Here is a 72,089-nt window from a genome sequence, read left to right on the forward strand (position 1 = left end):
AAAGGCATCTAATCAACACTCCTGTTTTACAGATGAGAAAACTGAGCTTCAAAAAGAAGTCAAGTGACTAACTAAAGGTTACGCAAGTGGTTTAAGAAGCAGAGCTCTGTTTCAAGCCAGGACACATTGATTTAGAAGTAGTCATCTAGTTCAGCTCTATTGTATAAAGAAACCAAGGCATAGAGAGGTTAGATGATTTACCCAGTCATATGAATGGTAAATATCAATGCTGGAATTTAAACTTAAGACTTAGTACAGATCCAGCTCTCTTTTCACTAGACTTTCCTTCTTCAGTCATATTTGTTAGTCATTCAGTCGACAAGCATATCTTAAGTACTTACTATATGTTAGACATTGTGAAAAATACCAGGGATACAAAGAAAATCAAAAGCAGAGTCTCTGCCCTAACAGAGCTCACAAGCTAAAGGAGATACACATGCAAACAACTATGTGCATATGTAGTAGATATTGGATTGATGGAAGATAATCTCATTTCACAATGACTTTTTACTCATAATTTGTTTCAATTATATGGTACTTTTACAATATTTCCTTATCCTCTTCCAGTATATCAATGAGTGCATAGCAATAAATATCCTTCAAACATAGTTTCTTATATAATAATCCTAAATATTTGTCTCTGTAGGTCATTGGTTACCTCCAGGTCTTTAGTGTTCCTGAGATGCCTCTCATACTGTGTTCGGGTATGAAATTGTAACCTTAGGTATGTATTGTTTTATTTTATGTTTCTTTTAGGGTGTGGAGTGGGAAATATATTCCCACACCTGGTCTCTCTGCTGCCCGTTCTACTTCTGCAAGTATCCAGTTTCCCACTCAGACTTCTGCGTCTTTTGAGCATCCATCTAGCTCATTCATTTTAAACAAACATCCTACCCTTTTATGGCTTTCTTTTGTTATTAAACAGTGCGAAGGGCCCCCAAATCCCAGTCCCTTCACCCACAATCAATGTTTTGTCATATGCCGTTTGATTGTTTGTACTAAAATTATTTGCAGTTTGCCTTCTCTCCGAGCTGTCAGCATAACTGGAGTGATGCCTGTGGTTGCAGACAGCTGGGGAGCCTCACAGGTTATCGACACTGATCAAAGGCAGTAACTGACACCCAGAGACTGGTGTGGCTTAAATATCCCTTACTTTTGTTGACTGCCTCTGGGCTATCCACCTTGTCCCTAAACCCCCTCTCTCCAACTTGCTTGGTGATACTTGTACATGGAGTATTAGATGGACTGCTTCTGTGAGGTCTTTCCACTTAATTGGAAGGTTAGAGGAGGGTGAAGCTACCAAGGATATCTGGTGTACTAGCTGGCATATTCCTTATGACTGAGCTTGTGTGCTGACCTCACAGTTTGGTAATCAGATAGAAAGTCAGTGCATCTCAAGAAGCTCATGTCACTACTTGACATCTTGGAATACATAGTAGGCATCATCCTCCTCACTCTCCCCATGCTTCTTGTTTATGTGTCAAGATATTTGTCAGAGGACCATCTGTTTAATGAATAAATGAATTAATTAAAAAAATGTACTAAGAGCCTTCTATGTGTGAAGCACTATGTGAAGCGCTGGGGATAGAAAGAGAAATATGTAGACATTCCTTATTTACAAGGCATTCGTGTTCTAACTGAAGAAGAAACACAAAAAAGAAAGTTTATTTGCAGGGCATATGGAAGAACTGAAAGTTCTTTGGATGCCCTGGCAGGGGAGAAGCATAGTGGTTTCTCCTTCATCTCTCTAAAAGCAATAGAGTTCGTGACTCTAATCTCTGTTAAATGATGAAATTGGCCAGGTAACTCTAATGGATTCTAGGCACTCAGGAGTGAAAAGGAAGGGAGGATGCTCCAAGTGGTACTGGGTCTTCCCAGTTGTTTTTAGTGTGTTCTGTTATCCAAAGACCAGGTTAGCTAAGTGTAGAAGAAGATTGCTGCCAGGCTGGCTTCACAATAATAGATTATTTTTCTATGATAACTACTGTCACAAAGACCATCAATAAAGCTTTATAAGGGCTGGGAGGGCCTTTTGGAGGATGGAGTATCCATAGACACAATCAGATAAGCAATATAAGGTTGAAGCTTTAGTCAATAATCAGAATATTGTTGAATATAGTTATTTTTAGGTATGCATTTATGAAGGAATTCTTTATGATAAATTAATCAATGAATTGATAGCATTTGTTAAGCACCAGGAGTCATCATGTGGTACATTATGCTGGCTACTAGGAATATAAAAAAAAAGTAGTAAAATCCCTCAAGGAGTTTACATTCTTCATCAGAATAAATTTTATTGATAACTTTTGTTTTTACATCAGCTAAATTTTTCACTGTATCCCTTCTCTTACCCTCTTCCAGAAAGCCATTCCTTAAAAGGAATAAAAAGGAAGAAAGCATGTTTTATTTTACATTTTCTTATTATTAATGATTTGGAGTCTTCTTTCACATGGTTGGCAATAGTTGCCAGTCTCTTTTTGAGAAGTATTTATTTGTCTTTTTGACCACTTCAGAATATATATGCCGAGGAATGGCATTCGGTCATAAATTTCTATTATTTATCAAGGTCAAATATCCAGCCTTGATTTCAGTTATTGGTATTTTTCTCTGAAAGTCAAGCATTCTTCTTCTAATCATCAAAGAAGAAGTTCACAAGTATTTATTAAATAATTACCAAGTGTCAGTCATTATGCAAAGCACTGGTGGTACAAGGCAAGTGGTTAAAATATACAGTTCCTTATCTCAAGGAGTGTACATTCTAATGGGAAAGACAACATCTAAATATTTAAGTACGTACAAAATATATAAAATTACATTAAAATAATGAAGGGGGACACAATATCATGGTGGAAATAGTTGCATTAATTTTGTTCATGCACTTATTTTCAATCATATGTAATCCAAATTATTTTATTGGTTTATAACTGACTCTTTCTCCTGTTTTGTTAGAATTCACCTGTGTGTTGGCAATCAAAATCTGCTCTTAGCACTTTGTTCAACCAAGTGCCCTTGAAGAGTTTGGCCTTTGTTTTCTTGATTAGATTGGGAGTCCTTGGTGACCTCCTTGCCTCAGGGAAGGGCCTAGTTTACATGAGTTTCAGTGGCATGTTTGGGACATCAGAGGCTTTTAGACCAAGTGGGTTTAAGTCCCCTCTTTGTGACGATTTCTGGTCTCCTGGGTGTGTCACATGTGTGACTCATCCTTCACCTTGAAAAAGATATAAAACCAAGGGTTGGCTTTGTATTTTTTGGAACTCTTACCCACAGCTGCAGTGGCACCTGACTCTGGGCAAGCCCTTGTTATGAGCTCCTGGGATGAACTTAGATGTTGGTAACTATGAATTGTATTTGGTCTTTCTGTCGATGTTTGTAATTTGTTTGTATTTACTCTGAAGTTCAAGGTGCTGGCTTTTTCCCCTGAACTAAGTGAATGGTATTTGTATGCTGGATTAAAATGAGATTGTCAACCCCTTAATGTTGCTTTCCTCAGTAAACCAGATAAAAAGATCCTGGGCTTTGGCAGCATTCTTGTTGGGCTTGTGTTGGTCTTTTACCCCCACAACAGCTGCTAGCCGGATTGTTGAAACAACCTGCTGCCCATATATAAAAAGGTGTGGAATATATTTGGGTAGATAAATAAATTGCTGTGTGTGACCAGAAATCTGAGCTCTAGGATTGTATGGACTAGATTTAATCTTGGTATGGTCTCTCAAAAATCACTTTTAGTCTCTGTTTGCCTCACCCATTTTCCTTCCTGAGAATCACAATATAGTTTATGTCTAAGTCTCTAAAGTTTTGATTCTCCTATGCAAGCCCTCAGACTAATAACTGTACTCAAACACTTAAGTATTAAAATGGATCTGTGGTCTCATCAATTTGAATTTTCATCCCAATGATGAAAATCACATCAACTCACTGATACCTGCCCATCTTCATGAATCTTATGCATGTCTTCCCATCAGTTTATCAAAGGGTGTCCACCAGCAATTCTGACCAAGGAAAACAAATCACAAATTTGGTCCATACAAATGTCCACATTGTAGTTCCCTCTATTGCTATTCTTACAGTTTGTTCCTCTACCAGGGCATTTTGCATGGCTTACACACATGCCATGCCGCCACTGCCCTCCTCTGTTTCTTACTAAATCAGTTACATCTCCAGAGCCCAACACATTGCCTGGCACATAGTGGAGCTTAATGCATGCTTACTGACTGCCTGTTTTCTTGATTTATCCACTTGAATTGAGATATAGTATCTTCTACAGCAGCATATCAGTTCACCCTTTAGTGGCTAGAGTGATTTCTGTCCAGTCTGCATCCTTTCCCCACTCCCTAGAGAAACGTTTAATCCTCGTCATAATACCATGAGGTCAGTAGGCAGATTTTATCACTATTTTACAGAAAAGGAAATTGAATCAAAGAGAGTCAAATAACTTGTTCAAGGTTACAGAGACATATCTATGTGTCAGATCCCTAAATAGACATTATTTCACAGCTAAGTTTTTTTAAGTTCTGTCCAAAAGATGAAGTGTTGTCTTTTGTCATTTTGTAAGAAGATGGACAGAAGAGTCCACTGGTCCATCTGGACATAGGTGCTCCTACTCTGTTGTCTGCTTTAGCAATAGGAAACCAACCAAAAGTTCAGTTTTTCTAAAGCACTGTGGGGTAGGGACGGATGGCTCTAGCCTGGCCCTCATCAGTTTAAAAGATCACAGTCATACTTGGGTTTCTAAAATAAGGTACAGAAGTGAGGGAATAAATAAACACAACTTTGTTCAAGATCAAGATTTCACTTTCACTTACGTTTGTCCTATTTCTTTGGTTCCCGATAAGGCATTTCAAACTTGACTTTTGGGTGGGTAGTGGGACAGAATGTTGGGCCTGAGAAAGACCCGAGTTCAAATTCGACTTCAGACACTTACTAGATTTGTGACCATGGGCAAGTCACTTAAGCCTTTTTGCCTCAGTTTCTTCCTCTGTAAAATTAACTAGAGAAGGAAATGGCAAAGCACTCCAGTATCTTTGCCAAAACCCCCAAATGGGGTCACAACGAGTTGGATACCAAAATCTAAAGAACAACAGCAAAAACCTTGATTTTACTTGCTCCCTCAGATCCCACTGATTCCTTGTAGATGCCTGTTTTATTACAATATATGGCTAGGGGGATGGAGTCAACTTGTTCACTGGTAAAGGGAACTCCCAGGAGAGTAAATGCTCTTTACCAATGCAAATTGGCACCTTCTCCATGTATTGAAGTTGCCCCATAGTACTGGGATATTAAGTTACTTGTGTAGAGTCACAGTCAGTGTTTGTCATAGATGGGACTTTAACCCAAGTCTTCCTGGCTTGGGGGCGAGTTCCACTATGTTTTACTAACACAAGCAATGTATAGAAACAACCCATTCCCTTTGAATTTAAAAGCTTGTTAATTGTTCATCCCTGCAACGTGTACAGCCTGGTTCTTTGCTGTACTCTTTGTTTAAAGATCTAGTTTGTTCATATAAACGTGCAGACATATAAATGGGCGCAGTGCATATATGTATACATATTTATATGCCCATATAATTTGTTATATTCCTCCGAGAAACATCCGTGATATATTTGATAAAAAAGTGGCTTCAATGTCAAAAAGTCCTGGGTTCAAGTTCTGTCTCTGAAAAGGCTATACAATCCCAGGTAAACAATTTAACCTCTCAGAGAAACAGACAATTCCCTAAGTCTATAAATTGGAGATAAAGAACTGATCTCCATTGGAAGAAAAAACTTTTTCATTGGTAATTCATTATGCCAATACAATTTAAAATCTAGTCCAATAATAAAACTTTCTATCTAGCCTCCAACACTGGCACCATAAACTTCCAAAGACTTAAAGTGTGCCTAATCCATGGAATTCACTTTTATCCTTAAACCACAGATATCTCATAACTACCTCATACTACTAGTTCTACCCTGGTCCATTCCAACAGGGAAACAAAGCTCTTCTCTGGACTGACAATCTTTTAATGACTCTATCTAAGATCCAGTCTCTTGCTTTTTGCTCCTTATTCGTTATACCAAAATTTTGGGTCTAGTTGTTTTGTTTTTAAATTTTCTCACCTAAGAATGGTTCAGTTCAATTCAGACTTGGATATGTTTGTTTTCACTTTACTTCTCCAAATTTTTTCTCCATCCACTTCTCCATAATTGACATTTCCATTAATCTTGATTTGGAACATATCCTTGGCAATCTCAGTCCCCGCCCCCCCACATCATTTGATTGTGTTGGTAATGCAACGGGTTCTCATGACTCAGTCATAGATTGTGAGATCATGCATAGAATACATGTCATCTGACTCCTAGATTATTGTATTTTTCCAGTATAACACACACTGCCTTCATCTTCATTAATATAGATTTTTCTTTTCTAAAATGCTCTGGCTTCAATAAAAACCTTTGATGATGCTATCAGGAAGGAGACCATTGGCCTCTTTTGAAATTGAAACAAAAATTTTGTTCTGATGTCAAAGAATATTAGCTATGAACTTTTGAAAGTTGACATTACATTGTGTCCAAACATGGGGACATTTTGTTTCCATGAATCCACATTTATGAAACTCTATTTTCACCTCACAAGTCTCTTCTTTATGAATACTGGGCATCCACTTTGACTGACACACACACACACACACACACACACACACACTACTATCACCTTTTACAGTGTAGCATCTACTATTTTTTGTATGTACTTCACCCAATTGTCATGAGCCTCAATTGATATAATGAAGAATCATAGATAATATTTATATAACACCTTCCTAACCACAAAGTCCATTACTCTTTTCATTATGTTACCTAGCAACTTCAATATGTGGAGTGATTTATAAGTTACAAAGTAACAAACAAATGACAGCTGGTATTATGGTTATTATTGCTATTAGTTATTACAGCTGAAATTTCTCCCTAACCATGCAAAATTCTGAGTTTAGTTTTTGAGAGAGCTTGTGTTTTTCACGTGAACCACAAGTATACTGATATTTGAAGATATATTCAGAGAAGATCAGAAAACAAGCTTGAAAAATATACCAATCCCAGACCTGGCATGTTGCTAATCTTGACTATCTAATTTGCATCCCAGCATGCTGCAGTCATCATAATTAAACTGACTGACATTATCATTTGTGACTGCTTCTTGTCAGCAAGTGCTGCCACTCTCTTCCCTCAGAAAGCAAATAATTAAACTTCACAGGCAAGATTTTTTTTCTGGAGGCAAACTTTACAGCCAAATTCAAGGCTTACAGTGACCAAGGCTCAGCAGAGCTGGAGTGGGTTGCTTATATAACTCTGCCTTATAAGGCCTAGGCAAAAGGAGACAGCAACACAATTCTGGATGTGAGTGGGAGATTTTGTATGAGATGGAAAGACAGACCAGTAAACATGTTTTGCAATTTCAGAATATCAACCCATTTATTTTCATGGATTTTTCAAATAAGTCAGTTCCATACCTGAAGCTGCCAGAGCCCTTGAAAAATTGTGGACAATGTGGACAGTATGGACATTGTAAAATGTAGCAAGTGTTAAACTGACTATTCTGACATGAAATATTTTTGAGGTTTTAAAAACCCTCCTTGACCTCTCTGAGCATTTGACATTGCCAAATCACTTTTTCCCTCTGCATTCTAGTTTCCCCTTTAGATTTTCCTATCATTTCTCTCTCTTGGCCCATCTTCCTGACTATTCTTTTTTTAGACTCCTTACCTGGGTCTTCACCTTTTCACACTTGCTACCTCCAAGTGCAAAACTGTAAGTGTATGTATCACACCTGCTACTTCTATCCTCTTAACAGGATGTCCAGAAGATGCCTTGAATTCAACACTTCCAAAGCAGAACTCCTCCTTTTCTCCTTCAGACACATCCCTCTTGTTGACTTCTCTGTTTTGGTTAAGGGAACTGTTGTTCTTCCAGTAGACTGTTTTGTCATGTCAATTCCAATCTTGAGTCTCTCCCTCATCCAACATAAATAAGCAGTTGCCAAAATGTCACCATTTCTACTAACAACTGAATATGTCCTGTTCTCTTCACTCACACAATCATTATACCAGTTCAAGCCATTCTCAAATTTTACTGGGACAATTGCAATCACCTCTTTATTGATGTCCCTGTTTAGGGTCTCTCCTCACTCCATTTTGTCCTCCACACAGCTGCCAGCTTCATTTTCTTAAAGGGTAGATATGACTTTCTCATTTACCTTCTGAATAAGCTCCAGTGGCTCCCTCTTATTTCTAGGATAAAGAAAAAATTCCTTTGATATGTAATGCCCATCACAACCTGCACCCAATGTTCCAAATTGAGATGAGGAAAAGGAAAAGGAAAGGGATAAGAATTTATTAAGTACCTACTGTGTGCCAGGCACTCTGATAAGCACTTTTCCAAATATTAACTTATTTGATCCCCACAACAACCCTATGAGTCAAATGATACTATCAATCTCATTTTACAGATGAGAAAACTAAGGCAAACAGAGGTAAAGTAACTTTCCCAAGGTTACACAATTAGTAAGTGTCAGGGTTCAGTTTTGAATCTAGATCTTTCTGATGTAACTGTACTGCCTAACTGTCATTAGATATCACCCACTTCCTCATGGCACTTAATTTCCTATTGCCATGCCCTTCTATTGGCTATACTCCATGCATTGAACATAATTTGTTCTTAAGTGTACTTTAAATATAACTCAACTACTATCATTTACATGGAGCTTTTACTGATCTCTCCAGCTGCTTTCCTCTCCCCTCACCATAACCTGGCATCTATTATGACTAAATCTATATAAATACATGCTGTCTCCTCCAATGTTGAATCCTCAGCATCTAGCACATTACTAGGCATATAGTAGGTACTCAATATATGTGTGCTGATTATTGTTCAGACTCAGATCTTCCTTGTTAGTTATCTCCACTGCCTGTTAACTTCTATTATGTTTCTACTTTTGCTGGTATTCATTTACCCAGTTGTCTTTCAGGATCACCTAAGAACATAATCAAGATCCCTAAATGTTTCTATAGTTACTAAATCTCCATTTCTTTCATCCTGTACCCCTTAACTGAAAAGGTATCTTCAGGCTCACCTCCCCCAGTAACATATCATGGTCCAGTCTCTGCCAGGGATTATAATATTGATGAATTTAGTGGTTGATTAGTCCCTCCACATTCAGCTATACTACTAAGTCCTGCCCATGATGCACACTTATGATGTAATCCTGTGATTAAGTGAATTCACTTAAGTTTTAGTAGTTTGGACAATACCCTAAGACTGGAACTTGCTTTAGAGAAGCTACCAACCAACACTGGTAGAGGGATTACAATACACCAGGAAAATCATAGGTCTAGATAACTACAATGACATTATATTTTCCCCTCTACCCGCAATGGCCACAGTTTCAAGCAATAGCTAAATATATTTAGTTACATTGGTTTCCACATTTGTGTATCTATAAAGTTCGAGGGGCTAAGTCCATTTTTCTTCCTATGTGGAGGGAGATTGTCATAAAGGCTGAATTGTAGTCATTTTGCAAAAGGGAAAGTTCAAGGTGAGGCTGAATCCCAAAGCAGTCCTAGGTTGAGAAGTCAGAAAAAAGCAAATAAATCAAAGAAAAAAATTTTGCAAGATTAATCCAAGAGGAAGCAGAGATGTTCTTCATTACTAACATCATCATTTGCAGTTCTAGGTTTGGGTGCTTGGGATCACCTTTGGATTTCTTAGGACTGTTTACAAAACCCTGTAGTTTTATAAAGAAGCTCTGGTCCAGCAACTCTATGATCTGACTTGGTACACATAACTAAATCAGAAACATCAGCTAATGTCTAGAAATGAGGAAAACAAAACAAAGGAGACTTTTGGGGGGGGGAGGGAGAGGGAGTTGTAAAGAAAGGGTAGGGATTGTAATTTCTTCAGCACATATGATTTGTAGTATGGAAATTGTGTCTACCAAAGCAGATCAATGATTCATGTTCAATGTATTGTTTTCAAGACTTAATTGTGGAACTCGGGGCTTTACAGATTTGCCCACGGTCATTCAGTAAATATATGTCAGAGATATGGCTTAAACCCAGGGCTGCCCCATTCTAGGCCAGCCTTCCTTCCTCCATGTCAGGGGTGGAGAACCTGTGGTCTTGAGGCCACATGTGACCCTCTAGGTCCTCAAATGTGGTCCTTTGAATCCAAACCTCATAGAACAAATCCCCTAAATAAAAAGGTTTGTTCTGTAAAACTTGGACTCAGTCAAAAGGTCACACCTAAGGACCTAGAGGGCCATATGTGGCCTTGAGGCCACAGGTTTCCCACTACTGCTCTATGCCATGCCTTGAATTTCAATACTATATTTGTAAACTCTTTGAGGATAGAGACCTCATCTTTATCTTTGTACCCTGCACTGTGCTTTGCATTACTAGAGAGTTCAAGAAACATTGATTAATATGTACAACGAACTATCCAATCAAGCTTTCATAACAATCTAATTCACCTTTAAGTTCTTGTCTTTAAGTGACTTATATTTCATCAATGCCATAACATATGCATATGTAACCATTTAGAGACCATTTACAAAACAAGTAAAGAGAATTTTGTAGAAGGAAGAGCTTTAGCAGCTGGAGAGGTCATCTGAGTTTGGAAAAGAGCTAAGCATTCTAAGAAGTAAAGGTGAATAGAGAATACATTCCAGGAACAGAGACAGGAGATACAACACTGACCACAAGACACATCAAGAAGTCCAGCTTTGCTGGATCACAGAATGTAGAATAATACATGATAGGCTGGAAAAGTAAGTTGGAATGAGTTTATTGAGGGATTAGAATGCCAAACATGAAGTTTGTAGTTGATCCTAGGGAGAATGTGGTGCTGACAGAGTTTTGTGAAGAAGTGTTCAATAAGTGTGTTAGTGAATTCAATTTTTAGCTAAAACAAATACGTCTTTGTGTACTATTATCCTTCTCTTACATGTGATATGTAAGCTAGTATCTTTTTATAACAACTACTTTTCTCATGAGTTATGCATCATGACATTTCAAACATCACATACCAGTCTCACGCCAATGGCTTATTTTCCCTTCAGCATGCCAATTTCCAATAACCCTAGTCCCAATTCATAGAAACACCTTCATAAATGATTACATATGGCAGTTGAATGCTTTGTATTGATTTATAATCCCAAATTGTTACTTTTACTTTACAAAATGACGCCTTTGCAAGTGATATATAATTCATTAAAAAAGTAATAGAATTTAATTTCTAATTGGATACCACTGGCATTGTGAATAGTTGCTAATAGCTAACAGCATACTGGGAAGTCTAAACATTTCAAAACAAGGTATGAAAATAAGAAATAGCAAAAGAAATATACATAGAACCAAGAAATATTTGGGCTTTAACAAGTAATTATCTTAGGTTATTGAATGTTCCCTCAAAGTGAGTAGTTCTGATTTACCTGTTGCCAACAGAAATACACTTCTCTCTCCCCACTCTCATCCTTGTCATAGCTTTCATTGTCTCTCCTTCATTCAATGGGTTGAGCACACACCGAAATGTTACATGTCCCTGGGTTGAAAGCTCATAATTGAACCATGAAGATTACTATATCACTGCAATACCGAAACAGGTAAATGAATGGAATGCTGCTATCTCTCAACCTATTAATTTCTCCAATAGTCTGAATATATTTTTAAAGAAAATCTACCTCATTCATTGCCTCTTTACTCTATTCACTTATCATAGTCATACTTTACTGATTTTCCGTGACAGTCATGATTTAAAATAATGGCTGCAGTTGTCACCATAAACCATCAAAATAACCTACAAGTTCCAATGTTTGGTCAAATCGTTATCATAAGTCAAGTCTGTAAGCTTTACACTAAAAAATATAGCTAAACAAAAAAAGATTGAGATCCACAAAATGAGCAGTTCTACACACCGAAGATATTTTACAACTGCTCACAGAAGAATGCTCATACAAGTCTATATCTTGTGCACGTAGTATGAATGTAAATAGTGCTTATAGCATAGGTGGTACCAGAATACATAGTGGTACCAATGATGAACCAGAAGGTTTCTAACCATGAAGCTGAGTTACTATAAAAACCCATTCAATTATTATGAAATTAACAGACATGTCCCAATATGAAACTAGATTATGGGAATTAGAGATGTACTGAAAGTAATATAATGCATATTATTGATATTTTGGTTACCTTTTTTTCTTTTTTATTATAATTAAGATTTTTATTTTTAGTTTACAACACTCAGTTCCACATAATTTTGAGTTTAAGATTTTCTTTCCCCCCTCTCCCCTCCCTCCCCAAGACAGCATGGAATCCAATATATCTTCTACATATAACTTCGCATTGAAATTATTTACACAATAGTCAAGTTGTAAAGAAGAATTATGACCAATGGAATGAATCATGAGAAAGAAGAAACAAAACAAAACAAAACAAAAAACAAGAAGGAAAAAATTGAGAGCATACAGTGTGCCTCAATCTACATTCAGACTCCATAGTTCTTTCTTTGGATGTAGACAACTCTCTCCATCATGAATCCTTTGGAGTTGTCATTGAATCTTGTATTGATGAGAAGAGCAAAGTCTATTAGGGTTAGTCATCACAGAATCCATATATCTGCAGTTGTGTATAATGCTCTCCTGGTTCTGCTCCACTCACTCTTTTGGTTACCTTATACATTGGGTTTTATACTGTTAGGGGATTTCTCAGCCTAGGTTCCTGGAGAGCCCAGGATGAATCTCACCCACTAGTTGGATCCATTTCCTAAAGATCAAATAACTTGACTGGCCAAAATGAACAGAAAAAAAAGTTTTATTATCATGTTAAGGAAAAGTGCTCTGGCTGGCAGCACCTTTAGTGACCTAGGGTATAATTATGATTTTTATCACTTTTCAGAGTACAATTATACAACAGCATTTCAGACCACTTTAGGACAGATAAGTAACACCTTTCAGAGGGGACAGAGAGATATAGAAGAAACGAATCAGTTAAAGGAAACATCCATTCTGGCTCTCCTCTCTGCTAGATAATGGTAGAACTGAATACTTCCCTGGGCTTTCTTTGCTGTTTGGATTTGGTTTGATCCTGATTCATTGCTCAGTCCTCCGTATCCTATTTCTCTTTGAAGATTTAATTTTCCATAACTTGCTACAGTAAATAAATTTTTGTAATCCTTTGTCAAGACCTTTGAGAACCAAAAGTTCCCTCTTCCCTCATCATTAGGAATCAAGGTAGGGCTCAGCGGAGTTACTCATACACTCATAAAAAAGACTCTCAGGTTTACATTTCAGGATATCAAGGACCTATTACTTCAATGGTGAAAGGCATCACAGAGTAGGGGATAGTCTGATGTCATCTGGACCAGGCTTGGTCTTGGACCAATGCTAACTAGTGATGCCAACATGAAGAAATCACAGGATATCACTGGTTGAATGCTTTGCGTGATGTGCAATCCAAAACTGTCAGTTTCACTTCACAAAATCTGACTCCCTTTGGATTGCCTGTAAGAAAAAAAAATGACCAGACATCATTTATAAATTGTCAAGGAAGTTGAGAATGGAGTGGAATTCCAGAAATTGGATTGAGTATAGAGCTCTAGTTGAACTCTCTGAGAAAGAACAGCCTAATGGGGAAGAAGATACCTAGTCTAATTCCATGAACTTCATTAATTACAGATGCTTGTTTCTGCAGTTAGTCTCTACTATGCTTCCTTTTAATATGCCACTCCTCAAATTAAACCATGTTAGAAAAACAAAGTTGTTTTGATACACTAAAGTAATTTATGGTTAGCAATCTACAAAACTTAAAGTTAGAGATGCCTATTGTTACTATTCCATTTTATCCACATAGATAGTGACTTCATAACTGGATGCTCTCTCTGAGCTGATATGGCTGAAAGAATCCATCATCCTAAAGTCAGTTATATGATGTGACTCTGAATTTCAATGAACTAGTCCAGTGATGAAATACACACACCCAGTCCATCATTTTTTTTCTTTTATCCATAATCTAACTTTTTTTTTCTCTGTCATAGCAGGACCTATCATTGCTTCCACTCTCCTCGAATACCTTTAAGTAGCATCACTTGCTCCCCAAGTGAACACAAGGAGCAGGACTTTCATTGAGATAATAATAATTAAGCATCTTCATGCATGTAGATTAGCAGAAGATATTTTGCTATGATAAAATTCTGATATATTTCAAAAAGGAAGTAGAAGCCTTAGAGAGGGAGCCAAGATGGCAGCTGGAAAGCAGGGACTTGCTTAAGCTCTACCCTAAATCCCTCCAAACACCTGTAAAAATGGCTGTGAGCAAATTCTAGAACTATGTAACCCATGAAATAGCAGAGGGAAGCAGGTCTCGCCCAGAATAACCTAGATGGTCACTGGGAAGGGTCTATCGCATGGTACTGGGAGCATAGCACAGCCCAGCATGGGCCACACCAGGGCAGACCAGACTGGGAGTTAGCCTGGAGCAGGCCTTAGGGTCATGAATCATTGAGCTGTGGCAGTTACCAGACTTCTCAACCTACAAATGCCAAAGACCACAGAGTAGGTTAGTGGGATAACTGCTACATCAGGTTAGAAAGTGGTCTGACCCCAGCCCTGGGGGTGGTGGAGGTGGTGCATGGTGGTGGCAGCAGCAGGAAGATCCTGTGACTGCTTCTAGAGCTCCAACCTCAGCTGCTTCTAGAATCCCTGGCTCACATGGTAGGAGGAATCAAGTGGCAGACCAGTGCAGGAGCCCAGGATTTTCTTTCCTCTACTTGGATCTGGGTCACAATCCTGGTTGGCGATTCTTGGGGGAGGAGCAGCACTGCTGCAGCAGAGCTTATGGTGACAGTGGAGTAGAAGTAGCTCTGAAAACAGCAACGCAAACCCTAAAGCTTGGGACAAAGCACTCTCTACTCTACAAGCAGTCCTACTCTGACAAAAAATTCAAAGGTCAGGTAGTTGGCTGGGAAAATGGCCAGGCAGTGAAAATGAACTCAGACTCGAAATCAGAAACAAACTCAGACTTAGCCTCTAGAGTCATTTTTGGTGACCAAGAAGATCAAAACGTACAGCCAGAAGAAGTCAACAAAGTCGAAGATGATGTGAAATATTTCATTGGAAAAACCACTGACCTGGAGAATAGATCCAGGAGAGATAATTTAAAAATTGTTGGACTACCTGAAAGCCATGCTCAAAAAAGAGCCTAGACATCATCTTTCAAGAAATTATCAAGGAGAACTGCCAGAGGGTAAAATAGAAATTGAAAAAATCCACTGATCGCCTCTTAAAAAAAGATCCCAAAAAGAAAACTCTTAAGAATATTGTCATCAAGTTCCAGAATTCCCAGGTCAAGGAGAAAATAATGCAAGCAATTAGAAAGAAACAATTTGAGTATTATGGAAACACAATCAGGATAACACAAAATCCAGCAGCTTCTACATGAAGGAATCGAAGGGCTTGGAATATGATATCCCGGATGTCAAAGGAGCTAGGATTAAAACCAAGAATCACCTACCCAGCAAAACCGAGTATAATGCTCCAAGGCAAAATATGGATTTTCAATAAAATAGAGGACTTTCAAGCTTTCTCAGTAAAAAGACAAGAGCTGAATAGAAATTGTGACTTCCAAATACAAGAAACAAGAGAAGCATGAAAAGGTAAACAAGAAAGAGAAATCATAAGGGACTTACTAAAGTTGAGCTGTTTTGTTTACATTCCTACTTGGATAGATGGTGTGTTTAATTCATGACACCTTTCTCAGTATTAAGGTAGTTCTAAAGAAGATATATATATATATATATATATATATATATATATATATATATATATATATATATAAACACACACACATATAGACAAAGGGCACAGGATGAGTTGAATATGAAGGGATGATATCAAAGTAAAATAAAATTAAGGGATGAGAGAGGAGTGTATTGAAAGAGGGAGAAAGGGAGAGATAGAATGGGGTAAATTATCTCGCATAAAAGTGGCAAGAAAAAGCAGTTCTGTTGGAAGGGTAGAGGGGGCAGGCAAGAGGGAATGAGTGGATGTTGCTCTCATCGGATTTAACTTGAAGAGGGAATAACGTACATACTCAATTGCATATATTACCCCACAGGAAAGTAGGGGGCAGGGGATAAAAAGGGGTGATGATAGAAGTTAGGGCAGATGGGGGAGTAGGTAATCAAAAGCAAACACTTTTGAAAAGTGACAGGGACAAGGGAGAACATTGAATAAAGGGGGACAGGATAGGATGGAGGGAAATACAGTTTGTCTTTCACAACATGAGTATTGTGGAAGTGTTTTACATAATGATACATGTGTGGCTTATGTTGAATTGCTGTCCTTCTTAGGGAGGGTGGGTGGGAAGGGAAGAGGCTAGAGAATTTGGAACTCAAAGTTTTAAAATCAGATGCTCAAAAAAAATTGTTTTTGCATGCAACTGAGAAATAAGATATATAGGGAAAGGAGCAGAGAAATCTATCCTGCCCTATAAGAAAGTAGGGGGAAAAGCAATGGGGTGGAGTGGGGTGACAGAAGGGAGGGTTGACTGGGGAATTGGGCAATAAGTATATATGCCATCTTTGAGCGTGGGGGAGGGTAGAAATGGGGAGAAAAATTTGTAACTCAAAATCATGTGGAAATCAATGTTGAAAACTAAAATATTATATAAATAATAAAATAATTACAAAAAAGAAACTTTAGAGAGGATAGGAAAATAAGCCTGGCAAATTTGAAAGTCAAAAGAATGGAGACAGAGAGAAACAAAAATACTTCAACTTCTTTTTGCTTTTAGTAAAGAAAATAAATTTAACACTTGGGTTCATGCTTTAAAAAATATATTATATACTTCCGGATTCTTAGGTAGTTAAAGAGAATATTCTGAATGACTGCACAAAAAACATTATATCTGATTTTGGGGTGGAAAATTGGACCAGCGGGAGACCGTAGCTGGGCAGCAGTTTTATTGCAGGACCAAATAGTTCTATGATTACTGAAGTATAGCTGTCACTGGAAATAGAAATCTGCAAGGAGCCCATCATAAACCCCAGCAATTTCAGCCTCAAAAATGTTTAAAATTAGAGCTTAGTAATCCATCATGGATATAATTTCTCAGCTGCTTTTTGGAACTTTCTTAGTTTTATTGGGTATTTTGATTCATAGATTTAGAGCTGAAAAGGCCTTAAAGATGATCTAGTTCAACCCCCTCATTTTAGAGTGGAGGTAGGCTTCATAAGCCATTGCTCCAAGGATTAGTGATTTCCTAAGTAAAATTAAGGTTGAGACCATCACATTCCAGTTTAGCCCAAATACCTTAACTAGATGAGAGCAGGTCTCAAGCAACCTAAAGACTTTAGACTAAGTGTGACTAGTCCTTTCAACTAAAAAGATATTGTACAAGTTTCATATTTGGATTCCCTAATAAAACTTGAGTAACTTATCTCATATTTCCAAGGGAGGTGAGGAGAGAAGGAAATGGAATGAGTTCTAGCTGAAATTTCTAGAAATAACTATCTAGAATGCAAGGAGACACCTTTGAGAGAAAGATGTTCTAACTTTGAAGATTCCATAGTATATTGGATTTGATTTCTTATTGGTCTCCTAGAATTCCCCCTGAGGGATAGCATTAGCTTTCTCCTTTCCGTCGATGTCCTAAATGGTCCCCAGCAATAGTGTCTGTGTTATCAGTAGTCAATGGCAGACTGGCCTCCTAACTCTACATGAAGTCCAACAAATATGACTATTAACATGCATATGAGGAAATTTTTAAGCACCACAGGAGTGGGGAAATAGGACTTTTAGCAACCAGAATTTCTGTGTTATCATTTGCCTACATGTATTTTTTTTTCTAAACTTGAGTCAACTTTCCTTTGCACTTTGTATATATTTGTGAGAGAATTGCCACAGGCTTTTGAATACTTTTTTTGTACCACTTGCTCTTATTGGATTATGTTAATAAGTGCCCCTTTTAAAAACCTACTTAAGGTTGACTAAGTAAATGATTTCCCAAATAATAATTTAATTGGGTGGTAGAACACAGGTAGGGGCTGAAGCAAACAGTGTTTTAGATTTACCCCTGATATCACAGAATTGTCCCCTAGAAACATGAGCATGAGATATAGATAGCCTGGCTCTGGAAATCTGACTTTGTGATAGTAGGAGTTGAAATTAAGAGGCTCAAAGCTTACTCACATGGGTTATGCTAAAGTTTGGAATCTCTACTGATTCAGAATATAATCAACCCATAATTTGGTAGATAAATCTTAAAGGGGTACCTGAGGCTGAGAGAGATTATGGTTGCCTATGATTACATAGATAATAAGCATCAGAAGAATTAGTTAACTAGGTATTTCCGTTTCTAATTCCAGAAATGGATCTACAATATTACTTATACTAATTATATTATGCTTATATTACCCTTCTCTGTTGTTCATGAAGGAAGGTAAATTTCTTCACCTCATATTTTATATGTCATCTTAAAATATTAGACAGGAAAGAGGATTTATTTTCCTAATATATTTCAAACCTTCATTTTATGAGTGATTAAACATAGAAGCAAAGAGAGGAAATTACTTGTACAAGAGCATAATACTGGCTAAGAATAGAGCCAGAAAAGGAACCCAAGGCTCCTGAGACACAGCCCTGGCCTTTTTTATGTTATTAATTTTTAAATTTTTGTTTTTATTACACTAAACAGTGAGGCTATGTCAGAACGATAGTCCCCAACACTAAAATGAAACCAATAATGTGCTGGATTCAATACTAGTTCATATTAGGAGTTGGTATTAGGTAAGATAGCAGCCAGAGAGTCAACCTCAGAGTCTGAAGATCTGATTCAAGTCTTGGCTCCAACGTGTACAAGGTGGATGACCCTGAAAAAGTTATATAACCTCTGGGTGCCCTGGGGAATTCTTTAAGCCAAGTGGAAGGATTATTACTTATCTATCCTTCCAGGAGGGGTTTTCCTCACCAGGAATTCTGTACATTAATGAAATAAGTTAGAATGTTTCTTAACTCTTATCCCCCTCAAAAGCCCTCTCTGATTTTGGTAGAAATCATGCTTTTCTTTTTACCTAAAATGGTGATTCCGCCATGTCACATCTATAACCAAAGCAATTTAACTTGTTTTCCTCAATCCCATAGGCATTTGTGTCTGCTACCTGATAAGACAGTGGCAGGAAATAATTAACAGGTGTTGCTGACTTTTGCTTATGATACAACGGTAATTAGCCTTAATCACCCTTAAAACATCCTTAAACCTTAGTCACATGGGAGTTGGAGTGATGGTATTAGTGTCTTCAGCATAATGATGAAGCCACGCACACGCACACACACACACACACACACACACACAGAAAAATGTCTCTTTACCCTTTAAAATACTCATGTTGTTCATATGTAGGTGGATGCCATAGGAGGTTTTTGACCAAAATATTTAAATCAATAGATTCATTAAAACATCAGAATGTTATTTCTATCATGATAATGGAAACTATGGCTTGGAGTGAGGAGAAAAGTAGGTTCTATACTAGCTTAGATATCTAATACCTTTGATAAGAAATTTAACTTCTCTGAGACTCAGTTTACTGGTCTGTAAAATCAGGATTTCATGGCTTTTACTATCTACCCTCAAAATTGTGTTGTAAGGAAAATACTTCTTAACACTTAATGCATGACTTACCCTTTGATCTAGCAACACCACTATTAGGTCTGTATCCCAAATGAGATTAAAAAAAAAGGATCGATATCTACAAAAATATTTATAGCTGCTTATTTCTGGGGGCAAAACAAATAGAAATTGAGGGGATACCCATCAATTGGGGAATAGCTGAACAATTTGCGGTATGTGATTATGATGGAATACTATTGTACTTTAAGAAATGGTGAGCAGAATGCTCTTGAAAAACCTGGAAAGACTTGCATGGACCGATGGCAATGAAATGTACTGTGTACGAAGTAACAGCGATATTGTATATTGTAAGATGATCAGCTGTGAATGAAAGCTATTCTCAGTAATATAATGATGTAAGACAACTTTGATGGACTTAAGATGAAAATGCCGTCCTTCCCCAAAAAGAATTAATGGTGTCTGAATATAGATTGAAGCATACATTTTTTTACTTTATTTTCATTTTTGTCTACTTTTTCTTTCACAACATGACAATTACAGAAATGTTTTGCATATATAACTATACATGTGTATACACACACACACACACACACACACATATCCTATATTGAATTGCTTGGCTTCTCAATAAGGGGAGGAGATGGAGGAAGGGGAGAATTTGGAGCTCAACGTTTTAAAAAGGAATGTTAAAAGTTATTTTTACATACAGCTGGGGAAAAAGAAATACTACATACATTTAAAAAAATTAAAAAGAAGCACATTGGAAAAAAATGCATGAGAGAGAAATGTGTTTATTAGTATAGATCTAGGAAGTATTGTCCTTTGACTGCTTCTGATCTAATTGCAGTCATTTACAAGATAGATGACTAAAATTATGCTGTTGGGGACAAAGAAATAAGAAAGGTTTCCCTCCCTTCCTCATGTGAAACTAGAAATCTAAACCAAGGGAAGCTTAATTCTGCAACTTTCTTCTTTTCAACAACTAACCTTCTTCATGCCTTTTAAGGACTCACATACTTCACATTATTCCGTAGGAAGACACACAAGGTGGATGAGCAGCTCCAAGCACCTGAAGACTTCTTCTGGTGGATGGGCAGATGAGGACAATGTTTTCAAATGGCTATGAAGGTAGCTGAAGCAGGCATTTCAGAATGCTTAGAGCCTGGTCAGACATCAAAGATGCTAAGGTCATCCACTGAATCCTGGGTCATCACCAGTTGTCCTGAATTTTTGTGTCAACATTGGACATCAAAGACTCTGGAAGTGAAAGTGAAGGTGTCAACTTTGCATAACTCTCCCTCACATAAACCCAATTCACAAGCAAGTAAAGATATCACCCTGAGATATCCTTGATGTTCCTCAAAAATCAAGGAAAAACAACAAGCTTCCATAAGCTGTTGTTTTGGACATTAATAGCCCTTTTTCTGAAATTAGAAGTTATCTAAGAGCTTTTCATCTGCGTTCTTCTTTTCTATAATTTGGCTCCTGCAAAATTAAATCTCCAGATATCACATAGTATGAATAGTGTCAATTTCTGGTTGGGCCATATCTGAAGTGTTAGTTTCCTTTTTGTCCCTGGCATTTTAAGAACATGTTGTAAACCTGGACACTATAGAGAAGGGATGGACCAGGGGACTAAAGTGTCTCAAATTGTTTCCATGAGAGAAGAGAAATTCTTGGGGAAGGGGAGGCAGAGAAATATATAATAGCTTTCTCCAAGTACCTGAAGTGCTATCATATGGAATAAGGATTAGATTGTTTTTTTTTTATTTCTAAATTTATTTATTTAACATATTTGGTTTTCAGCATTGATTTTCACAACAGTTTGAATTACAAATTTTCTCCCCATTTCTACCCTCCCCCCCACTCCAAGATGGCTTATATTCTGGTTGCCCTGTTCCCCAGTCAGCCCTTCCCTCTATCACCCCCCCTCCCCTCTCATCCCCTTTTCCCTTCCTTTCTTGTAGGGCAAGATAAATTTCTACGCCCCATTGCCTGTGTATCTTATTTTTTAGTTGCATGCAAAAACTTTTTTTGTTTTTGAACATCTGATTTTGAAACTTTGATTTCCAAATTCTCTCCCCTCTTCCCTTCCCACCCATCCTCCCTAAGAAGTCGAGCAATTCAACCTAGGCCACACATGTATCTTTATGTATAACCCTTCCACAATACTCATGTTGGGAAAAGCTAACTACATTTTGCTTCTTCCCAACCCATCCCGCTTTATTGAATTTTCTCCCTTAACCCTGTCCCCTTTCCAAAGTGTTTGTTTTGATTACCTCCACCCCCATCTGCCCTCCCCTCCATCATCCCCCCCCTCTTTATTTTTTTTTTATCTTCCTCCCTCTTCTTTCCTGTGGGGTAAAATACCCAACTGAGTATGTATGGTATTCCCCATCAGGCCAAATCTGATGAGAGCAAGGTTCACTCATTCCCCCCTCACCTGCCCTCTCCCCTCCTCCCACAGAACTGCTTCCTCTTGCCACCTTTATGCAAGATAATCCACCCCATTCTGTCTCTCCCTATCTCCCTCTCTCACTATGTTGCTCTCTCATCCCTTAATTTCATTTTATTTCTTTTAGATATCCTCCCTTCATCTTCAACTCACCCTGTGTCTGCTCTCTTTTTACATATATATATATATATACATATATGCATACACATATATATACACATACATATAAACACATATATATAAAAACAAACATATATATATATATACACATACATACACATACATACATATACACATAGCTACATACATACATACACATTCACCTATATATATACATGAACATATATATATACAAACACACACACACACACACACATATATATATGCATATATATATATATGTATATATATGCATATTCCCTTCAACTGCCCTAATACTGAGGTCTCATGAATCATACACATCATCTTTCCATATAGGAATGTAAACAAAACAGTTCAACTTTAGTAAGTCCCTTGCAATTTCCGTTTCCTGACTACCTTTTCATGCTTCTCTTGATTCTTGTGTTTGAAAGTCAAATTTTCTATTCAGTTCTGGTCTTTTCACTGAGAAAGCTTGAAAGTCCTCTATTTTATTGAAAATCCATATTTTGCATTGGAACATGATACTCAGTTTTGCTGGGTAGGTGATTCTAGGTTTTAATCCTAGCTCCATTGACCTCCGGAATATCGCATTCCAAGCCCTTCGATCTCTTAATGTAGAAGCTGCCAGATCTTGGGTTATTCTGATTGGGTTTCCACAATAATCAAATTGTTTCTTTCTGGCTGCTTGCAGTATTTTCTCCTTGATCTGGGACCTCTGGAATTTGGTGACAATATTCCTAGGAGATTTCTTTTTGGGATCTATTTGAGGAGGTGATCGATGGATTCTTTCAATTTCTATTTTGCCCTGTGGCTCTAGAATATCAGGGCAGTTCTCCTTGATAATTTCTTGAAAGATGGTATCTAGGCTCTTTTTTTGATCATGGCTTTCAGGTAGTCCAATAATTTTTAAATTATCTCTCCTGGCTCTATTTTCCAGGTCAGTGGTTTTTCCAAGGAGATATTTCACATTGTCTTCCATTTTTTCATTCCTTTGATTCTGTTTTGTAATATCCTGATTTCTCATAAAGTCACTAGCTTCCACTTGCTCCAATCTAATTTTTAAAGCAGTATTTTCTTCAGTGGTCTTTTGGACCTCCTTTTCCATTTGGCTAATTCTGCCTTTCAAGGCATTCTTCTCCGCATTGGCTTTTTGGAGCTCTTTTGCCATTTGAGTTAGTCTGTTTTTTAAGGTGTTGTTTTCTTCAGTGTATTTTTCAGTATTTTTTTGGGTCTCCTTTAGCAAGTCATTGACTTGCTTTTCATGGTTTTCTCGCATCCTTCTCATTTCTCTTCCCAATTTTTCCTCTACTTCTCTAACTTGCTTTTCCAAATCCTTTTTGAGTTCTTCTATGGCCTGGGGCCAGTTCATGTTCTTCTTGGAGGCTTTTGTTGTAGGCTCTATGACTTTGTTGTCTTCTTTAGGCTGTATGTTTTGGTCTTCTTTGTCACCAAAGAAAGAATCCAAAGTCTGAGACTGAATCTGGGCGTGTTTTCACTGCCTGGCCATATTCCCAACCAACTAACTTGACCTTTGAGTTTTTCAGTGGGGTATGACTGCTTGTAGACTAACGAGTTCTATGTTCCACTTTTGGGGGGGAGGTGCCAGCTCTGTCAGACCCACACTACTCCTTCCCCAAGAACCCCCATTCCAGACAGGGCTTAGATCTGCAGCAGGCTGTTGCACTCCTGCTCTGATCTGCCACTTAATTCTTCCCACCAGGTGGGCCTGGAGCTGGAAGTAACAACAGCTGTATCTGCCCCACCTCCGCTGCCCCCGGGGCTGGAAGCCGAACCGCAAACTCCTTCTACTCCTGCAGCTTTTCCCACTCACCTTCTCCGCAGTCTTTGGTGTTTGTGGGTCGAGGGGTCTGGTAACTGCTGCAGCTCACTGATCCAGGGCGCTAGGGCCCCCTCCGCCCGGCTTCTGGTCTGGATGGTCCAGGCCGCTCAGGCTGGGCTCTGCTCCACTCCGTTCCCAGCTCCCAGCTCCCAGCTCCCAGCTCCGTGTGGAATAGACCTCACCCAGAGACCATCCAGGCTGTCCGGGGCTGGAGCCCTGCTTCCCTCTGCTGTTCTGTGGGTTCTGCCATTCTAGAATTGGTTGAGAGCCATTTTTTATAGGTTTTTGGAGGGACTGGGGTACTGAGCTCACTCTAGTCCCTGCTTACCAGCCGCCATCTGGGCTCCGCCCCCCGGATTAGATTGTTTTTAATCCTAGCTCCATTGACCTCTGTAATATCATATTCCAAGCCCTTCGATCCCTTCATGTAGAAGCTGCTAGATCTGGGGTTATTCTGATTGTGTTTCCACAATACTCAAATTGTTTCTTTCTGGCTGCTTACAATATTTTCTCCTTGATCTTGAAGCTCTGGAATTTGGCGACAACATTCCTAGGAGTTTTCTTTTTGGGATCTTTTTCAGGAGGTGACCAGTGGATTCTTTCAATTTCTATTTTACCCCCTGGCTCTAGAATATCAGGGCGATTTTCCTTGATAATTTCTTGAAAGATGATGTCTAGGCTCTTTTTTTGATCATGGCTTTCAGGTAGTCCACTAATTTTCAAATTCTCTCTCCTGGATCTATTCTCCAGGTCAGTGGTTTTTCCAATGAGATATTTCACATTGTCTTCCTTTTTTTCATTCCTTTGGTTCTGTTTTATAATATCTTTATTTCTCATAATGTCACTAGCTTCCACTTGCTCCAATCTAATTTTTAAAGTGGTATTTTCTTCCGTATTTTTTTGGGTCTTCTTTAGCAAGCCATTGACTTGTTTTTCATGGTTTTCTCACATCACTCTCATTTGTCTTCCCAATTTTCCCCCTACTTCTCTTACTTGCTTTTCCAAATCCTTTCTGAGCTCTTCCATGGCCTGAGACCAATTCATATTTTTCTTGGAGGCTTTTGATGTAGGCTCTTTGACTTTGTTGACTTCTTCTGGCTGTACATTTTGATCTTCTTTGTCACCAAAAATGATTCTTGAGTCTGAGTCTGTGTTTGAGTCTGAGTTCGTTTTCACTGCCTGACCATTTTCCCAGCCAACTACTTGACCTTTGAGTTTTTTGTCAGAGTAGAACTGCTTGTAGAGTAGAGAGTGCTTTGTCCCAAGCTTTAGGGGTTGCGCTGTTGTTTTCAGAGGTACTTCTACTCCACTGTCACCATAAGCTCTGCCACAACAGTGCTGCTCCTCCCCCAAGAATCGCCAACAAGGATTGTGACCCAGATCTAAGTAGAGCAAAGAAAGCCCTGCGCTCCTGCTCTGGTCTGCCACTTGATTCCTCCCACCATGTGAGCCAGGGATTCTAGAAGCAGCTGAAGCTGGCACTCTAGAAGCAGCCACAGGATCTTTCTGCTGCTGCCACCACCATGCACCTCTTCCTGGGCTGGGGTCAGACCACTTTCTAACCTGATGTAGTAGTTTTCCCACTAATCTGCTCCACAGTCTTTGGCATTTGTAGGTTGAGAAGTCTAGTAACTGCCACAGCTCAATGATTCACGACTCTAAGGCCTGCTCCAGGCTGACTCCCTGTCTGGTCTGTCCTGGCACTGCCCATGCTAGGCTGTGCTCCATTCCCAGCACCTTGCCATAGACCCTTCCTGGCGACCTTCCAGGTTGTCCTGGGCTGGAGACCTGTTTCCCTCTGCTATTTTGTGGACTCCACAGCTCTAGAATTTCTTCAGAGACATTTTTCAAAGGCGTTTGGAGGGATTTGAGCAAGAGCTTAAGCAACTCCCTGTTTTCCAGCTGTCATCTTGGCTCAGCCCCCATAAAGGTAATTTTTGATGTTCATTTTTTATAAAATTTTAAATTTCAAATTTTTATCCCTCCTTCCCTCCCTTGCCCCCTACCCAAAATGGCAAGCAATCTGATACACATTATACATGTACAGTTATGTTAAACATATTTCCACCTTAGTCATGTGAAAGAAGAATCAGAATAAAAGGGAAAAAAACCCAGGAAAGAATAAAAATGGAAAAAGAGAAAATATTATGCTTCATTCTGCTTCCAGACTCTATAGTTCATTATCTGGTTGTGGGTAGCATTTATAAGATTTTTGGAATGATCTTGGATCATTGCATTGCTGAGAATAGCTAAGTCTACCATAGTTGTTTATCACACAATGTTGCTGTTCCTGTGTACAATGTTCTCCTGGTTCTGCTATCTCATTCTCTCTCTCTCTCTCTCTCTCTCTCTCTCTCTCTCTCTCTCTCTCTCTCATTTTCTTCCTCTGTCTCTGTTTCTCTCATACACACACACACACACACACACACACACACACACACACACATCCACTTTTTTTTTCTCTCTGGCCCAGATTCTTTGATTTCAACTCCCTGTACAAGTTAAAAGTTTGCAAATGTCTTAGAGATTAGCCTGCCATTGTGTTTTGCTTTTCAATTCTTAAATCTCATGATTTAAAATAGGATCTTTAATTTCTCTTCCGGGTATGATTCAAATATCATGCTTCCACCACATTTTAGTATTTTAAAGTTTGAATTCAACACATGTTGTCTTTTGAAAGTGGGTTTTCACTGATTTTCATTAGTGGGTTAGCTTGATATTTACAGTGGGCTGATATGGCATTCTTTGAGAAGACAAATATTTCTAGAAAGCGTATGAAGTCGAATTTAGGCTTATTTTGAAGAACTGTGCCAGTCATTGAATGCTTTTCTCCATACAAAAGAAAATGGACCAGAGATTTGTCCCATGAGCCAAAAGTGTTTATATGTTAGTAAGCAATTGACTATCATAATGAATTTAGTCATACTGGCATAGCAAAAAAACCATTGCAAACCACTTCCAAGAGTATGAAATAATAACAACAACAACAACAATAAAAATAATTAACGTGTATATAGTGCTGACTATGTGCCAGGCATTATGCTAAACACTTTACCACTATTATTACATTTGACACTCAAATCATCTCTGGGAGATAAGTACTATTATTATTCCCATGTGATAGATGAGGAAATTGAGACAAACAGAGATTAAGTGACTCACCCCAGGGTCACAAAGCTAGTAAGCATCTGAGGCTCCGTTCGAACTCATCCATTCTAACTCCAGGCCTGGTGTTCTATCCATTGCACCACTTGCTATCTCATTTAAATTTAAGGAATCATTACATACTCAGAGTTAAGTGAGTTTTATCACCCAAACTAATACACTAAAGATTCTATTCCCTAGAAGTGACTTTTATATTTTTGTTGTCTGGTTCTTTTCTTTCTTTTTTTGTATCTTCACCACTTTCACAGAGTGCCTGGCACATATTAATTGTTTAAAAAAATTGTTAACTTGATAAGGCCTTAGGAATATATGATATTTTCTAATATTGTCATGTGACTTATCTGTGATTTAATGCTTTAAACAAAATTAGTTGAATAGCAAATTTTAAAATTGATTTCTTAAAGATTTTCCCTCAGAAAAAAAACATTTAATCTAACCTCTAAAAAGATTCTGGAGCAGCAGAACCTACAAAAACATGGAGTGAAATAAATTTCCAGCTTGAGATAACTTAGAAGGACTTCAGGAAAGGCCTGTTTCACTTGAATAAAAGGGGAACAAAGCCTAGTGCAATGTCTGGACAAACCAGTGGAAGGCTCTTAGCTACAGCACAGATCAGCAAGTGAGTTAGTCCCTTTAGTCCTGGCTCAGCAGGCCAGTGGAACAGGAGGCCAGCTGTGAGGTCTGGTTTGTCTGGGTGTGGCCCATGCTGGGCTCTGCTCTGCTTCACTCCCAGCTCTATGTGATAGACCTTGCCCAGCGACCATTCAGGCTGTCCTGGGCTGGAGTCCTTCTTTCCTCTGCTATTTCGTGGGTTCTGCAGTTCTATAATTTGTTCAGAGCCATTTTATAGGTGTTTGGAGGGTTCTGGGGGGGATCTTTAGGCAAGTCCCTGCTTTCCCCATAGTCATATTTTTTAAAATGTGCTCTAAATCACCATTGCTTAGAGATGTGATAGAAAAGGAAAATGATAAATGTTGGAGAAGATGTGGAAAAAATTGGAACACTAATGCATTGTTGATGGAGTTGTAAACTGATCCAAACATTCTGGAAAACAATTTGGAACTATGGCCAAAGGACTAAAAAATTGCACTTCGACACAGCAATACCACTTCTAGGTCTGTGTCACAAAGAGATCATAAAAATTGGAAAAGGATTCTTGCAGCTATATTTGTGCTGGCAAATATTTGGAAATTGAGGGGATGCTTATCAATTGGGGAACAGCTGAATAAGTTGTGGTATATGAATGCAATGGAATATTATCGTTCCATAAGAAATGATGAACAGATGGATTTCAGGAAAACCTGAAAAGATGTACATGAACTGATGCTGAGTGAAAGTAACAGAACCAGGAGAACATTGTACACAGTGACAACAACACTCTTTGATGATCAACTATGATAGGCTTATTCTCTCAGAAATACAATGACCATACTAAGACAATTCCAAAAGAGTCACAACGGAAAATGCTATCCACATACAGTTAAAGAACTATGGAGTCTGAATGTAGATGGTACTATTTTCACTTTTTTTCTTTCTCATCATTTTTCCTTTTATTCTGATTCTTCTTTCACATCATGGATACATTTAATATGATTGTACATATATTACCTATATCAGATTCTTTGCTGTCTTAGGGAGGAGGGAGGAAAGCAAGGGAGAGATAAAAGAAATTGGAACTAAAAAATCTTATAAAAGTGAATATTAAAAATTATCTTTACATTTAATTAAGCAAAATAAAATACTATTAAGTGAAAAAATAAATTTAAAAACTCTATGTTGTCAGGTCTATACTGATAGGCTTTTCCTATAAAGTCTATTTGAAAATCTGATTATACAAGTATGAAAAAAATTCCAGAGGAAATTCTGTCTGTAGGAATTTTTATACATCCTGAAATTGCTGCACCAGGCAGCTGAAATTGTTATAAGCCAATAAGCTAGAGACAATACAGCTACAATTTTAGTGTAAGAGACATTTTAATACAAAGTTTCATATAGCCCTAAATATAAGAAAGATACCATGAGATTGCAATTTTTATAAATTAGTGGTACTTTTGGTACCGTGTATACTTGCAATCTCAAATAGCGAATCCTAAACTAATATTTTCCCTCAGAAAATAGAATATTATACTGTGCCAATGTAGGACAAAATTTCCTTCACTACTATAGTTACCAAAGCCAGCTTACCTGTCATTCACTTTTGGAGTTCCTACATATGAAAGATATTTTATTCACATGATAAAGTTTTGAGAACTTACTAGTCCTCTGGGATTTTTAAATTCTGAGGAAGCTTTCTCTCATAGCCCTGAGAGTGATTTGAACCATCATGATCTTTAAACTGAAAGTGAGATAATATGCATTTGGGAATTTTGAAAGAAACCCACACACAACCTTTGAGACATTTGACTGATAGATGACAGATTTGTAACTTTTATACACACTCCATTCCTGCTCAGGCACTCCTGAATCATTGGTTCTTCAGGCCCCAGGGACAATTAGAAAAACTTTTCATTGTTGCATGATACCAAGCTTGAGCTACAATAGCAGGATACTGGTTTCCCAAAGTTTTCATATGGACTAGGAGAGGGCAAAAGATATCTGTGCATGCTTTGAGAACTAGCTTTACATTGACCAAAACTACCATTACAAATAAAATTGCTGTTACCTTTGGCTGTCTATACCTCTACACACTCCCCTTGGCTCATTCAATCCTTGTTATAATGGTGCTCTGCATAAATCTGTCTCAAAGCCAGGAAAACTTGAATTCAAGTCCCATCTCTAATATATAATGCCTGTATAATGCTGACTAAGTCACTTAACCTTTCAGTATCCTGGAAAACTTTCTATATAATTTGGAGTGAAAGTGCCCAACTTATAGGAAGTTTCTTCCCCTGAATGTTTCCTATACCAATTAATCATAATTTCAATATAAATCTTACCCTTATCTTTTGTTATAAATCTCATGGCCCTGCAACAATCTATCCACCCCGTTGACAGAAAGACAGATGACATATCCATTCTATTGAGTCCTGAAATGCTATTTTAATAGACCTATATAATTTTTACATTCAAATGAGCTTAATTCACTGTATATTTACTAACTGCCTGCTTTAACACAAAGAATGAAATGAAAATAAAAACTCATATATTGCACTTAGAGGTTAAAAATCTAAATAATATTATTCAATGCTATTGTCTTCTTGTTCTCACATTCAAATTTCGGATGGACCATAACAAAGATGCTTCTTCCACTCAAGTTTCTACCCTCACCCCCAACTCTTGGTCTTTTTTAAAGCAAGTGTAATGAATGAAAAAGTATTATCTTCTCTATCCTGAAAAAAAAAACTGTGACTTTATATTATCCTGTATCTCATCTGCCCTTGGTAGCTAAACTCCTCAAAATGACATCTGTCTATAATAGGTGTCTCTACTTTCTCTCCTCCTACTCTCCTTGTTAATCCCTTAATCTAGCTTCTAGAGGAAGTCTTCTCCAACTCCTCTTAATTTCAGTGTTTTCCCTTTTAATTACTTCCTATTTATCTTTAAAATAGCTTGTTTGTATATATTTGTTTGCTTGTTGTCTCCCCCACTAGATTGTAAGCTCCTTGAGGGCAGGGACTGTCTTTTGCCTTCTTTTGTATCCTCAGTGGTTAGCATAGTGCCTGACACACAGTAGGTGCTAAATAAATATTAGTTGATAAAAACAAAACAAAACAATTTCACCTGCAAATTTAAAATTAAAATATTGGGCGTTGCTGGATTCAGCCCTATTTATGGTGGTTTTTGATTATTTGGAACAACAAAAGGCTGTTTTACATCCATTGTTCTTAACCTCAGGCCTACAGACTCTCAACTGACTCCATAAACAAATTTTAGGGGGGGGGGGCGGTCCATGAACTTGGATGGGGACAAAAATACCTATTTGTTTTCACTAACTTCAAGGCTAAACTTAGCATTTCTTTCAATTATGAATATAAGCAACAAATATTAAGAGATATCTGTAGACTTCACCAGATTTCTAAAGGGGTCTATGAAACAAGACTCTGGTTTAAATGAAATCATCATCATCATCATATTCATCATCATCTTATATTGTTTTAAAGAATAAGGATGGATCCAGCAAAAGTGTGTTTGGTAATTCTAATGGAAACTCTCTTACAATGTGAAAAATTTGGGCGCTTTTTGTTTTGCATTTGACCCCATTGCCTCCTTTATCCTGGATAGATTCTAAACCAAATGGAGAGATTGCCTTTGTTGTACTCTATATGCTTTATTGATCAGTAGAAGAGTATTGTAGGTCTACCTAGGGCACTGCTGCTAAATAGTCATGTGACTTTAGTTCTACTTCTAAATATTCATGTGACTTTCATTCACTCTCTTTACAACTTAGTTTCCTCATTTATAAAATAAGCAGGTTGTATATGATGATACTAAGATATAATTCTAAAAAGCTAGTGGTTCAAAGAATGGATATCTAGAAACCTAACTATATGATGCAAAATTTGGATTTTGTTTTGGTCTTTTTACATGGGAGATGTAACTCATTTGCAAAACTGTATGAATCATAACAAGGCATTAATAAATATCAAAAGTGAATTATGTCTTTATTTTGACTTAATGAATATTGTAACCTCCTCTCTCCAAAGATATTGATACTTTCCAATCTGTTGTTTTAGATTTATTGAAGTTATTAAGAGATTAGTTTTTAAAAGAGAGAGGTGCAAGTTATACCCAAATGTATTTCGCTCACTCAATGAAAATCAAAATCCAAGATTTCCATAAGGGATATATGAAATATACTGGGAGTCTTTTGTACCTTCTGTTGCCATCACAAGGATATCAATGTACCAGGTGGATTGTCCAAGAAAAATCCCTTGCTCTTGCAATGAGAATAGCCTATCTTCTTTTCAACATTTGCATTTCTTACATAACATTTTTTCCTTTGATTCTCCTTTCTATGTATGTACTCTACCCTGCTAAAGCCAAATATGCACCTTTTCATAGGCCTTTGGGTATTTTAAAATTCTAATTCTTTGTAATTTATATTAGCCCATGACTCACGTAGAGAATAATTATTAACAATACAAGAGCCCTGGGAGAATATAGCTCTTAAAAATATGAGTCTTTGTTTTATGGAGAATTAAATATTCATCAAAGGGACAGCTAGATGGCATAATGGATAGAGCACCAGGCCTGGAGTCAGGAAGACCTAAGCTCAAATTAAGCTTCAAATAATTACTACCTGGGTGACACTGGGTAAATCACATAATCCCCTTTGCCTCAATTTCCTCATCTATAAAATAAGCTCAAGAAGGAAATGGCAAATCACTCCAATATCCTTACTAAGAAAATCCCCCACAGGGGTCACAAGAAGTCAAATATAACTGAAAACATGCTTACATACATATATACACACATACACATGTGTATTTTTGTGTATATATGTAAGTATATAGATATAGATATGAACATTTTGTGAAAATCATCTCTATGTATATTGAGGACATCCTTGATGAGGGTTAAAGGGATAATAAAATTTTCTCTGCCCATTAATAGGCCTCATGTGGAGCCCATTGAAGGAGAGACTTGCCTAAGGAGAAGCTTACTTAAGGGAGGCTTTCTTGTAGGAAGCCTTTCATACCTTTTGACACTAAAGCTTAATTAGGCATTGATTGAGTCAGGAGGGTTGTGCTACCTTCTGGCTCTTAGCCTATTAGCTAGAAAATATATATGTATATACATATATTTTATATATATGTATATATATGTATGTATGTATATGTATGTATGTGTATATGTGTATACATACATATATACATATACATGTATATATACACACATAATACACATATACCTATACCTATATCTATACATACATACATACATACATACATACATACATACACCTATACCTATACCTCTCTATATATATACTCTGAGGTGAGGTTTTGCTTTGGGGGTTCACTTATGAGAAGGATCTTTAATTTCCTTTTTGAGACTCTGAGTAGCTATATGTTCACATCCTCTGATTGCTCAGATGTAAAGTCTCTCTCAATTCAGTGATATATGTGAAGTGGTTTGATTCAGGCAGCCAGAACCCTGTCTGTTGGTCTTTGTGCTAATTTCTCTGCTTGTATTTTCTCTGATGTTCAGCATGCTGACCTTTCCCCTGAACTAGTGAACGTAATTAAAAATAAGATTTTTTATCCCTTTAAAGGTGCTTTCCTTTAAAAGCAGATCAAAGAACCTGTGCTATCAAGCCATCACTGGTGTGCTAGGGTGCTTGCTGCTATAGGGTATTAGAAGAAAAGAGGCAGATTTTTGACAGTAATATTTTTCAGTAGATCACATATTTCTCAACATTCCAATTAACTGAAAGATATTAGAGAATATAATATTTCACTGGGTTATTGTTTGTTTGCCATAAAAACAGGATTCAAGTTCTTTCTGGAGAAGGAAAAAATGTGTTGCCTGAAGGGCATTTATTTTGGAAATTCAGGGTACAGTGAACCCCAGGTAATACCAGGAACCATTCATCCAGAAGGGAATATCAGTTATGAAATCAATTTCATAGGACATACAAACATATAAGTGCGTGCTGTGTTCTCCACTAGAGAGTAAACTCTTTGAGGTCTGGGACTAAGTCATTTTTTTCCCTTTGTATCTCAAGGCCTAGTAGAGTTGCTGGCTTAGTAAGCACCTACATACTGTTCATAATTGAGTGATTCCATTAAAATGAAAAGAAGAAGCATTGTGTTAAGTATACATGCCTATTCTTTAGCCCACTATCTGATTTACATATGGCATCAGTTACATGGGTGATTTATAGAACATTGACTTTTCCATGAATCCTGTAAACCCCATACACATTGTAAGTACTCCACACATAAGCAATGTCTGGAATTCACTATGCCCATTTTGCCAATCTTTCATTTAGCAAGAGAAATGTTTCTGTGATTTTCTGCCTTCTTATCAAGTGTATAGAGAAAATTGCAACTGAATTGCATCTAGATACAATTGGTCTCTGTGTATGAACCCTCCCTCTCTAAGCTGACATTGATTTCCTTGACATTATGTGATTGCAAAGGCAATTTGAACAGTTACTTACCCCTCTGAATACGCTGATTTTTCTCCCACACATTATATAGTTTTACCTTTCCCCCTCTTCTAACCCATGTCAGAGATAAATGGTTCAAAGATTAGATTTCTCAGAAGTATTTTGTTTAAAAGGGTATTTTTAACTTTATCTTTTTTTCCAGTGAGAACTTCCTTCTCCAACTTGATTAAAACAATGGAAACATAGACAACATTTCTCAGGTGGTATCTACATGCATAAACTGGTTTAATAATTTTGCCTTAGCCAGTACAGTCAGAAAAAGGCAATCATTTTGACCATCTTGATGAGGCAAAAAAGTCAAACCATTTGTGTTTGTAGAGTATTTATGATTTATACAGCACTTTTAGGTTTACAAATAATTTTTTTTGCATATATTACCATATTTGAGCTTCATTACAACTCTGTAATGTAGGTGCTGTTATTTACAATTTTACAGATTTTACAGATGAGGAAACAGAAGCCAAGAAAGCTGAAATGACTGTCCCAGGGGCACACTGTCTATAACTGACTGAGGCCAGACTCAAATTCAGGGCTGTTGGACTGGAAGTACAGCCTTTTATCTACCATACCACCCAGTTACTAGACAGGTTAGAGAGGCAGGAAAGGGAAACATACGGAACAGACAAAGACTTCATATGACTCTTCTCCCTTCCTTTTTTGCTCCCACTCAAATGTGATTATAGAATTGTCATTGGCATTTTAGTAATGATGCAAAATAAAAGGTTCTTGAGGCATCTCTACCTACCTTTCTATCTTTCTATCTATATGTCTATCTCTCTATCTGTCCTTCTGTCTGTCTCTATCATTCTATTTATCTTTATATTTATTTATTCATTCTTCATTCTCCATGCCTTAAACAAAGGAGTCTCTTAACAACTATTTGCTGTTTTCAGTTGGATGGAAAAGTGTCATGAGACCAGAAATGACCAAATGCCTTTCTCTCTCACTCTCTTTTTTCCCCAAGGAGGTTGAGAGTAGGGAGAAATTGACCTTGACTTTAAAATAGGAAGGAGAAGTAGTGCAGATAATCCAAAGTACTAATGATAGAAGAAAACATGATTTCAGGGAAGGAACATTGAGCTGGAGTCATAGAGCCTATGTTCTAATCCTGGCTATGCTAATTTCATTGCTTACAAATTAAGGATAAAAATGTTTGTTTTTTTTTAACTTAAAAATAGCCTTATTTCATCTACCATTGCAAATGAAAGCAAGGACAAGTATTGGTTGGACCACAGAAAAAAATAGGTATTGAGCAAGTGGTCTTACAAAAGTAGGATATTTTCCGTATGGGTTCTTATGATTTATTAAAACACACATATACTCTTACACACAGAAACTTTAGGTTCATAACCAGTTAGATGCTAGCTTTGGAGAGAATCCGTTTTGTTTTCAAGTCAATACACAATTTTAACCATGTTTTATGTGTCAGGCATTTATTTAACATACAGAGAAAGATCATGCTAATGGTATAAAGGAGAGAAAAAATAATTCAAATCTGCTAGGCTGTCACTTGGCTCCAGAGTCTGCAACAGGACAGACTCTATCATTCAGTTGGTATTGCACAGAGACTAGGGAAAAATAAGGTGTAATATGGGCAGTAGAATGGACTGCCCTTTTATTAATGAAGAAGAAATTTCTTCCAAAATGGAAATACCCATGTCAAGTGGGAAAATAAGATGCCCTCCTTTTCTGTGCTACATGACTACATAAAATTTTTGTGAACTTGGACAAGTTATTTGTCCTCTCAGATTCTCAATATTTTAAAGGTCCTTCTAGCTTTTCACCCTAATAATAATATAGAGATTATTAATGTTTTCAAATGTCTATTCTCATTCAACAAAATGAATATGTAAAAGAAAAATCTTTGAACACTGAAAATTTTGTTTCTATATCAGAGTTGTGTGTGTGTATGTTTTTGGATGTGTATTTTAACTCTACCATTTTCCATTTTCTAAGTATTCAATATCTAAATGTATATAAAATAAGAGAAAAACAATCTTCTTAGTCTAATGCTGAGCACACTTCCACTTTACCAAGTTCAATTTAGAAAAGATTATGGTGAAAGACAGGGAGACATTCTAAATGAATTTTACTACATAACTAATTTAACCTAAGCATACAAAGAAAGTATGATGTTTTAGATACAGAGCTGGCCTTAGTGTCAAGGCTATTTAGCTTCAAGTCTTACCTCTGACATTCATAAATTTTGTGTCATCATTCATGGCTTAACTGTTCTAAACAACACGATTAGTTTATGGATTTTTATATGAGTGGAAGGACATAACAATGAACTATGAACCCCCAAGTCCAGTTAAAAAAAAACTAAAAGAAAAAGCACACAATAAAAAATAAAACAATAACAAAAAAATCACTTACCCACAGGCTGCGACAAAATATGATAAATATGTGACCTACATGGGGAGATAACTTTTGGCAAGCATCTATATGCATGAGAGTGACAAATGGCTCTTTCCTCCTTTCCTAGCCTGAGAAACATGCATGTACTCAATTAATGTTTTTGAGATCATTTTGAATTGATATTCACATCAGTTCCCTGGTTCAGAGGAGAAAACCAAATCTTACTCATGAGTAGAGGAAAATTAGAATTTTAGTAGAAAATTGGTTATTACTGCCATTAGGCTGCTGCTTCTTTCTCACAGAAATTTAACAGTTTGGAAAATAACTCAGTGGCACAACATGATCAGAAATAAGGCAGGAGTAGCTCAGCATGGTTTTAATTGTAGCCTCCATTTGACTGTTTTCATATGCATTTTGGGGGACTTTCAAGGAACTGCTGCTCTTCATCATCAAAGTTTATGAATTATTAGAAAATGTGCAAGAAGATTCATACAATTTTGCCATTTTACAAGATTCTCTTCACTTTTCTCTATAGATAATCACTTGTATTGAAAAGCAAAATGACATACTAATTTGCTGCATATAACCTTATTCAGACAATACAATTAGAGCTTATTCATCGTAAATATATTTTTGTACCTACAGTTACAAAATACCTAAAAAAATAAAGTCCCTGTTGCTGAAATCTTGGCACTGTCGAATGATTCACGCTAGAGTTTTAATAATACAATTGATCTCATTTTGCCACTGCATCCTAAAAAGTATCAAGCCTTTCCATTTGACATGCAGCTGGAATTTGAAGATGAACTTATTTTCCAGTCATTATGCTAAGCAGTCTGAATGCGAATATCAATAACATAGTCCTCACCTTTGAGTAATTTGCATTCTAATAGGTGGGAAAAATACATAAGAGCAAACAAGAAAATGAGGACCATAAGAAGGTACCCACTAAGGGGTAGTTGGAGAGAAGTTGCAGAAAGGGAGTAGAGTTGAGCATGAAATGAGCATAGTTAAAGCCTCTGAAGAAATTATTATTTAGGCTGGAAATTCATCAATCAGGAGAATAAGCTTCAGGATGGAGTTATGGAGAGGGAATTGGGAGCAGGGACTTTTTTCTCATTTGTCTTCCCAGTGCTTTTCTCTTAAGTGCTTAATAAATTCTTCATTCATTCCTTCATTCATTTTCCCTCATCCTTATTTTTGCTCTTCAGCATTTGACACCTGGACACTGTCTCATCCTGGATGATCTTTTCTCTCTTGGTTACCATGTTAGTAGTTTCTTGGTTTTCCTCTTGTCCAAATGACTACTCTTTCCCAGCCTCCTTCCTGGTTCATCATTCATATCACTATCTCTAAGACCTAGTGTATGGTCACACACAAAATAGGTGCCTAATAAATGCATGTTTATTGGTTGATTTTTTTAACTCAACTAAAACTAAGTCTACATGATACCCAAACATTTCTTCAGTCATGCTTGTATGAATCTCTGAGCTCAGCAATTTAGACATCTGTTTTATCACTGGAAATACTGGTCTCCTATAGGGACTTCTCATCTTGGATAACTATTAGGCATGCCTTTCTATCAATCCATCACAAAAAGCCACCCAGTGTGTTAGTGGCCTTTCTCTAATTCTTCTAACATCTTGAGGTTTTCAATGAAGTAGTCAAATTATTCATCTGTTATTCCTTGCTGTCTATGCTTTTCTGCTCATATGATTATGTGCTGCTATATTTTACACTTCTTACATTCAAGTCATCTTTGGTAATGTCTTATAGTTGGTCTATTTAGGACCACCATGAACCTTTCCTTTGACTTTTAGGCCACTTTTTGTTGTTTTTGTTCACTTGTTCAGTTGTGTCTGACTCCTCATGACTCCATAGATTTTTGTCCTTGGGGCTTTCTTGGCAAAGAAAACCTTTCCTTCTCCAGTGTTTAGATCACTTAAAATTTTGATTGATGTGAAATTATTTTATTTTTTTCATTTGAATCAATGTAATATTACCAAGAGAACATTGGTGACATATATGTCTTTTTTTACATTTTATTTTTGCAGGGGGGAAGGCAGGGCAATTGGGGTTAAGTAACTTGCCTACGCTCATACAGCTAGTAAGTGTGTCAAGTGTCTGAGGTCAGATCAGGTCCTCCTGTCTCCAGGGCCGGTGCTCTACTCACTGTGCCACCTAGCTTCCCCCAGTATATATGTATTATTTTTGTGATATATTCCAATATATATTCTAATATATTCCAATATCTTGGAATCAAAGATAAGGCTCTATTATTTTCAAATGTGATACGGTATGTTCTCCTCTTCCTTTTTATATTAGGGAAGCAGATTAGCATTCAACAGGAGTAACATTCTAAGATGTTTGTAATATTGTCATAATCTGGGAAATTGAAGCCTTTTTAGCATTCTGCAGAGGGCCGCAACATCGATGTCTATAGTTATTGGCTGAAATGTGTCATAGTGACACATGAATTAACAGTTTAAATCATAGGGGAAAGGGCGGGGTGTCTTTTGATTACCAGACCTGCTTAAATATAATATTTTTAGGCAAGAAAATGGTTTTGATTGAATAAATCAATCAGAATTGAATGTGAACAGGACAAATATATCTCCTTAAATAAATAAAACCTTTGTGTAAGAGTATCGGTCATGCTCAAAGGAATAAATATAAAAGGAAGGAGCTATATCAGAACCAGATAAGAGATTCTGAGAGCTAGGAGTGGAGAGGAAGGAGTGATGTCCTACAGAGATGAGCTGAGAACAGGCAACTCTAGGATTACCAGCAAAAGAAGATAGGATTGAGACATGGAAAAGAAGGATGATGTCAAATAGGGTCACCTGTTTAGTAAGCATCTCAGAGCAGAAGACCCAGCATGATCTCTCTTCTACCTGACAGCCCTTTAAATACTTGAAGAGAGATATCATGTCTCTTTTAATCTGTCTCATCTTCAGCCTAATTACCCTCCAGCTACTTCACATTTTCTCATAATGGCAGCATCCTGGGGTCCTTCACCATTCTGTTTGCTCTTCTCTAGGTATATTCCAGATTATCGAGGCCTGTAGTAAAATGAGTCACGCAGAACAGTGCTCATGACCAGGGCAAAGAACATTAGAAAATCACATCTTTAGTCTTAGACACTGAATCTCTTATTAGAGATTTCATTAGTTTTTTTGACCCACTAAAAGAAAAGGAAGCTTTCTCCTAAGATATCTCTTTAAGTCAATTCATCTGAAAAATTAATTACTAGTTAATGGACTAATTAAATCATCTCCCACTTTACATCAGCAGGTTTCTAATGGAAGTAAAGGCATAATAGATGAAAGTGACTTAATGGGCCATTTTGATTTTCTCCCCTTCCTGACAGGTTCAGAATGATGTGCTAGGAGCAGTTATAAATGTTCACTCACATTTCTGCATAATGTAGAACTTACCACCTGGAAATCTGGTAAAACAGAAGGAAGAATTGAAAATTACCTTCCACAGTCATGTCTTCAGGCTATTAAGAGCACTGAATCAAAGGGATCGAGCCCAGTATAAGATTCACGTTATTCCCATTAACTCCATATGGCATGTTCATGATTATTGTAAAATGAACTGTCAATGGAGAGATCACTAGATGATTTCAAGAATGGTGCTCCTTGAGTCAGACGGAATTAACACTTTCAAGTCAGTAGTTATTTTAATTTGATATTTCTCATTGCAGCAAATATTTACTAAGTACTTACTATGCACAGCACACTGTTCTGGGTGTGGAGGATATAAAAATAAATATGAAACATGTCTTGCTATCCATGAAGATCCACTCTGCTAGAGGTAGGACAAGATGCTAATAATAATGGTATAAGGGAGAAGGAGCTAAGTACAAAGAAAAGTTACAGTTGAAATACTCCAAGGATCATGTCTCAACAATTTTTGTGGAGCAACAACAAGGACCCTTGTTTTGAAGTCAGACAGCCTGGGTTTTCAAATCCTAGATTTGCTTCTTATGTGACAATGAGCAAGTTAATTGACATCTCTGGGACTCAGTTTCCTCATTTGTAAAATAAAGGCTTAATACTAAGTGACCTTTAAGGTCCATTTGACCTCTAAATTTATGATCAAATTGTGACCTTGAAAAAATTGCTTATAATTTCTGAGCCTCAGTTTCCTCATTGGTAAAATGAGGGGCTTAGATTTGAAAATGCCCAATGCTACTCATTGCTATAAATTCATTGTCCTGGGGCTTCAGTTCAGCACAGCAACATTGGCATCACCACATTTACATGGTACTTTAAGGTTTGCAAATCATTTCTCATACAGTCTCTCCTTTAATCATCACAAGACTGTAAAATAGGTACTATTATTATTAGCTCCATATAACAGGTGAGGAAACTGAGACTGAAGCAGGCATGCCTTGAGCCTCACCACTTGAGACAATCTGAGGTCAAATACATGAACTAAATACAGCTTTCAAAATGCTCAGTTTGAAATGGCAGTAGGGGACAACACCAGTAGAAAGATGGGTTTTTTGAACACTAAGATTTTTATTTTGAAAATTACCTTGAGAAATCTATGCAGTACTGGCAAATTGCTGCTCAGTCATAGCATGTGTTGTCTATGACGTGCCATGGTAGAAGTCATGGAAAATTCTTTCTAAAGCAATATTAAAAAAAATTGCTGTGTTGGGGCTGCTACATGGTACACTGAATAGAGCACCGGCCCTGGAGTCAGGAGGACCTGAGCTCAAATCTGACCTCAGACACTTGACACTCATTAGCTGTGTGACCTTGGGCAAGTCACTAAACCCCAATTGTCTTGCCATCACCCACCCCAAAAAAATTGTTCTGTAATTTTACACTCAAACAATGTAATCTCATCGTTATTCAAAAAAGTTCTATTCTGGTGCTTTCTTGTGACACTGAGGTGACTTTGGTTTCTCAAAGACCATGAAAGTAGAGCCTAAGCTCAATATGATTTTTTTTGCAAGGAATGATGTAATGGGGAGGCTTTCAAGATCTGGGTTGACTAGATGGTCCCCAAGTTCCTTACAACTCTCAGTTTCTGTGATTCTACAATTCTGCATTATCCTACTGAGCAGGGATGTGTCTTACAGAGCCCCCACAATATAATATATGTTTGTTAGTCATGGACTAGGCTAGTGCATTGGTAGGTTGTCTGATGAACATCTCAAAGAGTCTTTGCTAACATTTAGCAGGGTTTCAATCTGCTTTGATGGAACGTGTTCACATACCTATAAAATCAATGCTGTTAGAAGTATTTCAACAGAAAAAAAGGCAATTCCCTTTAAAAATAAGTATAGATTAGAGGCTATTAATGACAATTCTTATTGATTAACAAATCCATTAACATACATTAAGTACCTATTATGTGTCCCAGTAATGTAATAGGCAATGGGGTTAAAAATTAAATTAGTGAGAATTAATAATAATAATAACAGTCCTTACTCTCAAGGAGCTTATGTTCACCTGGAAGACCCAACATGTGCAGACTATATAAGTACAGAATAAATACAAGGGAGAGAAGGAGGGAATAACAGATATAGGGATCAAAGAAGGCTTTTTGTAAAATGGGAATACTTTAGCTACATCTGTAAGTAAGCAAGGCTTTATAAGTTGGAGATAAGGAAAGGATGGACCATCTGTATCTGGCATGACCAGTCCAAAGGCAGAGAGATGGGAGATGCAGTGTCGTGTGTAAATGAGGGATGGCCCATTCATTTGCTTCTCAATATAATACAAAGGTGTCTGTTTGGTTCAGTAGATAGAACTCTAGGAAGGAACTTCAAATTTGCTCTCAGACACTTACTAATTGTTTTACCCTTTATGAGACATTAATTTCTGTTTGCTTTAAACCATTGGAGAAAGAAGGGGCAAACCATTCTAAGTATCTTGGCAAAGAAAACCCCATGGGCAGTATGGTACGCGGGGTCACAAAAAGTCAGACATAACTGAACATCAGCAACATGGTAGAACATGAGACCCTGAGTCAAGAAGACCTGAGTTCAAACCAGCCTCAGATATTTCCTAGTCATTCAACATTGGGTAAGTCACTTAACCACTGCCTGACTCAGTTTCCTCATCTGTAAATTGGGGATGATAATAGCACCTAAATCTGCAAGGAATTTTGGGTCCACTCACCCAGGTCATGTTTAGGTTTTACTCAGACTTGTATTTCAGGTTCCCCTTTTGTTTTGGCTTTGCTCAAATTTTATTGAATGATTAACTGAAATTAATTAATACCCATTTCAATTTACCTTGCTTTCAAGTTGCCTCTCAGCAAAGTTGCTTAAGTGGATAGGTGTGAGTTGTGTGAAGATCTAAATCTGATAAGTTATAAACCTCCGAGAGCTAGACAAAGATGCAACTTCAGGGAACCATTCCTTTCCAACTCACTCTCCTCAACCAAATTACCTAATAGTTTTCTTTCTAAAATTATTTCAGATTTTGAAGTTTGTTCTCACAAACAAGAATATGCTATCAAAAGTGAAATTCACTGGCAATGTGAATGGAAAGTAATGTAAAAGAAGGGTTCAGAATTTTGAAAAGGGATGTTTGAGAAGGTTTTTTTTTAATTTCATTTAGAATAGAAGGACATGAGAAACTTTCTGGAGAAATGCTTGTTACCAATTTCAGTTAGTATTCTATCAAGTTATAATATTTAGCAAATGGAAGCTATGAAAATACAATTTCTAGTATGAAAGTATTTGAATATAATGTACTAAAGTTCTGTCCTTACAGGACCATGAGAAGGTTATGATACAATACATAGAATCTCATGGGCTCCAAAAAAGAGGATGGGAATGTGAGATGCCATCATGACACAGAAAATGAGCTAACTGAAAACAGTTCGTTCTGTAATTTGAGGGGCTGGCCGCAAAAGGCCCTTGGCAAAATTGAGATTTTGAATATTACAATTTGTGATAATAAATTCGGATATATCCTGAAACTATTTTTTTCCCTTTTTTTCATCTCTTTGGTGTACTGATTTAGTGGTATTGCCGGATCAAAAGTAGGCACAGTTTAAAGCCTTTTGGATATAGTTTCAGATTGCTCTTCAGAATCACTGGACTAGTTCACTACTTTACCAAAAGTTCATTAATGTACCTATTTTTCCTCCTTTCCTCCAGCATTTGTCATTTCTGATAGGTATGAGGTGGTACCTCTGAGTAGTTTTAATCTATTTAATAAAGATTTTGAGCATTTATTCATATGACTATAAATAGCTTTGATTTCTTCCTCTGAAAATTGCCTGTTCATATCCTTTGACTATTTATCAAGTGGGAAATGACTTTTATTTTTTTATAAATTTTACTCAGCTATATATATATATATATATATATATATATATATATATATATATATATATATTTGAGAAATGGGGCCTTTATCGAAGAAACTTGTAATTTTTTGATATTACTTGATTACCTCTGCTAACTTTTAGCAAAATGTAATTTCCTTGGTTATCTCTTTTAATTAGGTCTATTTTCACATTTGCTTTGTCTGAGATAATGATTGCTATACCTGATTTTTTTAACTTAGTTGAATCATCAAAGATTCTGTTCCAGCCCCTCATTTTAACTATGTATGTGTTTTTCTGTTTCAAGTTAATCTCTTGTACACAACATATTGTCGGGTTCTGGCTTTTAATCCATTCTATTACCAGCTTCCATTTTTAAAATAAGCTTATCTTATTGACATTCAGTTACGATTATTGTATATTGCCCTCCATCCTGTATTCTTTTGTTTGTACTTCTTTCTCTCTCTTTTCATGTTGGCCCTCCTCAAAAGTATGTATTTCTCCTTACCACTGACTACTTTCATTCACCCTCCTTTTTATCACACTTCCTTATATCTCTTATCCCCTTTTACTCATTTCCCTGTTGTGCAAAATAGACTTCCATGCCTAACTCAGTCTCTCTCTCTCTCTCTCTCTCTCTCTCTCTCTCTCTCTCTCTCCCGCCCTCTCCACACACAAAGATAAATTATATATTTATATATAATGCATACATATGTACACACACACACACACATACACACACACATATATATATGTATATATGTATATATATTTCCCTCTTTAATCTGATTGTAATGAAAATGAGTTTCTTCCCCAATTTACCCCTCTATCCTAAAGACTCTTCTTTGAACACCTCTGTCATGTGAGAATATTGTTTTTTTTTTTCTGTTCTACCTCTTGGTTCTTCCTTTTCCCAGGGCATTTCTCTTCCTTATTTATTTTTTTTTTATTGTTCCATCAGACTCAGCTCACACCCATAACCTCTGTTTATGTAGACTCCTTTTAATTGCCTTAATAATGAAAAAATTCTTCAGACCTGCATATATCTTCTTGTCATGTAGGAATATAAACAGTTTAACTTTATCGAGTTCCTTATGATTACTCTTTCTTTTATACCTTTTTATGCTTCACTTGAATCTTCTCTTTCTATGGCAAATTTTCTCTTCAGCCCTGGTCTTTTGAGTAAGAATGCTTCTTTAAATTTTTATTTTACCATCTGGATCTAAGGTATGGAGGCAAGATAATTTCTTGAAAAATGGTGTGTAGGCTCTTTTTTGTCATGGCTTTCAGGTAGTCAAGATATTCTTAAATTATCTCTCCTTCACCCGTTTTCCTAGGTCATTTTTCCCCAATGCAATATTGCATATTTTATTCTATTTTTTTGGTCCTTTGACTTTGTTTTATTGTTTCTTGATGTCTTATGGAATCATTAGTTTCCATTTTTCCATTTCTAATTTTCTTTATTGACTTTTTCTACCTCTTTTTTTCATTCAACCAATTCTGCTATTTTGGGCGGGGGCAGGGCAATTGGGGTTAAGTGACTTGCCCAAGGTCACGCAGCTAGCACATGTGCCAAGTGTCTGAGGAGGGATTTGAATTCAGGTCCTCCTGACTCCAGGGCTGGTGCTCTACTCACTGCATCACCTAGCTGCCCCAACCAATTCTGCTTTTTAAGGAGTTCTTTTCCTCAGTGATTTTTTTTGTATCTTCTTTTCCACTTGATCTTTAAAGGAGTTCTTTTTTTCAGTGAATATTTGTTTCTATTTTATCATTTGGCCAATTCTGTTTTTTTAAGTTCTTATTTTCTTCAGTATTTTTGCATCTCTTATACTGTACCATTGTTATTTTTTTGGTTCTAATTTTCTTCCATCACTCATTTCTTTTCTCATTTTCCCTCTATCACTCTTGCCTCTTTCTTTACCACTTCCTATTATTCTTGCTTGATTTGGGCCCAGTTGATATTTTTCTTTTAGTCTTTGCTTGTAGCTATTTTTAAACATTGTTGTCTTTTTCTACATTTATGTCTTAATCTTCCCTGCCACCATTGTAACCTATATAGTCAATGGTTTTTGTTTTTGTTGTTTTTTGTTCATTTTTAAACTTTATGTTAAAGCTGACCTGTGATTACCTGAGAGTGGGGAGGCACTGTGCCATATTTCAAACTTATTTTGCTGATGATTTCAGAGTTAATCCTGGGGATCTGCCAGTTTTTGGTGTTTCCAAGGTAGTGTTATCCTGTCTAGCTCCAGTTATTGTTCTCATGATCCGCTCTGGTCTTTACCCACAATGGGTACATGCTCTCCTGCAGCTGCATGTACTTGTATTCCTCTTGGCTCTGTAACTATAACCGATCCCCTAACTATAAGGTCCCCTGTTCTTCTGCAGTTACAAATGTAGCACTACTCTTTGTACTAGTACTGTGACAAGGACCGCTGGTCCCTTCTAACTTATTGCAAATGCCCCTTTCCTGCCTTGGAATGAAACCCAGAATTGCTTATGTTATGGAATTGTCAATTAGCACCAGCTGCACCCAATGATAATAAAGAATTTCCTGTAATCTACTTCTGACCAATTGTGAACACCCTTACCGTCTCTGGGCTGAGAGCATCTGAAGCTGCTGCTATTGTGGCCATTTCTATGGACCACTCTGGTGCTCTGCTGGGCTCTAGGCCTGCACCCATCCTAGTATTGCAGACCACTTCTGAAGACCTCCTTAGTTTTCTTAGTATGGGCAATGTCTTCCTCTGATCTTTTGTTGGCTCTCCTGCTTCAAATTTTGATTTGAAGAATTATTTTAAAATTGTTTGGAGGGGAATGTTCAGAGAGTTCAGCTGGGTTCCATTCTGTACTCTGCCATCTTGTCCCCAGTATAGTTCTATTTTTAATAAGATAATCTCCATAAGATTTTGAATTGATTTTTTACCACATGAACTAGTTACAGGAAAATCAAATCTGGGAGGTTATACTAAATTGTATTGAGTCTTGTTACTGGCAGATGTTAGCAACATTAAATAGCAAATCTCTGCAAGTTACTTGGAACTAAAGACACAGATCTGCTAGGAAGAGCTCCTTCCAGAGTACTTGGCAAATTAGGCCTATCATATAATTTCCAAAGAAAGTATATTTTGGGTAGATCTAGGACTTGTAGGAATTTAAAATCGTTTTTAGTTATTTCTCACATTCCTGGAGAGTTACCGAGGTCAGGATGACATTCTGGGTTCAAACAATCTCTAGTCACATAATGTTAGATTTAAGTAGTATGATAATTAAGTTTTCTAAGCAATATCGTTTTCCCCAATTTCCCTCTTTTGGGCTTAGATAACGAAGGAATTGGATAACCAAAGGGTAAGTTTAAGATTCAAGATAAAATGTAATGATTAAATGAACATTGGGAGCAAGTTACCAGGAACAAGACTTTATGTTGTTTTTATTTGCTTGGTTTTAATATTGATAATCACTGTTTTATTGCTCTGGCTTTTATTTTTGTTTGTTCCATGGTGTTTATGTTTGCATGTAAGAGGGGTATGCTTAAATTCCTTTTATTTATTGTTCAGGAATAAGGGGCATTCCTCCTGAAAGTTTTTGGATAATTGAAAGTTTTTTTTTGTTTTTATTAATCCTATCTTATCAAAACTTGACTTATGGAATAATAATGTTAACTGTTTGACATTCCTTAAGTAGAAGCCAAAGGCAAGTCTGAGCTACCCAGAAGAGATTTAGTAATTTTCAGCTACCCTAGCTAACTGGTAACATGCAAATCTCCCCTCTCAATCAATCCATTGTAAACCCTCTACATGCAATTTAATCTGGAATTTGACTTAAGTTAATAGACTCCATTTAACAAGGTTTGTTTCCTTAAAGAATGTATGAGATTAGGATTCTGTTGAACTAAGTTGCTTCAACTTTTATGACAGTGAATGAAAAGTGAAGTTATGTTTTTTTTGTGATATTCATGACCACAATATACTTGTTTCCTAGTGTAGCTTTAAGTACCTTGACTTTGAGCCCTTGATACTCAGATTGATATCTCTGACTACAAGACATTGGGAAAAGTTTGTCACCAGTATGGACCCTACCCCTCCTTAAAAAATTTCTACCAAGCTCCAGATGAGATAGGTAGCAAGAAGAATGTCAGTGAGATGAATTATTTTAATGGACTCCTTTTGGACCATAACTCGGTTTTATGCTTTTATAATTATGCTTCCAGTGGTGTGAACACACTAGACTTTCATAAGCCTAAGGGAAGAAAATTGTGAAAAAGTGTGTTGCTTGGAAAACTTATTAATTATTATACTATTTAAATCTAACTTACGTGACTAGAGATTGCTTGAACCCATAATGTCATCCTGACCTCAGTAACGCTCTAGTAATGCCAGGGATAACTACAAGAAATTTTAAATTCCACAAGTCCTGGATCTACCCCAAAATATCATTGTTTTGGGTCTCTACTTCCAAGTCTTTCCCATGTTCACACAGGCAGCATTTGTTAGAGAGATAGATTTAAACCCAGCTTTTCCAGGTGAACTCTTCACGTACCATGGTATGCTACCTCTGAGCAAGCATCTTTAAATAGGTGTTGATGAATTTGTCTTTCTCCTTAACCTCCCCTTTCCAACTTCTTTATTTTTTCCTGTAAAGGACCATCCTTCTAGTCACTTAGGTTCTCAGTCTTAATGTCCTCTGTTCCTCACAGTTAACCTATTGCCAGATTTTCTTTACAACACGTCTCATCTCTTTTGCTTTTTCTTCAGTCACAGATCCCCCATCCTAGTTTAGGCATTTTTTACCTTTTGCTTGAATAAAAGGGGAATGTATAAATATAAAAAATGAAATAGCTTCCTAAATGTTCTCTGTATTTCAGGTTTCTTACCACACCATTGCTGTTGATTCATAGTTCACTGTGTCATGTGCCTGAAATCCTCTTCTACCTTTTGCTTACACCTTGTTATCCCTTTCCAAAGTATAAATCCCGTAAAACAAAAAGAAGCAAAGCAAAGATTAAAAGATTTCCAGAGGACAGTTGTGACAGAAAGTTGAATTGGCAACTCTAGCACATGAGAAGACATAAAGGAAAGCCTGCAATGACTTTGGTAGAGTTTTGTTGTTTGTTATTTCTCAGTTGAGAACTAATAGAACGAAAGACCATGAAAAGGCAGGGTGAGTTGCAATCTGTATTAGTGGAAGGATTGCTCACATGAATTAGATTCCAGATACAACAAAATAGCCAAGGAAATTTAATCACAGATCTCTGACACAGAATTTAAATCACAGAGTCATTCTGAGGACCATAAACATTGTGGAGCCCAACCTCCCCATTTCACATATAAAGAAATGGAGTTTGAGAGAGGTTAAGTGATTGGGCCAAGGTCACGCCACTCATTAGCTCAGTCTTTCTCATAATTCCACAGGGGTGCCTCAGAATGTGAAGCATTCACAGGATAGTGCAGCAGAGAATGAAACTAGCATGGGTGCTGTTGTTGCTGTTCACAAATGCTATATCTCTGCTGACAGCATGCCATAGATCATTTTCATTAACTTACATGGTAGATTAGTTCTGACCTATAGATTTATGGGTGATGCACTCACTGGCTGTGGCTAGGAAATGTTTTGATTGATGATTTAATATGATTTAGGTATTTTAAATTAGGGTGAGTAAATTGCCAATGCAATCTCTGCACAAGTGGCATGACAACCAATGCAAGAAGACACCCATGAATAAGAATATATGTGGGGCACTCCTACTCTCTCCTTTGGGCACAGTTTGAGTTCAAAAGGAGTCTTGGCTGGTGGACAAACATGAGACCATAGAAAAATATTAGCCTTATTGTGGTCTGGCCAAGAGCAGAGATTTGAGATGGGGGGCTGCTGCCTATTCACTGAAAGTTGCTGCTTAAGTCAAGAAGGTGCACCTGGCAAGACAAGAGGAGCACTTTTGTTTGTTTGCTTGTTTTCCTCTGAGTAGTTAGGTTAATCACTGACCTGGTCCTCTTACAGGGAGTTTTTTGGTCTGTTACATTTGTGTCTGAATTCCTAGGAACTGGCACAGTGCTAGGCGTCTAATGAGCCTCTGATGAATATGTCTTATTTCATGAAAATAGTAAAGGGTCTTCTTTTGTGTTGAGAATCATCGTCATCATCATCATTTTCTTCTTAAAGGATCTTAGCCTCAATGGGTCATATATAAAAAGCTAGAAGAGACTTGAGAATCTTATTTTGCTTGTCTTATTTTACAAATGATGAAACAGAAGCTTGGAGAGGGCAAGTAACATACCCAAGATTACACAGATAGATTCCATTGGTTGAAAAAGTATAATGTAATTCATTTATCAATTACAATTAATTATCTGATTATATACATATACATATATATGTATTACAAAGGTTATTTTGCTCAGGTATTTTGTACATACAAAGATGACAATGACACAGTTGCTATTCTCACATTTTATGAACTAGTCAGGGAAACAACAAACAAGAAGGAATTTCAATTTGTGTTATATTTCAAGTATAAATTTTTCAAAAACCATAGAACAAATGTATAATCGAAAATAAAAAAACATAGGATAGAGAAAGGGGAAATTGATTCTCCCCATATATTTGAATTAGAGATTGAAGTGCTATGTCCTTTCGGGGAGGACTGAGAAGTTATTGCTTCTTTGAAGTAACCGTACCTTTATAGTCTGGAAGTCTCAATTCAAATCTTAGCTCAACCACTTGGAGATTTTATATTTAATTTAGGACTTTAATTTAGTCAGAGACTTTAGAGACCATTAAGTTCAACCCCCACTTTTTTTAGTTTAAAGATTAAAGATGAAGTAATTTTCTCAGGGTCCCACAGTTAGTAAATGTCTATGAAAATACTTTAACTTAGGTCTCCCTGACTCCAAGTCCAGTGCTCAATCTAGTATAACATGCTGCCCATTAATCCCTGATCACAGCAGAATTTACTCCCTATGTCATCTTGGGTCAATCTTTTTTTAAACCTCTCTTAGTTTCAGTTTTTCATCTAGAATATGAGAGGTTTGGGACAACCTCTCGTTTGAAATCCCTTTTAGCTGTGAGTCTATGAAGTCCTGTTTTTTTTTCTTCTCCCCCAAATTCCCCCAAGAGCCACTCAATCATCCTAGTTTACAAACTTCTGGCTAGAAGTAGTTAAAAAGACTCTGAAAAAATGCACAGCTTGGAAAGAAGTGTAAAATGTGAAAGAGAGTGGGAAGAAGGGTTAGGAGATCCAGGGAACCCACCAACAGACTTGCTATAGCTTGATGGTCCTTGTTAACTATTTAACCTTCTTTCCATCTATATCTATATCTATCTGTATTTGTATTTATATCTATATCTATATCTGTATCTATATATCTATCTATTCTTTAAGGGAGCTAAAAGGGACCTGGGTCAAGGGGTAATTTGCAGATACTTTCCAAAGGGGCCATATATGACTCAACTTGGACTCCAATAACACATTGGCAAAGATTTTATTTAAGAAAATTTTGTCTCTCCCCTACCTTCTCAAACCCATGCTATCCAGTCCAGGCTCACTCTTACTGCACAGGTGACAAAATTATCTCCATTACATTTGCAATGAAAAAAGAAAAATCAACAACAGTAAACACAAAAACCTAACAATTCCTTCTACTCCGATTTATTGACAAAATTGTATGTTTTCTTATTTTCTCAAACAGAGAAAATGTAGAGCTCAATTTAATGATCCTTTCATAGCCCTGTACCTAAAGTCTCATTTCTATTCTTTTACTCCCACTCAAGGACTTCAAAGCACTTCAGAGAAAAAAAATACATTTTCATTTCTTCTTTATTATAAATGGGAGAAAATCCAAGAATGAAGTAGAGATGGTTTTATTGAAGGTTCATGGTGGAGAAATAAGGGATACCTAACTGGAATTTTATTTCAAGAGTGAAATAATTTTCGCTGTTCAGTGACAACTTAGGAAGACTAAATGCTTTTGAGTGATTGTGGCTGTCATTCAGAAGGGTCTGTAGGAGGGCTTGATGCAGTCAGTACATTGTTGTCCAAACTTAGGAGCATATAGAGGACTTTCCCTCCCATAGTGAATACATCTTTTGTTTTAGCTTGGCACTTGGCTTTCTTCAGGACAAAGGCAAATAATGGCAAACTTTCTCTCACTAAATTTCACTCACTCTCAATTTTCCCGCACTTTCATTTTCTCTCCCTCACAGTCTCTGTTTCTTATTCCTTTCTCTCACTTTCTTCCATACTTCCATTTCTCCTTCCTCCCTAGTTCAGTTCCTAATACCCAGTATGTGTTTAATGAAATTTCATCTTAAATTTTATTCAGTATTTGTATACTGTGTCCTAGTGATAAAAGACTTATTTTCTATTACCTCACAATCCATGTAATGGATCCTACCCCCACCCCACCACCCCAACACACACACTTCTCAGGAATGAATGTCAAACTTCCTTTGTGGATATACTTTTTCACCCTTTATGAATAAATAGAAAACTTTTGCACAAGTTGAATTCTCAAATTTCTCCACTATTCTTCATGTTTTCTCAAAGATTAATATCTATAGTGTTAAAAAATTAGAAAAATTTAGAGAGATGTAAGATGAGTCTCTTTTTCTGTGTGGGAGTTGGAAAATTTGTTTCATATCCAAGTCTAAAAACAAATATACACTTAAAATGTTTCTGGATCACAAGGGTTATTACTGTAGCCTGACTCCCACATATACAGTTGTCATCAGGAGAAGGCAAAAGTTTTAGTCAGATTACATATCTTGAATGATAATAATTTTAATTTTTTTGCTTTATTTTGTTTCATTTTGCAATACATTACGATGTAGCTCTACACTCTTTAGTACATAGTGAACTGTTTCATTGGTGTTACTAATTTCTGAACAATACACACACATACATATGCATATTCATACATATAAACATTTGTACATACACATATACTCATATACATATATACACATGTATACATATACACATGTACATATACATACACATAGATAGATAGATAGATAGATAGATAGATAGATAGTAGATAGACAGATAGATAGTAATTTCTTTCATCTGGAAAAGACATGAATTTAATTCAGGGGCAAAGAAATGTTCTCCCCCACCCCATTTCTATTGTTAAAATTAGCATTGAGAAAGTTGATACACAAATGTTGGATCCTGCCTCCCCCATTTTTCTCATTACTAAATAATGCCTGACAGTAACAGAAATGAGGTTTTATGAGCAAGTGAAAAATATAGTCTCACTTGAGCTCAATAGGTAAGAAATAAGATTTTGTAAACTACAAACAAAGAAAATTTCAATAAAGACACAGGAGAAAATAAAGAGAATTGGTGTGATATAATTGATAGAAATCTGTTCTTGGTGTAGGGAAACATTATGTTAAAGTCTCGGCTCTGACACAATTGAGGGTAAAACTCTAAGCAAGTTACTCTAAATAGCATGACAACTTTCTAAGACTACTCAGGTTGTAGAAAAACAAATTGCCTGCCTGCATTGTAATATGGAATTTTCATACACCTACACAACCATAGTTCTGAAGCCCTTAAGAAAATCTTGATTTCTTTCAATCCATAGTAAAAGCCAACATTGAAGTTGACTTATATTTATGATAATTCCTGCTTTTTTGCTAGCTTTACATCTTTGTGTGTAGCAAATCTGGATTTTGTCTTTGAAGCTTACTTTACACAGAAAAATGCAAAACTTTGGAGTATTTTTTTTTCAGAATCAAAAGATTAAATAAAAAGCTTTTGGAAAAGTTCACAGCTGCCGTGTTATGTGAACACACTCTGAAAGCTGTCCCTAGAAGCTGTCCTCTTAGGGAGATATCCAAGTACAGTGAAATTTAATTTCACTTATATAATGACTTTAATTTCTTCTGTGGATTGACTGGTCTATAAAATGAGCTAAGAGTTTGTTTGAGCTTCTAATACCTAACAGTAGAATTGAGGACAGACATTATTATTACAGAAGAATCCCCCCAAAATTAATTTTAAAAATTACAAGTTCTTTGTTATGATCTATTTTTCAGAAGACATCATTGTCTTTGTTATCACCAAAACCATCACCATCATCATTGTCATTATCACCATCATCACCACCACCACCACCATTGTCATCATCAACACAATTGTCATCATCATCGACATCACCGTTAATATCACCATTACACCTTCAAAGAAATGTCATAAAAGGTAAGGAGGTGGAATGCAAAACAGAGAGCCAGTGTGCCTGGGCAATGCTCCTAAAATGGTTAAGTTCTGGCAGGGACCCTGAAAAATTGGACAATTTGGCTCCAGCAATCTCACTTTTTAGACTCATATATGATACTATTCTTAAGAAAAACCAAAACCATCAGATTAGTCAGGATGTCATATGGCTACAAGCTGAATCTACAGTAAAATGAAATTGGAATGGAGGTCAGAAGAATGAGTGAAGCTCGTTTGTATTCTACTTCCATAAGAAGACAAGTTATATTAGAAGAAATAAAATATAACAATGTTCTTCCTACTGGCACTGACCATTACCCAGTGATCCACCAGTGTATCAACCTGAAATGGAATAAAGATATGAATATTTTACCTATCAAAATTAGAAATTGATCAGAACAACAATAGGGAAAGATTTCAGACTACCTTTTGTCAATAAAAGGCAGCTAGTTAGCACAATATTAGGATGTTAGGAAGACCAATTCAAGTCCTGTCCCAAACACTAGCTTGTGACCCTGAGAAAATGATTTAACTATTTTAAGCCTCAATTTCTTCATATATAAAATAAGTCTACTAACAACAATTACATCAAATTGCTTTTTTTCTCAGTTAATATTTTATTTTCACCCAATACATGTAAATTCAATTTTAACATTTTTTTTTTCAAAATTTGAGCTCCAAATTCTCTCCCTTTTCGCCCTCCCCCTCATTGAGAAGGCAAACAATTTGACATAGGTTATATGTGTGGTCATGCAAAACACATTTTGATGTAAGTCATTCTTGAAAGAAAACAAACAGAAAAGGAAAAAAAAATAAAGAATTATATCACGTTGTTGTAAAGATGAAATGATATAACATATAAAGTGATTTATGAATGTAACAGTGATATAACTATTATTATTATTATTATTAATTATTAGGCAGAGATCCAAGTTATAGGACAATTTTATTGCTAAGGAGTGCAAGATAATCATCTTTAATAATGCCATTCTTCAGATCAGTGTAGACAAAAAAAAATGAAAAATGAGGACTAACTTGAAACAGAAAAGAAAAAAAAAGAAACTTAGAAAATTGAAGTTATGGAAAAACATTGGAAGATTATATTAACTAGTACTTATGGTAGAATAGTTCAATGTTATATTGTCTGATTGAAAAAGAAGTGTGCATGGGATATGATATTACTGGAAAGCCAACAAGCTAGAATTACAACCAAGAATAAATTGCTCAGCAAAACTGAGTGCAATCCTTCAGGGGAAAAAAATGGGTATTTAATGAAATAGAGGATTTTCAAGCAAAGATGAAAAGATCAGAGTTGAATGCAAAGTTGACTTTTAAATAAAAGACTGAAGAGAAGCATAGAAACGTAAGATAAAAGAAATCATAAGGGAATCAATATGGTTAAACTGTGTACCTTTCTGTAAGGGAAGATGATACGTGTACCTTCTGAGAAGTTTATCATTCTTACAGTAGTTAAAAGGAGTTTGTGCACAGAGGGCATGGGTGTGAATAAATTATGTTGGAATGATCACCAAAAAAGTGGGATAAGAAAGAGGTTTGCATTGAGAGAAGGGGGAAGGGAGATGTAGAAGGGGGGCAGGGAAAAGTAGAATGGGTGAAATTATCTCACATAAAAGAGATATTCAAGGAAGAGCTTTTACAATGGAAGAGAATATGGTATGAGGATGTGCAAGGCTTAAACCTCACTCTCATCAGAATTGGTGCAAAAAAAGGAAATATATACCTATATGTATACATATACATGTATATATACATATGTATGTATTATGTATATATGCATACACATGTATACTCAGTTGTGCATAGAAAAGTAACTTACCCAGAAGGAAAATAAGAGGGGAAAGGGATATGAGAAAGGAAGAGGGATTAAGGGAGGCAGTGGTATAAAGGAAAATAAACTTTTGAGAAAGGATGAATGGAAAGGGACAGAAGAAAATGGGATGGAGGGAAATGCACAGTAATCTTGACTATGAATGTGAATGGTATGAGCTCACTCATAAAATAGAAGCAGATAACAGAATGTATTAGAAACCATAATCCAACAGTATGCTATTTATAATAGAGACACTTGAAACAAAAAGACACACACAGAGTTAAAGCAAAGGGCTAAGAATTAATTATGCTTAAATTGAAATGAAAAAAGGCGGCAATCATGATCTCAGATAAATGAAATGCAAAAACAGACCTAATTAAAAGAGATAATCAGGGAAACCACATCATGTGAAAAATGTACCATAATGCATAATTTCAATAAGTATACAATGAAGTAATATATATTTGTACAGTAAGTTTCTCTCATAAAGGCCTCATTTCTCAAATACATACCAAGTGTAGAACTAAGTGAAATTGATAAAAAATAAGAACTATTCCACAACTGAGAAACAGTAAAAAATATAAGCAGAAAGTTTTCATATGGAAAAAAAGTTCTAAATCACTATAGAAAGAGAAAGTTAAATCAAAACAATTCTGAGGTACCACCTCATATCTATCAGAAATGACAGATCCTGGAAGGAAATAGGGAAAATAGGTCATTTATTGAACTGCTGAGGGAGGCATGAACTGGTTTGACCATTCTGGAGAACACTTTGAAACTATGACCAAAAAGCTACAAAATTGTCCATACCTTTTGACTTCTCAATACCACTACTAGTTTTATATCACAAAGAGATTAAAGAAAAATGATCCATATATGAAAGAGACATTTATATCAGCTCTTTTCATGGTAGCAAACAATTGGAATTCAAGATGATGCTTATCAATTGGGGAATGGCTAAACAAGTTATGGCATAGGACTGTGATGGGTACTATTGTGCTGTAGGAAATGATGAGGGGGTGGTTTCAGAAAAAACATAGTAAGACCAATATGAATCAAGATAAAATAAAGTGAGAAGAAGCAGGAGGTTATTGGGCATCAAAACAGCAATGTCATAATGATGATCAGCTGTGAAGACTTGAGACCTCTGATTAATATAATGATCCAAGACAATTCCAAAGGACTCATAAAAATCCTTTACCTAAACAAAGAGGATTGATAAACTCTGAGTTGTAGTTGGAGTATAATTTTTCACTTTCTTTTTTTTAGAAATATGGCTAATATGGAAATTTTTTTTCCAAGATTCACATGTGTAATTAATATCATATTACTTGCCTTCTCAGTGGTTGGGGGAGGGGCTATCAGGGGAAAAATTGAACTCAAAATTTAAAAATAAAGAATAATGTTAAAGAAAAGAGAGAAATGTATAGAATTGGATTTGGAAAAGGTATACACAAAATGTTTAATATCTTAGCAATTGAAAGTGAAAGCAAAAGCATTGAAGTGATCCAAGGAAGTGAAGAAGCCCAAGAATAAAATAAACAATTCAGCTACTTTATCAATAAATAAATAAACCTATTGCAGAGGCTGGGGAATCAAAAGAATGAGAAGAGAGAAAAAAAGAAAACTTTAGTGAAGGAGGATGTGGCATATTTCTGGTCATCTATATTCCTCCAAGAAGTCTATCATAAAGAAAATACAAATTGGATTAAGTGTGAAAAAGAAGGCTTATGCATCTTTAAAATAATGAGCAATCAATGCAAATCAAAGCATACTATTTGCTCTCTCCCTTTTTTTGTTTTGTTTTGTTTCTTCTTTCTTGTGGTTCATTGATTGGTTATAGTTCTTTACAACATGACTGATGTGAAAATATGTTTAATATGAATGTATATGTAGAGCCTACATTTGATTGCATGCAGTGCTGGGGAGGAGAGAAGGGATGGATGGGGGAGAAAATTTAAAACTCAAAAGCTTGTGTAACTGAATGTTGGAAACTAAAAATAAATAAATTTTAAAAAATGAACAACCTAATGTTTATTTTAAGGAAAATAATTCAATTCAATTTAATAAGCCCTTCTTAAGCACCGATTATGTGCTTAGCACTCTGCTAAATGCGGAGGATACAAAAAAAGTCAAAAGATGGCTACTGCCCTAAAGTAGATTACACTCTACTAGAACAAATAAAATTTTAATTTCTATGAAAACTCGAAAGTGACTGGTGTGAATCAGATCTATAATTATTGTCTCAATATCTTCACAGTGGTGTGTAAATTATTGACAAAGCTATTTGTTTAACATCCTTTCCGGTGGAAGGTCAAACACTTTTGTCTTAACAAAAACATCACATATTTAGTACCAAAAGAAAATGAGGGAACCACAAATTTTTCAGTTTTTTTTTAAAATGTGTAAACACAAAGAAATCATGATAGCATAAGGGCAAAAAAAAAATCACCAAAATTCCTTAAGTTGTTAAGAGCAATTCTTTATTGAGTCAATAATTGTCAGATGAGCCACTCTAATTACACTTTGTTCAGTAATTAATACAACAATTTAGACCCATTTTCACTTCTGCATTCATGATTTACTCATGTATTACAAATATATAAAATAGATACAAGAAGAATGAGAATTCCAGAATATTTAAATACTATATGGGGAAATATTCTGCTTAAAATTTATTACCTACTCAATAATGTCAAGAAAAAAAGTGATTGGCAATATAGTGATTTCATGCATTCAATTTAATCTCATTGTTGTTCTTCTTAGACACATTTTATCTTTGCTTATACATATAGTAAGTATGGCATATCACTAAAGGAAGGAATCATAACAAAACATTGCCTTCATTACTTTATGTAGAAGGATGGCCACCTGTTATGTTGCCGTACTGGGAGCACATACATTGCATAGTTATTTGTCACCTCATGGGAATTTGCTCTACTAATATTAAAATTCTTTCTTGAATTGATTGAGGAAAGAATTCTTAATGTGTGGCAAGAAAGAATATTTTAGTTTACAACATTGATTTCCACAAGATTTTGAGTTACAAATTTTCTCCCCATTTCTACCCTCCCACCACTCCAAGATGGCATATAGTCTGATTGCCCTGTTCCCCAGACTTCCCTCCCTTCTGTCACCCCAGTCCCCAGCTCCATTCCCCTTTCTTTCTTGTAGGGCAAGATAGATTTCTATACCCCATTGCCTATCTTATTTCCCATTTGCATGTAAATGCAACTTTTTTTTGAGTGTTTGTCTTTAGAACTTTGAGTTCCAAATTCTCTCCCTTCTTCCCTGCCCACCCACCCTCCTTAAGAAGGTAAGCAAGTGAACATAGGCCACACATGTATCGTTATGCAAAACACTTCCATAATAGTCATGTTGTGAAAGACTAACTGTATTTTCCTCCATCCTATCTGTCCCCCTTTATTCAGTTTTCTCCCTTGACCCTGTCCCTTTTCAAAAGAGCTTGCTTTTGACTACCTCCTCCCCCAATCTTCCCTCCCTTCTATCATTCCCCCTCTTTTATCCCCTCCCCCCTATTTTCCTGTGGGGTAAGATACACAATTGAGTGTGTATGTTATTCCCTCCTTAAATCAAATCCTATGAGAGCAAGATTCACCCATTCCCATTCACCTGCCCCCTCTTCCCTTCCAACAGAATCACTTTTTCTTGCCACTTTTATGTGAGATATTTTACCCCATTCGATCTCTCCCTTTTTCCTTCTCCCAATATATTCCTCTCTCACCCTTTAATTTTATTTATTTACTTTTTATATATCCTGCCTGAATATTCTACTCACCCTGTACCCTCTGTCTGTCTGTATATATATATATATACATATATATATATATGTGTATATATATATATGTATGTATATATATATATGTATGTATGTATATATGTATATTCCCTTCAATGGTCTCATGAATTACAAATATCATCTTTCCATGTGGGAATGTAAGCAAAAACAGTTCCACTTTAGGAAGTCCCTTATAATTTCTCTTACTTGTTTACCTTTTCATGCTTCTCTTCATTCTTGTATTCAAAAGTTGAATTTTCTTTTCAGTTCTGGTCTATTCATTGAGAAAGCTTGAAACTCCTCTATTTTATTGAAAATCCATATTTTACCTTCTAGTATTGTACTCAGTTTTGCTGGGTAGGTGATTCTTGGTTTTAATCCTGAGTACTTTGACCTCCAGAATGTCATATTCCAAGCCCTTCGATCCCTTAATGTAGAAGCTGCTAGATATTGTATTATGCTGATTGTGTTTTCACAATACTCAAATTGTTTCTTTCTGGCTGTTTGCAATATTTTCTCCTTGACCTGGGAACTCTGAAATTTGACAACAATATTCCTAGGAGTTTTCTTTTTGGGATCTTTTTCAAGAGGTGACCAGTGGATTCTTTCAACTTCTATTTTACCCTCTGGTTCTAGAATATCAGCAGTTTTCCTTGATAATATCTTGAAAGACGTTGTCTAGGCTCTTTTTTTTGATCATAGCTTTCACATAGTCCAATAATTTTAAAATTATCTCTCCTGGATCTATTCTTCAGGTCAGTTGTTTTTCCAATGATATATTTCACATTGTCTTCCATTTTTCATTCTTTTCATTCATTTTATAATTTCTTGATTTCTCATTAAGTCACTAGTATCCATTTGCTCCAATGTAATTTTTAAGGTAGTATTTTCTTCAGTAGTCTTTTGGACTTCCTTTTCCATTTGGCTAATTCTGCTTTTTAAGGCATTCTTCTCCTTGTTGGCTTTTTGGACCTCTTTTGCCCTTTGGGTTAAACTATTGTTTAAGGTATTATTTTGTTTAGTATTTTTTTTGAGTCTCCTTTAGCAAGTCATTGACTTGTTTTTCATGATTTTCTTGCATCACTCTCATTTCTCTTCCCAATTTTTCTTCTACTTCTCTAACTTGCTTTTCAAAATCTTTTTGAGCTCTTCTATGGCCTGAGCCCAATTCTTATTTTTCTTGTAGGCTTTTGAAGTGGGCTCTTTACCTTTGTCGACTTATTTTGGCTGTATGTTTTGATCTTCTTTGTCACCAAAAAAGATTCTAAAGTCCCAATCTGAATCTGAGTCCTTTTGCACTGGCTGTTCGTGTTCCCAGCCTACTACTTGTCAGGATATGACTGCTTGCAGAGTAGAAAGTACTTTGCCACAAGCTTTAGGGACCTTGCACTGCTGTTTTCAGAGCCACTTCTACTGCAGTCACTGCACCTCTGCCACATCAGCACTCCTCCTCCCGCAAGAACGACCAACAATGACTGTGGCCCAAATCCAAGCAGGGCAAAGCAAGAGAACCATGTCTCTGCACCAGCAAAGCACTCCTTGCACTCCCAGTCTGATCTGCCACTTGATTCCTCCCACTGCCTGGGCCAGGGACCCAGGAAGCAGCTGACTCTGGAGCTCTGGAAGCAGTCACAGGAGCTTTCTGCTGCTGCAGCCGAGCCACCTCCAATGCCCCGGGGCTGAGGCCGGACCATGCACTTCTCTCATTTAGATCCAGCAGTTTTCCTCCTAATCTGCTCCATTGTCTTTGGCATTTGTGGGTTAAGAAGTCTGATAACTGCCACAGCACAGAGACTGAAGGTCCGAAGGCCTGCTCTGCCTGACTCTCAGTCTGGTCTGTCCTGGCACAGTCCATTCTGGGCTGTGCTCCACTCCCAGCACGGTATGATAGACCCTTCCCAGCCACCATCCAGGCCATCTTGGGCTGGAGACTTGTTTCTGTCTGTTATTCAGTGGGTTCTGTGGCTCTAGAATTTGTTCAGAGCCTTTTTAAAAAAGTGTTTAGAGGGATTTGGGGGAGAGCTTAAAGGGGTCCCTGTTCTCCAGCCACTATCTTCAACAAGAAAGAATATGAAATTAAATTCTCATGTCAAATAACACCAGAGAATCAAGGCATTATGAAATACTTTGTGTTCTCCAGAGAAGAAATATTAAAAATAAGACTATCAAGGAGAGAGCTAATGCTCTGTATGTTAAGAGGCTGAATGGCATCCTTAAGCCAAAGCTTATCAGATGAACACATTTAGAGCAATTAATACATACAGAATATGAGTCAGCAGATAATTTGGCATGACAGAAAGGATAACAATAGAACTAAAATGTATTAAAGCAAAAGCAATGTTAAGCAAACTGTATTTTGAATATTTAAAACAAATTTTGAATATTTGAAACAAATATTCGATAATGACAATTAAATTTACTAAGAAAAATTTAAGTAAAGGCCTAATCACCCTAAGGGGGCTATACAAAGAATCATTTTCCCTCATCTTCATAAAGAAAAAAAAGATATGTTCACAAAGACAAGAACAAATATGGTAAAAATTTATAGAACTACTTTTGCAATAAATTGGCCTTTCTAAAACAGTATTAAAGGTCAATAAACTCTATATATCATTGAGCTTTTCAGGTATAACTGAAAATGTCTATAGACAGAGCCTAGTCAATGACAAAGGTATAAAAATTTTATCTGCGTGATTGGGAGGATGGTGATGCCCTTGATAGTAGAAAGCAATTTGGAAATAGGAGACAGTTTGTGGAGAAAAATATAATGAGTTCTGTTTTTGATGTGATGGTACATTCAGTTCTACATATCCAAGAGACAGCAATAGGAGACTGAAGACCAGAAGAGAGGTTAGAACTGAATAAACAGGTCTCACAATCATATGCTTATAGATAATAATTGAATGTACTACAACTGATGAGCTACCCAAGTGAGCTCTCATAAAAGGGAGAAAAAATGACCAAAGACTAAGCCTTAAGGAACACTTACGGTTAGAGAATGTGACCTTGAATAAGTTCTAGTGAAAGAGCAGTTTCCCAAAAATCTAGAGAGGAGATTACCCAGGAAATTTGGGACGTTGACCATGACAAAGATTGTAAAGAGATTAGGGCAGATAAAGAAGAAGAAAGGTCATTAAATTTGGCAATTGAGAGATCAGTGGTAACTCTAAAGAGAGTAGTTTCAATTGAATGACTTACTTGGTCAGAAGCCAGAATGCAGAGGGTTTAGAAGATTTAAAAATGAATGAGAGGAGATGAAGTATAGATATAAATTTTAGATGGCTTTCTCAAGGAGTTAAGTCACAAAAGGGCGGCATAATGTAGGAATACAATAACAACAACAACAATAACAACAAAATAGTAATTTTAACAATAACAAAAATAGCTTGTATTTAAACAGTGCTTTAAGGTGTGCAAAGCACTTTACTAATTTCTTACAACGATGATGGGATATAGGTGCTGTTAGCACCCCAATTATACAGATGAGAAAACTGAAGCAGAAAAAAAGCTTAATGAATTGCCCAAAATCACATGGCTAATGAGAGCTTGAGACTGATCCACTGGAAATTCTGGTGCACCTGAAATCCAGGTTCAGCGTTCCATCCATCTGTAACTACAGTGCTACTTGCCACTACTGTGGCTGTGTAAAGCCGATAACACCAGCACACAGGAGGGCTTCTAGCACAAGTTCTTTGATCTGATTTTCTAAGGAAAGCAACTTAAAGTAGTTTAGAATCTCACTTTCATTAAACATACATATATAATTCACTTAGTTCAGAGGAAAATGCCAGCACTGTGAACTTCAGAGCAAATACAAAGAGAAATTACAAACAGGGAAAATATAAACAAAGCAAATAACACAAATCAACAGACAGGCTTCTAACTGTATAACCAAAGCTATTAGTACATAGTTACCAGACAGAGAGGCACCAACATCTGGTTTTTCAAAGCCAGGGGGCTCCTTAACAACTACCCAGCATCTCCACACCAATGCTCTTCCAATGAGTGAGCCCCAAAGAAAATGCTAACCTCAGAGTATATATACACTTATTCAGGGTCAGAGAACTTCCTGCCTCTTGAGGATTTCACACCTCATGAAAGCTTCACACCTCCTGAAGGTTTCATAACTCTTGACAGTTTCACGCCTCTTGTGACCTAACTAATAAAAGGGTGTGGGCCTTCCTACAAACAAAAGCAAGGCTCAATCAAAGGTACTTTATTGCCTTAGTACTGAAAAGCACTCCAAAAGAAAAAAACACAGTACAATGTCCCACTTTGCTTGCCCTTACACCATCTATCTGATAAATAGTTAGTAGGAATGATCCCATCAAGTGACAGTGTTTAAGGATGAGAGACACATAAGTGCACTTTTTGGGCTGCAGAGATTTAACCAGTACACAGAAAGAAACTGAACAGTAGTTAAATTATTGGAGCCCCAGACTGTACAAGGAACTGATAAATCAAGTCAGGTCAGGAAATATTAACCAAGTCAAAACTTCTGCGCTCATCAACACTGGTATAAGGCGTATAAGTGTCCATTGCATTTCCAGCCTGGATGAGATAAGGGAGTACTTATTCTGAAAGGGAAGATAAGGGAAGGGAAGGGAAGATCAAAGGAACTGTCCAGGATGGCATTACACATAGTAAAGCATCAGCAAAGTGAATAAGAGCCAAGCCATAAGGGCCAATTCAAAGGTAAACATTAAGGAAAATCTCTAAACACTTTAGGGAAGTCAGAAAAAGTAGACTAAGGAGTTTTGCTGTGGAGAGGGGGTATTGCTAAAGAATGAAAATAACAATTACTTGACATCTTTCCCAAAATCACACAAGGTGAAGGCCTACTGCTGCCAGGGAATGAGGAGTAACCATGCTGTGGTTGGTAATAAGTGCTCCTGCTGTTGGTATTTGACTTAGTGCTTCCTGGCACTGGAAATTATCATTGTCAAGGAGAGTTGCTGCTGTCCAGGAATGAAAATAACTGTTTCACAGGATTAAAAATCAGCTTCCAGTGCAGCCTCTGTTCTGCCTTATGATTGCCAAGAGCAAAGCACATGGGCTTGGTTATGCCTGGGCAGCAAATTTTGTTCAGGGTTTTTGCAATTATGACTGTACAGAGGGAAGATGTCGTGTTTAATCATCTATATATGGATTAGAGATTTGCCCATTCCCAAGTGGAAACAAAGATAAGGTTTTTCCTTCCATCAAACATAAATTGTGATGATCATCTCTGCTAACAGAGGCAAGAGTCATGCATCAAGAGTGGGGACCTTGGATGGCTGATCACATGAGCCAAAGTTTTGCCTAGTTGGTTTTTGTCAATAGCAAAATAACAAACAAATACCACCCAAGGAGAAAAGCTAAATATTTAGCTCTGGGCATGCTAAAAAAGTTTCACTGTTAAAACCGAATGATAGAAGTTGAAATGAGTAGCTGTATCTATTCTGGTTCTTGAAAAAATAAGACAAAGATGATGATGATGATGATGATGATGATGATGATGATGATGATGATGATGACGATGATGACGATGACAATCATTGCTAGCATTTATATTACACTTTTAAATCTTTCCAAAGCACTTTATAGATATTATCCTATGTGCTCCTCACATAAGACATTGAATGACTTTCCCAGGGTCACTCAGCTAAGAAGTTTCAGAGGCAGGATTCAAACTCGGGTTTTCCTGACTCTTAATTCATCATCCCATTCATTAAAATCAACTAGTCCCCACTTTGTAAAGCCCTTGGCAAAGTTGTGTTGCTAGATAAATGTAACATTATCATAATCAATAATCATTTATTTGACCATGCCTGTGAGTTTGCTGGTGCACAGTACTCCCAGTTGGAAAACCCCCTTAACCCTAGCAGACAGCAAATTCTTTTCTACTTGGAATCTTAGAAAGTTTCATAGCATCACCAGGTGTAGAGATAACTTGTCCAAAGTCGTAGTAGGTTTCAGAGGAGGGAATTAAGCCCAAATACTCCTGAGTTCTGCTCCCTAATCCCTATATTATTCTACTTCTACATCATGTTCATGCTCATTTTAAATTATTATAAATATTTTGGTCTGGACCTTTGATTTTATTGATGTAGGGAACTCCATTGAATGAGAAAACACCTTCCACCAAAGCAGATCAGCAATTGCTGTCCAACTTTTAGTCTTAGAGAGTCATTTGAGAAAATTGAAAGATTTAATGGCTTGCCTTGGGTGACACAGCCAACATTTCTGAGAGCCCAGGTCTTCCTGACTTCAAAACTTACTTTAAATCTTCTATATCCTGCTTTTTTATATTGTTATTTTGTTTATTTTTTAAAAAAGCTTTCTATATCCCAATCAAAACCATAATCAGAGGGAAAATGTGGTTAAGCATAATGAGTGGAAATAATTATTTAGGAAAATGGAAGTTACAAAATGTGATATAAATGAAGAAAAATATCAATGAAAGAAGAGAATCTGATTTTAAAGCTATGTATTTAATTCCTCCTCATTTCATCTGTTTTCTACATCTTGGTTTCTTTGGCAGATCCCCATTGAGATCCAAGTAATGATTTCTGTTACAGTATAAAGGTTGAAAATCTTTCCTGGCAGAGCTTGGAAAATACCAAGAGAAACTGACAGAAGGAATATGCACAATGGTAACTTTTAAACATTAGAACTTTGGGAAAGAGAAATTGAGGTTCAGGGCATTGTGATAAATTACCCAAAACTGTGTGGTATTGTGGTATTGACATTCCTTTATATACATTGTTACTGATTTAAAAACGACCTGAGTAAAGATGTTTTATCTTTTTGTAGCTCAGTTTCTTCATTCTTAAGGTATTGCAATAACCAGAGTTCTTTAAAACCTTGCAGATGTGTTGTCAGAAATTAATGACCTGAGACCGCCTGAAAACCTTGGCCTATGCCTGCATACATGAACTGTTCAGATTAGAACTATAATACTTTCCTGAAGTGACCAGTGACTAAAATTCTACCCCAAAACAACTCTATTATGTGTCTTTTCTTTTTTGTATAAATTATTGGCTTGAGTTAATGACAAAGAAAAATTCCAATGTAAGCTTTGGGTGGGCAGGGACTTTCAGTTTTGTATTCATTTCCCCAGCACATAGCTTTGTCCCTGGACCTTAATAAATGCTTCCAAAACTGAACTGAATTTTCATAGAAAGGCCGTGTCCCCTGGCATATTGATTGAGTGTTAGGCTTTTGTCTAGAAGCACTAGATTCAAATCCTGTCTGTGCCATTTACTAGATATATGATCTTGGATAAGTCAGCATACACCCTGGGTCTCAAGCAACTTACTGAAACTCATTTATTTAGTCATATATGGTTTGTGATTTGCCCCCCTGGATGAAGTTCCACAGAGGAAGGATTATTAATCCTTATATAATAATACCATTAAATTCAAGCTCAAATGAGAATATGTATGGCTAATGATTGTAAAGACAGAGAATGATATGTTAATAAGATGCTAGTATAATAGATATGGAGCAGGAAAGGACCTCAGAGGTCACCTATAGTACTCCCTTCATTTTAAGTGAGAGGAAGCTGAAGCTTACGGTGGTTAAGTACCTTCTCCTCTAAGGTTAACTTCAATCTACTCTCATGTCATTTTGTAGATTAATATCCATGAGTGATAAGTATTTATGAGTAGAGGCCTTTTGAGGGGTTGGATAAAGAATGATTTCAATATGAATTGAAGAGTTCAATCCAAATATTTTTCATAAGTAATGAACAGTTTAGAGAACAACGATACACCTGTTTTTGTTTGTTCCGGGAAACTATCTTTGCTTTGTCTGTTGCTCTAATAGATGTGCCATCATGAAGTTCATTTTTTTGTTATGGCCATTATGAGGATGTTTGGTGGCATGACCTACAAGGAAATGAAATCGGTACTCAAATTTAGTAGCCTATGTCTGCTTTATTGGCTCTGGTGATCAGAAACATGATGTTGGTGAATTACAATGTTGATGCTCTATAGTTTTGATATTGAAATTTCACTCTCAATTTTTTCTATAAATTTCTTGTTTTCTTGTATTTCTTATCTATATCAACAAGGTACCAACATAAAGTGATCTTTGATAAATTCCAGTCCTGTTGTTAATGTTCTTCAGATTGTTGAATAAGTTAATAAAAATACCTTCCTCTAATAGAAACATGCTTGGATGTAAGCTCATCTTCTGTAGGGTCACTGAAAACATTCTCAGTGCAGCATCAATAGCAGACATGGCATGAGATGTGCTTCATTCTGTTTGCTAATGATTTTGTTTCTCTTTGATAGGTGTCTTTATTTTGCAAACTTACCCCTTTAGTTTAGAGATTGGGATTATTTAGTATGGAATCTATTAAAAACATTTTTAAGTTTTTCTAATCAATATTATATGCAGGATATTGTGGGCAATAGTTTCAACTGTGACAGTGGCTGCTTGAACCTTATTTTTATCATAATTGACTCAAAAATATGAATAGTCAGTTGGGTGTAAAAATCTATCTTACCCCAAAGAAAAGTAAGAGAAGAAGGGGATAAGGAAAAGTGGGAGGGTGCTGATAGGGGGAAGGTGGATTAAGGGAGGCAATGGTAAGAAAGAAAATAGAGTTTTGAGGAAGCATAGGGTAAAAAAAAAAGAGAAAAAGAGAGGCTTAAAGAGGGGAAAATGGGATGAAGGAAAATACACAGTTAATTATCATAACTGTGAATGTAAATGGGATGAACTCACCCATAAAATGGAAGTGGATACCAGACTGGATTAATAAAACAGAATCTAACAATATGTTGGTTACAAGAAAAATGTGAAAAGGAAAGACAGATGCTAGAGCAAAATACTCAGCTGAGATTAAAAAAAATCATGATATTGGACAAAGCAAAATAAAAAAAATAGAGTGAAAAAATCCCATTTTTCTACAGAGGTACCTGCATACAATGAAATAATTGGTACTAAACATATATGTACCAAATGGCATATCATCCAAAGTCTTAAAGGATAAATTCAATGAGTTACATGAAGAAATAATAAAAGTATACTAGTGGGGGACCTCAACTTTCCCCTCTTAGAACTAGATAAATCTAACCATAAAATAAACAAGAAAGAAGTTAAGACAACTAATAGAATTTTAGAAAAGTTAAATATAACAGACCTCTGAAGAAAATTGAAGGGAAATAAAAAGGGGTATTATGTTTTCTCAGCTGTACATGATGCCTACATAAAAATTTACCATGTATTAGGGCATAGAAGCCTCAAAAACTAATGCAGAAAAGAAAAAAAATATTAAATGAATCCTTTTCCAACTATAATGCAACAAAAAATTCATTCAACAAAGGGCCATGAAAACATAGATTAAAAGTTCATTAGATTAAATAATCCAGTCCTAAATAATGAATGGGTTAAAGAACAAATCATATAAACAATCAATAATTTCATTAAAGAGAATTGAAACAACAATGAGCCAACATATCAAAATTTGGGGGATGCAGCCAAAGTAGTACTTAGGGAAAATTTGTATCTGTAAATGCTAGCATTAATAAACCAGAGGAAGAGCAGATCAATGAGTTGGGCATGTGTTTCAGCAATCTGGCTAGCAGCTGCTGTGGGGGTCTAAAACCAACAACAACCAGCTCACAGAACGCTGCAAGCCCAGGTTCTTTTGATCTGCTTTACTAAGGAAAGCAACGTTAAGGAGTTAACAATCTTAGTTTAATCCAGCATACAAATATCATTCACTTAGTTCAGGGGAAAAAGCCAGCACCCCAAACTTCAGAGCAAATGCAAACAATTTGCAAACATACATTTGTAAACAGACCAAATAAAATTCATAATTACCAACATCTGGGTTCAGCCAGGAGCTTGACAACGGCTGGCCCAGAGTTATGCGTCACTATTGCTGTAGTTCAGAACTCTGAAGAAAAGAAAGCCAACTCCTGGTTATATATATCTTGTTCAGGGTCAAAGGTGAGTCACACATGCGACTCACCCATGTGACCTAAAATCATCACAAAAATGTGACTTATATAGAGGACTAAGTCAAATTTATAAGAATATGTGTCATTCCTCTATTGATAAATGATCAGAGCATATAAAGAGGTAGATTTCAGAAGAGGAAACCAAAACTATTGATAGTCATATGAAAGAATACTTTAAATCATTACTGATTATAGAAATGCAAATTAGAACAGATCTGAGGTACTATCTCACACCTATCAGATTGGTTAACATTATAGAAAAGGAAAATGAAAAATGCTGGAGGGGATGTGGAAAATTTAGGAAACTAATTCAATGTTGGTGGAATTGTGAACTGATCCAACCACTCTGGATAATATGAAACTATGTCCAAAAGGCTATAAAGGTATGGATACCCTTTGACCCCGAAATACCACTATTAGGTCTGTATATCAATGGGAAAAAGACCTACTTATACAAAAATATGTGTAGTAGCTCTCTTGGTGATATAAAAGAGTTTGAAATCTAGTGGATGCCTATCTTTTGGGGAATACCTAAACAATTTGTGGTATATGACTGTGATGGAATATTATTGTGCTCTAAGAAATGACCAGCAGGATGGTTTCAGAAAAAATCCTGAGAAGACTTATATGAACTTAAGCAAAGTAAAGCTAGTAGAACCAGGAGGACATTATACATAGCAACCACAATATTGTAAGGGTCACCAACTGTCAAAGACAGGTTCTTTGATGAAGGCAGTGATCCAAGATAATTCCAAAGGACCCATAATTAAAGATACTATCACCTCCAGAGAAAGAATTGAACTCTGAATGCAGAGAAAGCATTTTTTTACTTACTTTCTTTCTTTGTTTAAAATTTTATTTGTGTTTTCTTTCACATGACTAATATGGATATATGTTTTGCATGACTTCACATGTATAACAAATATCAAATTGCCTTCTGAAAGAGGAGTGAATACAATGAAAAACTTAATTGGAACAGAATTTGTTCTTAAAATACTATTAAATACTTTTTACCTGTAATTGTGAAATTTTTAATGAAATAAAATAATTTAAAAACCATAAAATTCATGATTTTCTTTTTATCTGCCTCATCTTGTAAATTTTAAAATAGACAAGGTCAAGATATCCATTAATTAACCTTTTAAAATATGTGTAAATAGACTTGTTCATGGGTGTTCCTATGTGAAGCAAAATTGTGTTAAACTGTAACTATGTAATCTCAGAGGTGAAGGGGAAAAAAGGAAACAGAGGCAGAACAAATCTTTGGAATTAAAGTTGCTAAACCTTAATAGGGAGAAAAGTATAAGACATAAATCTCTTGAATTAAAATAACCGACTTTCAGCATGGGTGAAACAGAGCATGGAGCAAATCTCAAACAAAATACCAACACTCCAGAGGATTACATCCATGCTCTACTTCCTATATATAAATGTCTCTAAGGGTGATGGACAATCTCATTCAGTGTTTGTGGAGGTAGCCTATCTCTATAAAGCAGAAAGCGTCAGTCATTGAACCCTTATTGAATTGGCTGCAAGATTCCAAACTGAAAAATGTGAAGAAAGCCACCATATTGCTAATTGTTTTCTTAAAAAGATTAACCAAAATTTTGATGCTCTCATGGCTGTGCTGCATAAAATGGAAATATAAAAACATAATATGGAGGTGATATTTACTTATGGGGCCTGTTTGCATAGATGATTTAATTAAATGCAGCATCTATAAAAATGAATCATATTTACTTCAAAAACGAAGGCAGTTTTTTTCCCTTTGGAACACCTAGCTTCCTTTAAGGATCAAATTAAGGGCCATCTGTGCCATTAAACTTACAAGGAACAGTCAAAAGAAGCTATGGGGTCAAAGGACCTGGGTTTAAATATCATCTGTGATGCCTACTTCTGTGACCTTTAGCAAACCACATCAATTCTTTTTGTAGTCCTTGGTTTCCTTATCTGTAACGTGAGTGTATGGGATTAGATGACCTCTAGATCTATGATCCTATGATCTAACTTCCGATTTGTTTGAATGGGGAAAAATGTGAAACAGTGAATGTCATAATCTAACATTTTTGAAATACTTTCCTCTACAAGGAAAATCAAGTGGAATTTATTATCTTTGTAGGATTGTCCTGGACTGTTTTTAAAGACAGTAGTTTCATCTTTTGTAAAGAGATTGCCTGATGTTCCTCAGTGTTCCTTCATAGTTCTGGTTTTTTCCCTCTATGATAATGTTTGCCTATAAAACTTGATCCATGCTCAGGAGGGCA

The sequence above is a fragment of the Trichosurus vulpecula genome, chromosome 4 (genome assembly GCF_011100635.1).
Source record: "Trichosurus vulpecula isolate mTriVul1 chromosome 4, mTriVul1.pri, whole genome shotgun sequence".
Taxonomy (NCBI): domain Eukaryota; kingdom Metazoa; phylum Chordata; class Mammalia; order Diprotodontia; family Phalangeridae; genus Trichosurus; species Trichosurus vulpecula.